The sequence below is a fragment of the Lolium perenne genome, chromosome 3 (genome assembly GCF_019359855.2).
Source record: "Lolium perenne isolate Kyuss_39 chromosome 3, Kyuss_2.0, whole genome shotgun sequence".
In the NCBI taxonomy this organism is placed as follows: Eukaryota; Viridiplantae; Streptophyta; class Magnoliopsida; order Poales; family Poaceae; genus Lolium; species Lolium perenne.
In genome coordinates, this window is record NC_067246.2 from 57669928 (window position 1) to 57742016 (window position 72089).

General features: G+C 44.8%; 2 protein-coding genes across 2 annotated transcripts in view; both read left to right on the forward strand.

The window, feature by feature from the left end:
* Positions 1-26795: 26795 nt before the first annotated feature.
* LOC127341168 (ABC transporter C family member 3-like) lies at positions 26796-33724 on the forward strand. The gene is given in 12 exon segments (XM_071827954.1): positions 26796-27731; positions 28351-29844; positions 29912-29998; positions 30082-30723; positions 30806-30970; positions 31051-31284; positions 31662-31722; positions 31829-32043; positions 32258-32563; positions 32659-32722; positions 32904-33143; positions 33255-33724. Coding segments are annotated over 12 exon segments (4545 nt in total). The 5' UTR covers positions 26796-26798; the 3' UTR covers positions 33359-33724.
* A 32354-nt stretch (positions 33725-66078) lies between these two features.
* The window catches only part of LOC139829762 (ABC transporter C family member 3-like), a 6563-nt gene continuing 552 nt past the window's right edge, over positions 66079-72089 (forward strand). The window contains exons 1-9 of the mRNA XM_051366938.2: positions 66079-68787; positions 68857-68943; positions 69027-69665; positions 69743-69907; positions 69993-70287; positions 70391-70605; positions 71200-71505; positions 71594-71657; positions 71837-72076. Of these exons, the coding sequence (XP_051222898.1) occupies positions 66403-68787; positions 68857-68943; positions 69027-69665; positions 69743-69907; positions 69993-70287; positions 70391-70605; positions 71200-71505; positions 71594-71657; positions 71837-72076 (4396 nt within the window). The 5' untranslated portion in view covers positions 66079-66402. The remainder of the gene's footprint in view (positions 68788-68856; positions 68944-69026; positions 69666-69742; positions 69908-69992; positions 70288-70390; positions 70606-71199; positions 71506-71593; positions 71658-71836; positions 72077-72089) is intronic.

Here is a 72089-nt window from a genome sequence, read left to right on the forward strand (position 1 = left end):
CTAGCATGTACAGACATGGTCTCGGAACACGTGATACCGAAAGGTAGAGCATGAATCATATGGTTGATATGATGAACACTTTGAGTGTTCGCCATTGAAGTCACACCTTTTCTCGTGATGATCGGGCTTAGGTGCGGTGGATTTGGTTCGTGTGATCACTAAGACAATGCGAGGGATATTGTTTTGAGTGGGAGTTCACCTAGATTTTTAATTATGTTGAATTAAAATTTGAACTCAATTTGTCATAAACTTAGTCTAAACTATTGCAAATATATGTTGTAGAGATGGCGTCCCCAATCAATTTTAATCAGTTCCTAGAGAAAGAGAAACTTAAGAGCAACGGTAGCAACTTCACCGACTGGTTCCGTCATGTGAGGATCTTCCTCTCGGCGGAAATCTGCAATTTGTGCTTGATGCACCGCTAGGTGACCCTCCCGCAGAAGATGAATCCGATGAAGTAAAAGCTGTTTACGCGACTCGGAAAACTCGGTACTCTCAAGTTCAGGTGTGCCATCCCGTGCAGTCTGAATCCGATCTTCAAAAACGTTTTGAGCACCACGATCCTCATGAGTTGATGAATGAGCTGAAAGCTATATTCGAGACTCATGCGGCCGTGGAATGCTATGAAGCATCGAAACATTTCTTCAGCTGTATGATGGAAGAAGGCAGCTCCGTTAGTGAGCACATGCTCGCCATGACCGGGCATGCGAAGAAACTCATGACTTGGGAATAGTGATTCCTAACAGATCGGGATTAATCGTGTCCTTCAATCACTGCCACCAAGTTACAAGAACTTTGTGATGAACTACAATATGCAGAACATGAACAAGGAGTTACCTGAACTCTTTGGCATGCTAAAAGCTGCTGAGATTGAGATCAAGAAAGAGCACCAAGTGTTGATGGTCAACAAGACCACCAGTTTCAAGAAACAGGGCAAGTCTAAGGGAAAATTCAAGAAGGGTGGCAAGAAAGCTGCCACGCCTCCTATGAAACCTAAGAACGGCCCTAAGCCTGATGCTGAGTGCTATTACTGCAAGGAGAAGGGACACCGGAAGCGTAATTGCTCCAAGTATCCGGCTGATCCGAAGAGCGGCCTTGTCAAGAAGAAGAAAGAAGGTATATCTGATATACATGTTATAGATGTTTATCTCACTGGTTCTCGTACTAGTACTGGTATTTGATACTGGTTCGGTTGCTCATATCTGTAACTCGAAACAGGAACTAAAGAATAAACGAAGACTACTGAAAGATGAAGTGACGATGCGCGTTGGAAATGGATCCAAAGTCGATGTGATCACTGTCGGCACACTTCCTCTACATCTACCTTCGGGATTAGTTTTAAGCCTAAATAATTGTTATTTTGTACCCGCGTTGAGCATGAACATTATATCTGGATCTTGTTTAATGCAAGACGGTTATTCATTCAAGTCTGAGAATAATGGTTGTTCTATTTTTATGAATAATATCTTTTATGGTCGAGCACCACAAAAGAATGGCTTATTTCTGTTAGATCTCGATAGTAGTGATACGCATATACATAACATTGATGCTAAGCGAATTAAATTGAATGATAATTCTACTTATATGTGGCAATCGTCGCCTTGGTCATATTGGAGTGAAACGCATGAAGAAACTCCATACTGATGGATTACTTGAATCACTTGACTTTGAGTCACTTGATAGATGCGAAGCATGTCTAATGGGAAAAATGACAAAGACTCCATTTTCTGGTATGATGGAGCGAGCTACAGACTTATTGGAAATCATACATACCGATGTATGTGGACCAATGAGTGTAGCATCGCGCGGTGGTTATCGTTATGTTCTAACCTTCACAGATGATCTGAGTAGATATGGGTATATCTATTTCATGAAACATAAATCCGAAACTTTCGAGAAGTTTAAGGAATTTCAAAGTGAAGTAGAAAATCAACGTAACAAGAAGATCAAATTTCTACGATCTGATCGTGGAGGTGAATATCTGAGTTATGAGTTTGGCATGCATTTAAAGAAATGCGGAATACTTTCACAATTGACACCGCCAGGAACACCTCAACGAAACGGTGTGTCCGAACGTCGTAATCGAACTCTCTTAGATATGGTTCGTAGTATGATGTCTCTTACTGATTTGCCGTTATCATTTTGGAGTTATGCATTAGAGACAGCCGCATTCACTTTAAATAGAGCACCATCAAAATCCGTAGAAACGACACCGTATGAATTATGGTTTAATAAGAAACCTAAGCTGTCGTTCCTGAAAGTTTGGGGTTGCGAAGCCTATGTAAAGAAGTTACAACCGGACAAGCTAGAACCCAAAGCGGAGAAATGCGTCTTCATAGGATACCCTAAGGAAACTATAGGGTACACTTTCTATCACAGATCCGAAGGCAAAATCTTTGTTGCTAAGAACGGAACCTTTCTTGAGAAAGAATTTCTCACTAAAGAAGTGACTGGAAGAAAAGTAGAACTCGATGAGATTGATGAATCTATACTCGTTGATCAGAGTAGCGCAGTACCGGAAGTTGTACCTGTACCGCCTACACCGGCAACAGAGGAAGCTAATGATAATGATCATGAAACTTCGAACGAGGAAACTACTGAACCTCGCAGATCGACAAGGGAACGTGCCACTCCTGATTGGTATGATCCTTGTCTAAATGTCATGATTGTGGATAACAATGATGAGGACCCTGCGACGTATGAAGAAGCGATGATGAGCCCAGATTCCAACAAATGGTGAGAAGCCATGAAATCCGAAATGGGATCCATGTATGATAACAAAGTATGGACTTTGGTAGACTTACCTGATAGCCGAAAGGCTGTCGAGAATAAATGGATCTTCAAGAGAAAAACAGATGCTGATGGTAATATTACTGTCTATAAAGCTCGACTTGTCGCAAAGGGTTTCCGACAAATTCAAGGAGTTGACTATGATGAGACTTTCTCACCCGTAGCGAAGCTAAAATCTGTGAGGATTTTGTTAGCAATAGCTGCATTTTTCGATTATGAGATTTGGCAGATGGATGTCAAAACGGCGTTCCTTAATGGAGACATTGAGGAAGAGTTGTATATGGTACAACCCAAAGGTTTTGTCGATCCTAAAAATGCTGACAAAGTATGCAAACTTCAGCGTTCAATCTATGGACTGAAGCAAGCATCAAGAAGTTGGAACCGACGCTTTGATAAGGTGATCAAAGACTTCGGGTTTATACAGTGTCATGGAGAGGCCTGTATTTACAAGAAAGTGAGTGGGAGCTCTGTAGCATTCCTGATATTATATGTAGATGACATATTATTGATTGGGAATGATATAGAACTATTAAGCAGTGTTAAAGGTTATTTGAATAATAGTTTTTCAATGAAAGACCTTGGTGAAGCATCGTATATATTAGGCATCAAGATTTATAGAGATAGATCAAGACGCCTAATAGGGCTATCACAGAGTACATATCTGGACAAGATTCTAAAGAAGTTTAGAATGGACGAAAGTAAGAAAGGGTTCTTACCTATGTTACTGTGCAAGGTATTGAGTAAGACTCAAGGACCGGCTACGGCAGAAGAAAGAGAAAGGATGAGTAATATCCCCTATGCCTCGGCAATAGGATCTATCATGTATGCCATGCTATGTACTAGACCGGATATAGCACATGCTGTTAGTTTGACTAGCAGATATCAAAGTGATCCAGGAATGGAACACTGGACAGCGGTCAAGAATATCCTGAAGTACTTGAAAAGAACTAAGGATATGTTTCTTTGTTATGGAGGTGACCAAGAGCTCGCTGTAAACGGTTACACCGATGCAAGTTGGAACACCGATCCCGATGACTCTAAGTCACAACTGGGTACGTGTTTATATTGAATGGTGCTGCGAAGTCGGGCAAGCTCGAAGCGGTGCACGGTGGTGAAGTCTTCAACAATCAGAGTACATAGCGGCTTCGTAGGCTTCATCGAAGCGGTATGGATGAAGAGGTTCAGTGTAGATCTCGGTGTGCTTCCTAGAGCATTGGACCCATTAATCATTTCTTGTGATAACATGGGTGCCATCGCCAATGCACAAGAGCCAAGGTCACACAAGAGGCTGAAGCATATCAAGCTGCGTTACCACTCGCTTCGCGAGTACATCGAAGATGGAGACGTAAAGATTTGCAAAGTACACACTGATCTGAATGTAGCAGATCCGTTGACTAAAGCTCTCCCTAGGGCAAAGCATGACCAACACCAGAATGCTATGGGTGTTAGGTATATTACAATGTAATCTAGATTATTGACTCTAGTGCAAGTGGGAGACTGAAGGAGATATGCCCTAGAGGCAATAATAAAGTGGTTATTATTTATATCTTTATGTTTATGATAAATGTTTATATATCATGCTAGAATTGTATTAACCGAAACATTAGTACATGTGTGATATGTAGACAAACAAGAAGTCCCTAGTATGCCTCTTAAACTAGCTTGTTGATTAATGGATGATTAGTTTCATAATCATGAACATTGGATGTTATTAATAACAAGGTTATATCATTATATGAATGATGTAATGGACACACCCAAATTAAGCGTAGCATAAGATCTCGTCATTAAGTTATTTGCTATAAGATTTCGATACATAGTTACCTAGTCCTTATGACCATGAGATCATGTAAATCACTTATACCGGAAAGGTACTTTGATTACACCAAACACCACTGCGTAAATGGGTGGCTATAAAGGTGGGATTAAGTATCCGGAAAGTATGAGTTGAGGCATATGGATCAACAGTGGGATTTGTCCATCCCGATGACGGATAGATATACTCTGGGCCCTCTCGGTGGAATGTCGTCTAATGTCTTGCTAGCATATGAATGAGTTCATAAGAGACCACATACCACGGTACGAGTAAAGAGTACTTGTCAGGAGACGAGGTTGAACAAGGTATAGAGTGATACCGAAGATCAAACCTCGGACAAGTAAAATATCGCGAGACAAAGGGAATTGGTAATGTATGTGTATGGTTCATTCGATCACTAAAAGTCATCGTTGAATATGTGGGAGCCATTATGGATCTCCAGATCCCGCTATTGGTTATTGGTCGGAGTGAGTACTCAACCATGTCCGCATAGTTCACGAACCGTAGGGTGACACACTTAAAGTTGGATGTTGAAATGGTAGTACTTGAATATGGAATGGAGTTCGAATATTTGTTCGGAGTCCCGGATGAGATCCGGACATCACGAGGAGTTAGGAATGGTCCGGAGAATAAGATTCATATATAGGATGTCATTTTATGTGAAATAAAATGTCGCGGAAGGTTCTATGGAAGGTTCTAGAAGGTTCTAGAAAAGTCCGGAAGAAACCACCAAGGAAGGTGGAGTCCACATGGGACTCCACCTCCATGGCCGGCCAACCCTAGATGGGGAGGAGTCCCAAGTGGACTCCTCCATAGGGGGCCGGCCACCCCCCCACATGGGAGGTGGAAATCCCACCTTTTGGTGGGAGTCCTAGTTGGGCTAGGTTTCCCCTCTTATGGAAGGTTTTGGTTCGGGTCTTATTCGAAGACTTGGACACCAACACTTGGGGATCCACCTATATAATGAGGGGCCAAGGGAGGGGGCCGGCCACCCCAAGACCACAAGCTGGCCGCCCCCCTTGAAGTGGCCGGCCACCCCCTCCCAAACCCTAGCCGCCCCCCTCTCCTCCATATAGCCCGCGTAGCTTAGCGAAGCTCCGCCGGACTTCTTCACCGCCACCGACACCACGCCGTCGTGCTGTCGGATTCAAGAGGAGCTACTACTTCCGCTGCCCGCTGGAACGGGAGGTGGACGTCGTCTTCATCAACAACCGAATGTGTGACCGAGTACGGAGGTGCTGCCCGTTCGTGGCGCCGGAACCGATCGTGATCAAGATCTTCTACGCGCTTTTGCAAGCGGCAAGTGATCGTCTACCGCAGCAACAGGAGCCTCATCTTGTAGGCTTTGGAATCTCTTCAAGGGTGAGACTCGATACCCCCTCGTTGCTACCGTCTTCTAGATTGCATCTTGGCTTGGATTGCGTGTTCGCCGTAGGAAAATTTTTGTTTTCTATGCAACGTTATCCTACACTGACGCCGCCCAATCGAAGCCTCACTGCCGCCAGACGCCGCGGATGCTCGCCGTCGATTGAAGCCGTTCCAGGAGCCGCCGCCGGTACCAGGAGCTTCGCCATCGACTACACCTTCCTCGAGCATACTGCCAGCCACCGCGGGAGCCCTGGTTAGCCCTCCGACCCCCTAGGCTCGCCGCCAGACCCTCGGCATCTCGCCGGAGAAGACGATGGCTCTGAGCCGTCGATCTGCTTTCTAATCCTACGCCTCACGTTAGATCATACCGATTCGGTATTAAACAGTCGCTGACTAGTGGCCCCCATGCTGTCAGCAAGCCCACGCGCGTTGGACGCGTTACTAGGCCGATTTGCTGCGTTTCAAATTGTTTCAGCCCACTTAGCTTTCCCGCCAGCCCATTAATTCAAATCTAGTTTAATTCAAATCCAATTCAATTCAATACTGAACCCCACTTTGAAAATTCATAGAATCTGTTTGGCTTGGCCAAATTTAACAAATTTGATATTGTTGGAAAGCTAGTAAAAAGTTCTACAATATGCCACTGGTCCCACCTCAAGATATTTTGTAGAATTAATCTGATAAAAAGATGAAGGCAGGGACTTTTCCATATCCAAATAATTATTAAAAATCAATTAAAATAGATATTAAGTTAATTCCAACTCCAATAGCTCACATTTGACTTACACTAATTGTTTCTGCAAGAAAATGGTGTGGTCACTTTGCATGATCATGCCCTAGTTTAATTAATGGACAATATGGCTAGTTTATATAAGTGATATTGTCCAAAACTATTATGCAAACCATATGGAGTATTCTACTTCATTTAAATCTTGTCCCAAATGAATTCATGAGATGTTTGAACCCCTGGACAAACACTCTTATATGAAATACTTGGAGATTTAAATCATTTGAAGAATTATTAAATGGTATGAGGTGGTCTACCTCATTTAACTCATTTTCTCAAATGATGATAATGAATGGTTGACTTAGGCCAACATAAATTCATGCATGATTGTTTGAGAAATTAAATCTTAAGAAGATTTCAATGAGAGGAAATTATTTCTCAAGAACCCTATGGAAAATATCATTTACATATTAAATAAAAGAAAATTATTTCTCCTCAAGCAACACCACCAATGCACCCTATTTAGATTAATTGTGTGCTTAGAATAGTTTGTGTGAATATATGTGATGTATGGAATAGCCATTGAATTAGTTGAGTAATTATACTCGTATTCAAATTTAGACGCTAGCACCGGAGAATACCCGGAGGAAGAAGGTTGCTACCAAGAAGAGGAGGAGGAGAACTTTGAGAACTACCAAGGCAAGCTAATATTCTTGCAAAGTGCAAAGCCCTTTGGGGCAAGGCACCATTAGTCTTACCTTTTCTTACCATAAGCCTATCCCAAGTTTCTACCTTACAAGTTGTTACTTGTTTTCTCAAGAAGTTACTTTTATAGTTAACTTTGGTCTAAGTTAAAGATGGTTACTAGAGTAGTAAAGTTAGTATCAAACTAGCAAAGCAAGATAGCACCCCTCATGATTAGAGCTAGTGCTAATTATTTAAAACTTGACTACTCTAGATGGGAACAATGTGACTTGAACTGAATTTTGAAACCTTGGAATGATGAAGCATTCCATTGAATGATTTTTGAAGGTGAATATGACTAAGAGAAGATGGTGATTTTTGATAAAACTGATATTGGTTTGAATGCGATACCTTTCCAATATTGAGTACCCCCACAATACCTGATTATGGGTAGGGCTTAACTGGAAATTTATGCATCTTAGTATGGGTTCCCTCTGAACACACATCATAGGGGTTATGCCGAGGCTGCCTCCGTTGTTGAGAAAGGATGTGAATTGAGGTGAATTGTACGGCCAAGCCCTGTGCAGTTCCCATGTTGACAGTTGGTTTTCACTGGGAGGCCAAGCTCTTGGGGAGAGGTGCTCATACTAGGATTTGTAAGTGAAAGGTTATGGTTGATGATCCGCGTACTGTGTTACGATGATTCGGGGTAATCTCGACGGATGAAATCAAATGTTGTGGCACAAGTGTGCAACCTCTGCAGAGTGTCAATCTATTTGAATAGCCGTGTCCACGGATACGGACGGTTGGAAAGGCCATACAGTTTCCGATGTCCAATTCTTGAAAATGATGGTGAAATGAATTGTGAAGTGGTGAATTGAATTGAAATCACCACTTGACTGGTGGGAATGACACTAATGTTCCCACTTGAGTTAGTTAGCACATGAATAAGCTTTTCTCACATACTTGCGAATAAAAATTGGCTTTTATGCAAACAAACTAGAGCTTAGCAAACCTTACTAGAAATGTCTAGCACTTACACTAGTATTAGTTTGCGAGTACTTGAAGTACTCACGGCTTTGTCCCTGGCTATTCAAATGGCCAGAGTATGAAGATGAACAAGGAGATGACCAGCAGGACGCCTACGACAACTAGGAGTCTTCCGACGTCAAGTGTTGGCCTGTGGACTAGAGAGTCCTTGTATCTTACGCTTTCGCTATGAACTTGTGTTTGTTCGTTGATCCATAGATCAACTATTCGTGTAATATGGATGATGTGATTCCAATTGTAAGACAATATGGTTTGTAATGAATGATGACTGTGATACTTAACTATTATGCCTCGCAACAACAATATTCCTGGGATTGCGATGTATGACATAATAGGCATCCAGACTTAAAAATTCGGGTGTTGACAAGTTGGTATCAGAGCCATTGTTTGACCTTAGAAGACCTTAGTTAGAATGGGCGTTCTGAAAAACTTAACTTTGAAATCAAACAAAGAGAATATTTGTGAAAATTTACTTACACTCTTGTCTTTGAGACTGTTCCAAAATTTGATGAATCATGTTCTATCTTATTTGAATCTACTTAAAATTTTGCCACACTTTTCACTCTCCAACTTACTCATCCAAATTCTCTTTCAGATGGAGCCGAATGAACCCATCAACACCAAGTTTTACCAGCTTGGGAACGGAGGGAGCTTGATCTTCGAGCACGACCTCAACGCCCTTTCAAACTTCCTCGAGCGCCCGCACCCTGAGTTCCACGGGATTCAGGTGGACGACACTCCTGGAGGAGAGTTGCAGTGGATCATTACTGCCGACTTGAGGGGCAAGATGGAGCCTCCCACCTCGGAGAGGATCCTCTTCTCCTTCTGCGAGAGCAACTGGCTCGACGGACTCGCACGTGGCCTTCAGGAGGCACTTGCGCGCCTCTATGGACAGAACGTGGTGCGCATCCTCGCTTCGCGCTTCGCGCATCTCGTGAGGCGTGATGCCATGGGAGTGCCCATGGAGCTGCAGCCGCACCCGCAGTTGAGGCACCATGCTGAGCACCTGGACTTCATGCTCTACCAGACTCAGAAGGACCTCGACGCCACTCGCGCTTACGCGAACTAGACCCATGCTCACATCATCGAGCAGGGTGAGGCGATCAAGCTACTCAACAACGACCGCAAGAGCCTTCGCCAGCAGCGTTCCAAGAAGGACTCTACGATTGCGCGCCTTCGCGCCAAGATTGCATCTCTTGAGGCCACTGTCAAGGCCCAGGAGGATCAGATTAGAGAGATGGAGGATGACGACGGAGGTATCGACCTTCAGGGAGGAGGAGCCTTCCTGAGCGACGACGACGACTTCGAGGAGGACGAGTTCACCGAGGAGGAGGACTACGAGTTCCTGGAGGCAGGACCTGACGACTACGTCCCGATCGACGTCGAGGATGAGGAGTAGTTGCACTTATGTAGGTGTGAGTTGTATCCCGTCCTTTGTATCGTAGCATGAGAATGGTTCTTAAAACCATGGTAGTAGGTGTGTGTTAGTTTGTACTATGTGATGAATGAATGAATGAATGTTATGTTTGTCATGAAAAGATTACAAGTTTCAAATGTTTTCAAACTTACTCAAAATAAACCATAGAAATTTCCCTCTTATCTCATGATCTTCTCTATCTTCAGATGGCCCCTCCCAATCGCACCAACGATGCGATGATGCAACTGCTGCAAACCCTGCTTGCTGACAGGGAGACAGAAAGAGCTGAACGCCAAGCCAACATCGCAGCCTTGCAGAACCTTGCCAATCAGGGCCATGGAAATCATGACCACCCCGGATCCAAGCTCAAGAACTTTCAGAACACCAATCCTCCGGTGTTTAGCAAGACTGAAGAACCCCTCGACGCTGACGACTGGCTCCAGACTATGGAAAACAACTTGGAAGTAGCCGGAGTGGAAGCCAATGAGAAGGTTTTGTTTGCAACCCATTATCTTGCCGGACCAGCCCGCGCTTGGTGGACAAGCACCCGTGCCATGAACGGAGGTCAGTTCATGACTTGGGAGGATTTCAAGCTCAAGTTCAGCAAGTACCATGTACCCCCGGGCCTTATCAAGAAGATGAGGGATGAGTTACGTGAACTGAAGCAAGGTCGCTTGACGGTGGTAGAATACTGCGACAGGTTCCTTACCCTGTCAAGGTACGCCCCCGACGAGACCGACACCACTGAGAAGAGGCAGGAGAGATTCCTGAATGGACTGCATGATGAGATGCAGACTGTCCTCGTCAACATCCCCTTCGCCGACCTTGAAGCCCTTGTTGACTCCGCCATCCAGATGGAGGGCAAGCTGAACCAAGCCAATGAGAACCGCAAGCGTCGTATGATGCACCAGAGTGGGTCTAGCAATGCCCAGAAGTATCGCCCCAGCTCAAGCGGAGGTTTCACTCCGAGAAACAACAACAAGCCCCCGATGGAGAACTCGCGCCCCGGTTATCAGAACCGGAGTGGAGGAAACTCCAAGCCAGGAGGCTACAACAACAACAACTACAACAACAACAACAACAACAACTACAACCGCGCTCCGCCCAGAGTCCCCAACAACAACAACAACAACACCAACACCGCCCCCAGAACCGGGAGCAACGCCATCCCCGTTGCGACCAAGGACAAGGCCACCATCACTTGTTATGAGTGTGGTGTAGTGGGGCACTACTCCAACGAGTGTCCCAAGAGGCTCGCCAAGCTCGCAGGCAACACCGCTGCACCTGCTCAGCAGCAACGCCGTGTCTCCACCGGCAAGAAGTTTGCCCCCAACAACCCCAATAACCGCAACGGCCGTCTCTACCACATGAACGCCGAAGAAGCCCAGGAAGCACCAGATGTAGTACTGGGTATGTTTTCTGTCAACCACATCCCTGCCAGAGTGTTGTTTGATTCCGGAGCATCTCATTCTTTTGTCACTGAAGACTTTGCATCAACAAGTAAAATTCAACCCATCAGTTTGAAGCATGTTATGATAGTTCAAATTCCCGGATCAACCACCAAAGCCAGAAAATTTTGCAAAAATGTACCCATCAAAATCCATGATGTAGATTTCTATGCCAATCTAATCATTCTGGGAACCAAAGGTTTGGAAGTCGTACTAGGAATGGATTGGATGTCAAAACACCATGGTTTGATTGACTGTGCCAAGAAAGCCATCACCATGACTAGCAGCACCGGTATCCTAGTAGAACATGTCTCTGAAAGACTACCCAGAAAATTCACCTGCAACCAAAGTGTATCCAAGCCAACTCTGGATCAAATCAGGGTCGTTTGTCGCTACCCTGATGTGTTTCCGGATGATCTACCCGGTATGCCCCTGACACGCGTACAACACGCGACCGTTGGGAACCCCAAGTGAAAGGTGTGATGCGTACAGCAGTAAGTTTCCCTCAGTTAGAAACCAAGGTTTATCGAACCAGTAGGAGTCAAGAAGCACGTTGAAGGTTGATGGCGGCGAGATGTAGTGCGGCGCAACACCAGGGATTCCGACGCCAACGTGGAACCTGCACAACACAAACCAAGTACTTTGCCCCAACGAAACAGCGAGGTTGTCAATCTCACCGGCTTGCTGTAACAAAGGATTAGATGTATAGTGTGGATGATGATTGTTTGCAGAAAACAAGAGAACAAAGATGTGCAAAGAGATTGTATTTCAGTAAAGAGAATTGGACCGGGGTCCACAGTTCACTAGAGGTGTCTCTCCCATAAGATAAACAGCATGTTGGGTGAACAAATTACAGTTGGGCAATTGACAAATAAAGAGGGCATGACCATGCACATACATATTATGATGAGTATAGTGAGATTTAATTGGGCATTACGACAAAGTACATAGACCGCTATCCAGCATGCATCTATGCCTAAAAAGTCCACCTTCAGGTTATCATCCGAACCCCCTCCAGTATTAAGTTGCTAACAACAGACAATTGCATTAAGTATTGCGCGTAATGTAATCAGTAACTACATCCTCGAACATAGCACCAATGTTTTATCCCTAGTGGCAACAGCACATCCATAATCTTAGAGGTTTCTGTCACTCCCCCAGATTCACGGAGACATGAACCCACTATCGAGCATAAATACTCCCTCTTGGAGTTAATAGCAAAAACTTGGCCAGAGCCTCTACTAATAACGGAGAGCATGCAAGATCATAAACAACACATAGATATAAATTTGATAATCAACATAACAAGTATTCTCTATTCATCGGATCCCAACAAACACAACATATAGAATTACAGATAGATGATCTTGATCATGTTCGGTAGCTCACAAGACCCGACAATTAAGCACAATGAGGAGAAGACAACCATCTAGCTACTGCTATGGACCCATAGTCCAGGGGTAGACTACTCACACATCACTCCGGAGGCGACCATGGCGGCGTAGAGTCCTCCGGGAGATGATTCCCCTCTCCGGCAGGGTGCCGGAGGCGATCTCCTGAATCCCCCGAGATGGGATTGGCGGCGGCGGCGTCTCTGGAAGGTTTTCCGTATCGTGGCTCTCGGTACTGGGGGTTTCGCGACGAAGGCTATTTGTAGGCGGAAGGGCAGGTCAAGGGGCGTCAAGAGGGGCCCAGATGACAGGGCCGCGCGGCCAAGACCTAGGCCGCGCCGCCCTGTGGTCTGGCCGCCTCGTGGCCCCACTTCGTTGACTCTTCGGTCTTCTGGAAGCTTCGTGGCAAAATAGGACCCTGGGCGTTGATTTCGTCCAATTCCGAGAATATTTCCTTACTAGGATTTCTGAAACCAAAAACAGCAGAAAACAAAGAATCGGCACTTCGGCATCTTGTTAATAGGTTAGTTCCAGAAAATGCACGAATATGACATAAAGTGTGCATAAAACATGTAGATATCATCAATAATGTGGCATGGAACATAAGAAATTATCGATACGCTTCGGAGACGTATCAGCATCCCTGCTTAGTTCCTGCTCGTCCCGAGCAGGTAAACGATAAACAAAGATAATTTCTGGAGTGACATGCCATCATAACCTTGATCATACTATTTGTAAGCATATGTAGTGAATGCAGCGATCAAAACAATGTATATGACATGAGTAAACAAGTGAATCATATAGCAAAGACTTTTCATGAATAGTACTTCAAGACAAGCATCAATAAGTCTTGCATAAGAGTTAACTCATAAAGCAATAATTCAAAGTAAAGGCATTGAAGCAACGCAAAGGAAGATTAAGTTTCAGCGGTTGCTTTCAACTTGTAACATGTATATCTCATGGATATGGTCAACATAGAGTAATATAATAAGTGCAATATGCAAGTATGTAGGAATCAATGCACAGTTCACACAAGTGTTTGCTTCTTGAGGTGGAGAGAAATAGGTGAACTGACTCAACATAAAAGTAAAAGAATGGTCCTTCAAAGAGGAAAGCATCGATTGCTATATTTGTGCTAGAGCTTTGATTTTGAAAACAAGAAACAATTTTGTCAACGGTAGTAATAAATCATATGTATCATGTAAATTATATCTTACAAGTTGCAAGCCTCATGCATAGTATACTAATTGTGCCCGCACCTTGTCCTAATTAGCTTGGACTACCGGGATTATCGCAATGCACATGTTTTAACCAAGTGTCACAAAGGGGTACCTCTATGCCGCCTGTACAAAGGTCTAAGGAGAAAGCTCGCATTGGATTTCTCGCTATTGATTATTCTCAACTTAGACATCCATACCGGGACAACATAGACAACAGATAATGGACTCCTCTTTTATGCATAAGCATGTAGCAACAATTAATTTTCTCATTTGAGATTGAGGATATTTGTCCAAAACTGAAACTTCCACCATGGATCATGGCTTTAGTTAGCGGCCCAATGTTCTTCTCTAACAATATGCACGCTCTAACCATAAGGTGGTAGATCTCCCTTACTTCAGACAAGACGAACATGCATAGCAACTCACATGATATTCAACAAAGAGTAGTTGATGGCGTCCCCAGGAACATGGTTATCGCACAACGAGCAACTTAATAAGAGATAAAGTGCATAAGTACATATTCAATACCACAATAGTTTTTTTAAGCTATTTGTCCCATGAGCTATATATTGTAAAGGTGGAGAATGGAAATTTAAAGGTAGCACTCAAGCAATTTACTTTGGAATGGCGGGGAAATACCATGTAGTAGGTAGGTATGGTGGACACAAATGGCATAGTGGTTGGCTCAAGTATTTTGGATGCATGAGAAGTATTCCCTCTCGATACAAGGTTTAGGCTAGCAAGGCTATTTGAAACAAACACAAGGATGAAGCGGTGCAGCAAAACTCACATAAAAGACATATTGAAAATATTATAAGACTCTACACCGTCTTCCTTGTTGTTCAAACTCAATACTAGAAATTATCTAGACCTTAGAGAGACCAAATATGCAAACCAAATTTTAGCATGCTCTATGTATTTCTTCATTAATGGGTGCAAAGTATATGATGCAAGAGCTTAAACATGAGCACAACAATTGCCAAGTATCACATTATCCAAGACATTTTAGCAAATTACTACATGTATCATTTTCCAATTCCAACCATATAACAATTTAACGAAGAAGAAACTTCGCCATGAATATTATGAGTAGAGCCTAAGGACATACTTGTCCATATGCTACAGCGGAGCGTGTCTCTCTCCCATACAATGAATGCTAGGATCCATTTTATTCAAACAAAACAAAAAACAAAAACAAACCGACGCTCCAAGAAAAGCACATAAGATGTGATGGAATAAAAATATAGTTTCAGGGGAGGAACCTGATAATGTTGTCGATGAAGAAGGGGATGCCTTGGGCATCCCCAAGCTTAGACGCTTGAGTCTTCTTGATATATGCAGGGGTGAACCACCGGGGCATCCCCAAGCTTAGAGCTTTCACTCTCCTTGATCATGTTGTATCATCTCCCTCTCTTGATCCTTGAAAACTTCCTCCACACCAAACTTAGAACAACTCATTAGAGGGTTAGTGCACAATCAAAATATACATGTTCAGTGGTGACATAATCATTCTTAACACTTCTGGACATTGCACAAAGCTACTGAAAGTCAATGGAATCGAAAAATCCATCGAACATAACAAAACAGGCAATGCGAAATAAAAGGCAGAATCTGTCAAAACAGAACAGTTCATATTGACGAATTTTATTGAGGCACCAGACTTGCTCAAATGAAAATGCTCAAATGGAATGAAAATTGCGTACATATCTGAGGATCACTCACGTAAATTGGCATAATTTTCTGAGTTACCTACAGAGAATTTTGCCTGGATTCGTGACAGCAAAGAAATCTGTTTCTGCGCAGTAATCCAAATCTAGTATGAACTTTACTATCAACGACTTTACTTGGCACAACAAAACACAAAACTAAGATAAGGAGAGGTTGCTACAGTAGTAAACAACTTCCAAGACACAAAATAAAAATAGAGTACTGTAGTAAAAAACATGGGTTGTCTCCCATAAGCGCTTTTCTTTAACGCCTTTCAGCTAGGCGCAGAAAGTGTGTATCAAGTATTATCAAAAGATGGAGCATCGTTATCATAAGCTCCCCCATCCGTAGTGGTACTAAGGGCTTTGTCAATTTTAGGCCTATAATAATACTTCTTTGGTTTAGGCACTTTAGAGACATACATAAACTTTTGCTCCTTACCCACATAAGCTTTCTCCTTATATTTAAGAGAAGAAAAAGTTGAACTCAAGGTTCCCATAGCTTTTTCAAGTTCGCCAATCCTATTGGTTTGATTATCATGCACAACACAAGTTCCTAGGACACTAATTCTTTCATCAATTCCTCCTAAGGATTTATCGAGTTCATCAGTTTTATCAAGTAACATTTCCAATTTAGTTTCAATACTTGGAAAAAATTTCTCTATGGTTTCCAATTTTTTCATAACATCTTCAAGAGAGATTTCAGTTTTAACTTCATCAACAGGGGGTATTCCAAATAGACTCTCAATAATGCAGCTAGCTTCTAATGCAGGAGTACTTAGGAAGTTACCTCCCGCGAGACAATCAAGAACATACCTATTCCAGCTAGAGATACCAACATAAAAATTCCTGAGTAAAATAGTGGTGGAGTGTTTCTTAGTGCACCTATTATGAGCATTACTAATTCTATACCAAGCATCTCTTAAACATTCTCCCCCTTGTTGCTTAAACGAACGAACTTCAACTTCAGGATTACTCATTTTAGCAATAGTAAATAAAACAAACTAGATAAAGTAAATGCAAGTAACTAATTTTTTTGTGTTTTTGATATAGAGTGCAAGATAGAAAATAGAGTAAAACTAGCAACTAATTTTTTTTGTATTTTGATTTAGTGCAGCAAACAAAGTAGTAAATAAAACTAAGCAAGACAAAAACAAAGTAAAGAGATTGGGATGTGGAGACTCCCCTTGCAGCGTGTCTTGATCTCCCTGCAAGAACGGCGCCAGAAATTTAGCTTGACACGCGTACAGCACGCGACCGTTGGGAACCCCAAGTGGAAGGTGTGATGCGTACAGCAGTAAGTTTCCCTCAGTTAGAAACCAAGGTTTATCGAACCAGTAGGAGTCAAGAAGCACGTTGAAGGTTGATGGCGGCGAGATGTAGTGCGGCGCAACACCAGGGATTCCGACGCCAACGTGGAACCTGCACAACACAAACCAAGTACTTTGCCCCAACGAAACAGCGAGGTTGTCAATCTCACCAGCTTGCTGTAACAAAGGATTAGATGTATAGTGTGGATGATGATTGTTTGCGAGAAAACAAGAGAACAAAGATTGGCAAGAGATTGTATTTCAAGAAAGAGAATTGGACCGGGGTCCATACGGTTCACTAGAGGTGTCTCTCCCATAAGATAAACAGCATGTTGGGTGAACAAATTACAGTTGGGCAATTGAGAAATAAAGAGGGCATGACCATGCACATACATATTATGATGAGTATAGTGAGATTTAATTGGGCTTTACGACAAAGTACATAGACCGCTATCCAAAGATGCATCTATGCCTAAAAAGTCCACCTTCAAAGTTATCATCCGAACCCCCTCCAGTATTAAGTTGCTAACAACAGACAATTGCATTAAATATTGTGCGTAATGTAATCAGTAACTACATCCTCGAACATAGCACCAATGTTTTATCCCTAATGGCAACAGCACATCCATAATCTTAGAGGTTTCTGTCACTCCCCCAGATTCACGGAGACATGAACCCACTATCGAGCATAAATACTCCCTCTTGGAGTTAATAGCAAAAACTTGGCCAGAGCCTCTACTAATAACGGAGAGCATGCAACATCATAAACAACACATAGATATAAATTTGATAATCAACATAACAAGTATTCTCTATTCATCGGATCCCAACAAACACAACATATAGAATTACAGATAGATGATCTTGATCATGTTCGGTAGCTCACAAGACCCGACAATTAAGCACAATGAGGAGAAGACAACCATCTAGCTACTGCTATGGACCCATAGTCCAGGGGTAGACTACTCACACATCACTCCGGAGGCGACCATGGCGGCGTAGAGTCCTCCGGGAGATGATTCCCCTCTCCGGCAGGGTGCCGGAGGCGATCTCCTGAATCCCCCGAGATGGGATTGGCGGCGGCGGCATCTCTGGAAGGTTTTCCGTATCGTGGCTCTCTGCATCGGGGGTTTCGCGACGAAGGCTATTTGTAGGCGGAAGGGCAGGTCAAGGGGCGTCACGAGGGGCCCAGATGACAGGGCCGCGCGGCCAAGACCTAGGCCGCGCCGCCCTGTGGTCTGGCCGCCTCGTGGCCCCACTTCGTTGACTCTTCGGTCTTCTGGAAGCTTCGTGGCAAAATAGGACCCTGGGCGTTGATTTCGTCCAATTCCGAGAATATTTCCTTTCTAGGATTTCTGAAACCAAAAACAGCAGAAAACAACAACTGGCACTTCGGCATCTTGTTAATAGGTTAGTTCCAGAAAATGCACGAATATGACATAAAGTGTGCATAAAACATGTAGATATCATCAATAATGTGGCATGGAACATAAGAAATTATCGATACGTCGGAGACGTATCAGCCCCCAGATCGGGATATCGAGTTCATCATCGAGTTAATCCCCGGAACTGGACCTATACCCCAGAGAGCCTACAGCATGAACCCAACAGAGCTTGTGGAGCTGAAGAAACAGATAGATGATATGTTAGCCAAGGGTCTGATTAGGCCTAGTGCATCCCCCTGGAGATCCCCAGTTTTGTTTGTGGACAAGAAGGATGGTGCCAATCGTTTATGTACGGACTATCGTAAGCTTAACGATGTCACCATCAAAAACAAATACCCCCTACCTAAGATAGAAGACTTGTTTGATCAGCTAACCGGAGCCAAAGTTTTCTCCAAGATAGACCTTAGAACAGGATATCATCAGCTGAAGATCCGAGCCACCGACATTCCAAAGACTGCCTTCACCACCAGATATGGGTTGTATGAGTACAACGTCATGTCGTTTGGACTAACCAATGCCCCCGCTTATTTCATGAATCTCATGAATAAGATCTTAATGAACTTTTTGGACAAGTTTGTCGTTGTCTTCATCGATGACATTCTGGTATACTCCAAGTCCGAAGAGGAACATGAACAACATTTGGAGACTGTCCTAGAAACCCTTAGACACCACCTGTTGTATGACAAGTTCAGCAAGTGTGAGTTTTGGTTGGAGGAAGTAGGATTCCTGGGACATATCTTGTCTGCAGGAGGAATTGCCGTAGATCCCGCCAAGATCAAAACTGTTATGGAATGGCAAGCCCCAACCACCCAAACCGAGGTCCGCGCTTTTCTTGGATTAGCCGAATATTACCGCAGATTTGTAGAAGGCTTTTCGAGCATCGCTCGACCAATGACCCAACTGTTGAAAAAGGACAAGAAGTTTGAGTGGACCGACAAATGTGAAGAGAGCTTTCAACAGCTCAAGAGTAGACTGACCACAGCCCCAATCCTGATCATGCCAGACATCACCAAGCCCTTTGACGTATACTGTGACGCCTCCAAGACTGGTCTTGGATGTGTGCTTATGCAAGAAGGCAAAGTTGTATCCTACCTTTCAAGACAACTGAAGCAACATGAACAGAACTACCCCACCCATGACCTCGAGCTTGCAGCCGTGGTCCTAGACTTGAAAGTTTGGCGTCATTACCTCATGGGTAATCGATGTGAGATCTACTCCGACCACAAGAGCCTGAAATATATCTTCACCCAGAAGGAGCTGAACATGAGACAACACCGATGGATCGAATTGATCAAGGATTACGACATGGAGATTCACTACCACCCCGGCAAGGCCAATGTGGTAGCGGATGCTTTGAGTCGACTGCCGTGTCAGTTGAACTCCATGATCGCAACCGAGCAGCCCAGCTTGTATCAAGAGTTTGAACAGTTCAGACTTGAACTTGTTAGTGAAGGATTCCTAGCCAGCATAGAACTGCAACCCACCTTGGTTAGCCAGATCAAGGAAGCCCAGAAGGACAACGCTAGCATTGATGGAATCAAGAAACAGATAGCCGCAGGAAAAGCCCCCGGATTCACTGTTGATGAAGCCGGAGTTCTTTGGTACAAAGAACGCCTCTGCGTACCATCGGACTCAGACTTGAAGCAAGTCATCCTGCAAGAAGCCCATGACACCCTTTAATCAATCCACCCCAGAGGTACCAAGATGTATCAAGACCCGAAGGAGCAATTCTGGTGGCATGGAATGAAGAGAGAAATCGGCAGCTACATCGCCAAGTGTGACATCTGTCAGAGAGTCAAGACAGAACATCAACGACCCGCAGGACTGTTGCAACCCCTACAGATTCCAGAATGGAAGTGGGACTCCGTAGGAATGGACTTTATCACCGGTCTGCCCAAATCCAGCAAAGGCAATGATTCAATATGGGTAGTTGTCGATAGACTGACCAAGGTAGCCCATTTCATCGCCGTCAAGACCACATACCAAGGCCCAAAGTTAGCTGAACTGTACATCTCCAGAATAGTCGCTCTGCACGGAACCCCGAAGTCGATAGTGCCAGATAGAGGATCACAGTTCACCTCAAGATTTTGGCAGAAGGTGCATGAAGGACTAGGAACCCGTCTGAATTTCAGCACCGCCTATCACCCTCAGACCGACGGACAGACTGAGAGAGTCAACCAGATACTAGAGGACATGCTGAGAGCATGTGTACTGGAATATGGATCCAAGTGGGAAGACTGCTTACCTTACGCAGAATTCTCTTACAACAACAGCTATCAAGCTAGCCTACAGATGGCCCCCTTTGAAGCTTTGTACGGAAGGAAGTGCCGTACCCCCCTGAACTGGTCGGAAGTCGGAGAAAGCCAAGTTTATGGCCCAGATGTTCTTCGTGAAGCCGAAGAGAAAGTACACAAGATTCGCGAGTACCTCAAGACGGCGCAATCAAGACAGAAGAGCTACGCCAACAAGAGACGTCGGGAGATGACCTTCGAGATTGGAGACTTCGTCTATCTCAAGGTATCCCCTTGAAAGGAATGCAGAGGTTTCAGCTGAAAGGAAAGCTCGCACCCCGATATGTCGGACCCTTCAAAGTTCTGAGTCACCGAGGTGAAGTATCTTATCAACTGGAGTTGCCCGAAGAAATGTCGGCTGTGCACGACGTGTTTCACATCTCACTCCTCCGGAAGTGCCTTGAAGTCCCTGAGAAGACCGAAGTGTTCAAGAACATCGATCACCGATCGGTGGATATCAACAAGGACCTGACATACCGCGAAGTGCCGATTCGCATCCTGGAGGAAGCTTACCGAACCACCCGCACCCGAAGCATCAAGTTTCTAAAGATACAGTGGAGCAATCATACTGAAGATGAAGCCACCTGGGAACGCGAAGACTTCATGAAGAAGGAGTACCCAGATCTCTTTAGTACCTAACTTTCTTTTAGATCTCGGGACGAGATCTTTTGTAAGGGGGAAGGGTTTGTAACATCCCAAATTTCAATAAAAAGAAAGTTAGAAGAATTCCAGAGAGCAAAATTTCAAACCAACAAAAACTTTTAAATTGCATATAGTGCCATGCATAGGACTTGCGCATTTGATTGATATGCCATGATGAGTGTTATTATGTGTATGTGCTATACTCTAAAACCCTAATGTGATCATGTGAAGATCACCAATCAAATAAATCAAAAAGAGAAAGAAATCAAATAAAAGAAAAATCCTAAAACCCTCACATATGGCTTATGCCATTTTTATAAATTTTGACCCTAGACCATTTTGGTCTTCACCATTAGTTGAATAATGTTATTAAACACTTATTACAACTTTTGGAATCAAAGAAACACAAATCAAATGAATTTCAAACTTAAATTTGGATCACATATGATAATGGTCAAATCTGCCATTTTTAGTCTGATCCCTACTTTGAGCCCTTGCAATTCAAATTTTTCAAACTAAACTTGGTCAACTCTTTGCACCTCATCCAAGAGCACATCAAGGTGAACACTTTTTGTAAAGACCACCATGCCAAATTCTTTTTAGATCAAATACTATGCTCATCCAAAGTTGGAACTTTTTATTAAGTGGAACAATCTCACACTTAGCCATTTTTGCATTTCTTTGAATTTAACAAATCCACCACCACCTCTCATCTTCTCTGGTCATTTACAACTAAACCAAACACACACTTTTCAAATTGTGCAAACATTTGAACTCACTCAAAATTGGACAAAATTTACAAAATTCAAATATGGAACTATTACACACTATTTCAAATAGTGATCTACACCACCCTAACCTGCCCCAAACTACCCTACTTGGTTCCCTTGTCCCCTCTCTCACTCAATGCTGCATAGAAACCCTAGGAGGGAAAGCATAGCTTGCATGGCATGGCCATGCCGGCCCATGCCACACCATGCCGCACCCCCTCTCTTCTCCTTCCTCCTGCCCTGGCCACCGTGCCCAAACGACGCCACCTCACTCCCTAGCAACGCCTACACCAGCCATGGTCGAGGAAGCAGTGACCACTCGCTGGAGATCGCGTGCCAAGATCGCGCCAGGATGCCGCTCGCGTCGCGAGTGTGCATGCCGTGGGCATCACTGGCCACGCGCCACCCCACCATCTCACTCTCGCTCTGGCCCCGCTAGCAACGCGTTGAGCATCGCCGTGACACCTCAGACGCCGCCCGACCATGCTGTCGCTACCTCTAGCTTCGCCTGGACGAGGAGAACGTCGCTGCACCCTCGCCTAGCCCAACCGCTCGCCGGAATCGCCGCGAGCTTGTCGACCTTGCCACTGCCCCGCAGCACCCTCGCTCGCCTATAAAAGGAGACCACCCCTCGTCGATCTGAGCACACCATCACCTTCCCCTCTTCTCACTCGACCGCCAGAGCCACTCCACCGTCGACATTAGCCACTGACGCCGCCCAATCGAAGCCTCACTGCCGCCAGACGCCGCGGAAGCTCACCCTCGATTGAAGCCGTTCCAGGAGCCGCCGCCGGTACCAGGAGCTTCGCCGTCGACTACACCTTCCTCGAGCATACTGCCAGCCACCGCGGGAGCCCTGGTTAGCCCTCCGACCCCCTAGGCTCATTTAACTCATTTTCTCAAATGATGATAATGAATGGTTGACTTAGGCCAACATAAATTCATGCATGATTGTTTGAGAAATTAAATCTTAAGAAGATTTCAATGAGAGGAAATTATTTCTCAAGAACCCTATGGAAACTATCATTTACATATTAAATAAAAGGAAATTATTTCTCCTCAAGCAACACCACCAATGCACCCTAATTAGATTAATTGTGTGCTTAGAATAGTTTGTGTGAATATATGTGATGTATGGAATAGCCATTGAATTAGTTGAGTAATTATACTCGTATTCAAATTTAGACGCTAGCACCGGAGAATACCCGGAGGAAGAAGGTTGCTACCAAGAAGAGGAGGAGGAGAACTTTGAGAACTACCAAGGCAAGCTAATATTCTTGCAAAGTGCAAAGCCCTTTGGGGCAAGGCACCATTAGTCTTACCTTTTCTTACCATAAGCCTATCCCAAGTTTCTACCTTACAAGTTGTTACTTGTTTTCTCAAGAAGTTACTTTTATAGTTAACTTCGGTCTAAGTTAAAGATGGTTACTAGAGTAGTAAAGTTAGTATCAAACTAGCAAAGCAAGATAGTACCCCTCATGATTAGAGCTAGTGCTAATTATTTAAAACTTGACTACTCTAGATGGGAACAATGTGACTTGAACTGAATTTTGAAACTTGGAATGATGAAGCATTCCATTGAATGATTTTTGAAGGTGAATATGACTAAGAGAAGATGGTGATTTTTGATAAAACTGATATTGGTTTGAATGCGATACCTTTCCAATATTGAGTACCCCCACAATACCTGATTATGGGTAGGGCTTAACTTGAAATTTATGCATCTTAGTATGGGTTCCCTCTGAACACACATCATAGGGGTTATGCCGAGGCTGCCTCCGTTGTTGAGAAAGGATGTGAATTGAGGTGAATTGTATGGCCAAGCCCTGTGCGCTCCTGTGTTGACAGCTTGGTCTTCACTGGGAGGCCAAGCTCATGGGGAGAGGTGCTCATACTAGGATTTGTAAGTGAAAGGTTATGGTTGATGATCCGCGTACTGTGTTACGATGATTCGGGGTAATCCCGACGGATGAAATCAAATGTTGTGGCACAAGTGTGCAACCTCTGCAGAGTGTCAATCTATTCGAATAGCCGTGTCCACGGATACGGACGGTTGGAAAGGCCATATAGTTTCCGATGTCCAATTCTTGAAAATGATGGTGAAATGAATTGTGAAGTGGTGAATTGAATTGAAATCACCACTTGACTGGTGGGAATGACACTAATGTTCCCACTTGAGTTAGTTAGCACATGAATAAGCTTTTCTCACATACTTGCAAACAAAAATTGGCTTTTATGCAAATACACTAGAGCTTAGCAAACCTTACTAGAAATGTCTAGCACTTACACTAGTATTAGTTTGCGAGTACTTGAAGTACTCACGGCTTTGTCCCTGGCTATTCAAATGGCCAGAGTATGAAGATGAACAAGGAGATGACCAGCAGGACGCCTACGACAACTAGGAGTCTTCCGACGTCAAGCGTTGGCCTGTGGACTAGAGAGTCCTTGTATTTTACGCTTCCGCTATGAACTTGTGTTTGTTCGTTGATCCATAGATCACCTATTCGTGTAATATGGATGATGTGATTCCAATTGTAAGACAATATGGTTTGTAATGAATGATGACTGTGATACTTAACTATTATGCCTCGCAACAACAATATTCCTGGGATTGCGATGTATGACATAATAGGCATCCGGACTTAAAAATCCGGGTGTTGACACCATCAACCTTCAACGTGCTTCTTGGCTCCTACTGGTTCGATAAACCTTGGTTTCTTACTGAGGGAAAACTTGCCGCTGTACGCATCACACCTTCCTCTTGGGGTTCTCACGGACGCGTGCTGTACGCGTATCAGACGACAAGGAAGCGGTGAAGGCAGCGCGGCTGGCGGAGTACGAGCGGCAGTAGCGACGACCCCGAGGACTGCCTAGGGCTGCGACCAGCGTACTTAGCGTCGCTGAACGACAAGGACGCCTGAAGGGGCGACCTCGACACGGTGATCGCCATGTCCATCCGCGATACCGGCAAGCCGCTCGTCGACCCACCGATATTATTAAGATGTGTAAATGTTGACATGTCGTGAAAAAGAATAGAAACCGTGGCAAGAGACAGACCTTCAACTAGTGTTCTATAAGATCTCAGTATAAAATCGTCTTGGTCCTCTATTGAAACCCTAACCTAACCTTGCAGCCTCCTAGCTGCCAGCAGCTCCCAGCCACCTCCCCTCTTCCTCCTGGCCATCAGCGCCCTCCCGGCTGCAGAATCCGTCACCTCGCCGCCCCCTCACCCTCCTCCAGCGACGAACATCCTCCACCACGCCAAAGCCCAAGCTTGGGGATCTCTGACGCCTCGCCGCCTCCCGTCGCATGGTATATCTGGCGCGGTCCGCCTCGTGCCGGCCTAGAGATCTCTGATGGCTCGCCGCAGCTTTCTCCGACGCTAGAGACACGGCCGCCGCCAGCCAGCACGGCCGGACTGCCGCGGATGGACGCCATCGAGGATTCATTTTTAATTTTTCTATTTCTTCCCCTTTTTCTTTTGTTAGATCTTGTTGAAGCTCCTGGATTGGATTTGCAGATTTTTGTTATGGATCTTCTGTAGATTTTTTTCATGGATCTTCTGTAGATCGTATCTTGTAGATTTTTGTAATAGATGCTTTCTTAACTGTGGTAGATCTATGAAGAACTTTACATAGATCTGATAAATGATACTTATAACGGCAACAATAGATACACACAATTTTTTTGTGAAGAACCTTTTGACTGTTAGATCTTCATCTTCAATCTCTGAAGAACATGAGAAAAACAATAATAGATCCATATAAAAAGTTGCGAAAAACTTTATCGAAACAATGAATCCACACGCCAGATGTGAAGAACTTTATAACTAGAAAGGACTCTCTGCTAGGAATTTGAACACTGCCTAAGGATGTTTTCACAAAAATTGAGTCGCCAATCTTAATACACTCGGCCCTATGTCAACAAGCCAACTTGTGTTTTTGACGTTGATCTCGACAAATTGCTAATGGGAGCACTCAAAATGGGAACAGAGACATTTTTTCCCCAGTTCAAAGGAGAGTATCATTAGGCTGATCATAGTGCATAGTATCATATAGTAGTATCATGCATGTGATACTTATCTATGATACTACTACGTATCTCTATAGAGCAGTAATATAATCTTCTAAATTAATTGTTTTGTAAAATATCAATACAAATCTGTGTACAAGATCTATTTAGCATTAACTTTTTCGTAACGGATGTTATGATAAAGTATCCACCTATGTTATTCTAATTCTATCTATCCTCCTTAATTAGATGCTACATTAGCATTTTTGTAGATCTAAGATGCATAATATTATCTAAGATACTAGCACTATGAGTCCAGCCTAACAGCATGACCGAGATTTTGCTCTGATCAAAGCTGCATGCGAATCTGTATTATACTCAACAATGCCGACACATTATTCTCTGATCAATGCTGCATTTGTTTCTTACGATGCACAATAGCTGCTCGTGATGAGCCTTTTAAACTGAAGACGGCAGACATCCTGGACCAGTGCCAAAACCTTAATTCGATCAGCCGGGCCGCGGATTGGATCTCCCGTCGTCACGACCACGGTGATACGGTGACGGGGGTGGCGCTACGTACCTTGCACCCTCCCTATCGCCGTCACGACCGGTGGCGGCCATAGCGGTGACGCACGTACGTGCCGTCTCGCCGCCTATATATATTAACCGCACTCTCCGCAGCCCGCTCCACTCCACTCAGCCGCGCCCCATGCGCACCTCGTCCGCCTCCACTTCGTCGCCTTTAGCGGCAGCCATGGCGGCGGGCGTCGACCAGCAACCCCTGCCATTCTTCCTGCGTCCGGTCCTACTCCACGCCGTGGGCGCCGGGGCCCACCTCCTGCTCGCGCTCGCCGTCGCGGGCCGGCTCCTCTTCGCCGCCGCCGCCGGCCACCGCGGGAAGGAGTCTACGGCGTCAGGGAGAGGCGGCCCCGGTGCCGGGTTGCGGTGGTGCCGCCTCGTGCTGCGCGCCACGTGGGCTCTGGCGGCGTCCGAGGTCTTTTTCTCCGCGTACTCACTCGTCTCCTGGTACCTGGACGGTGGGACCGGGTGGGGGGCGCCCGACGCAGTGGCTGACTACGCGACGCGCGCGGTCGCGTGGCTTCTGCTGGCGGCGTACCTGCAGCTCGAGTACGGCCCCCGCCTGGAGGAGTGGTTCCCGGCGACGCTCAGGCTCTGGTGGGCGCTCTTCTTGCTGCTCTCCGTCCTCGCAGTCACCGTCGACGTCGCTACGACCCTCCAGTACAAACTCCCCGTGCCCGCCCTCTCGTGGGCGCGCGACGCCGTCTCGGTCCTCGTGGGCGTGGTGCTGCTCGTCGCCGGATTCTCGGCCAAGAGCGAGGCGGTGGGCGGCTCTGCTTCGGAATCCGAGGAGCCTCTCCTCAATGGCGCAAGCAACACTGCCGCCGAGAACGGCACCGTCGACGCTTCCATTTTCACCGGCGCTGGCTTCTTCAGCTTCCTCACCTTCTCCTGGATGGCCCCCCTGCTCGCCGTCGGCCACAGGAAGACGCTCGACCTCGACGACGTCCCGGACCTTGACATCGGCGACAGCGTGGCCGGCCTGCTCCCTTTGTTCAATGCCAACCTCGAGGCGCTCACCGGCGTCGGCTCCGGGGCATAGTAGCCAGGTTCGGGGTCGAAGGTCCGTTCCGTGACCCGGGGTCGACCGACCCGGATCGAGGGTCGGGGACGAAGATGGATCGACGTGGGTCGCTGGCGGGTCGCGATCCAAATCGAAGTTTTGATGACTCCAAATCAGAGTCCAAGATGGGAAGAAGATTAGAGTTCATGGAGGCTTAGCATCTCCGTCCCAAACGGATGGCTACACCGGCCGGCCGGAAGATCTCTCACCGATTGCGGCGATAGAGTGCTGGTTGGTTATTGGTTGGTCTAGAACTCGATCTGTGGGCAACGGAGTACCAGGACGCCAGAGTTTGGATGTGAATTGATGATCAATTAATGGGGAAAATATTAGTGCGTAGGTGAGATTATCGGATGTCCCCGAAGGGACGCGTAGGTGAGATTAATTTCTAGTGGGATTAAGGGAGTTGACCTATACCTTGGTACAACAATCCCTCTTATGATACCAGGGCCATCGATCCAAAATTGTGTGGGTCACGATCCTCGTACCAAAATGGCGACCCGGAGAGGTATACCCCTCTACGAACCTCGTTCCTGGAGATAGGGAACCGCGACCCGCGACCCCGTTCCTCGACCCGGGCGACCCAGATTACTGGCAACTATGCTCCGGGGGCCAGAAGGTCACAGCGTTCAAGCTCGCCAAGGCCCTTGTGCGCACCGTGCGGTGGCACATCGCGTTGACAGCCCTGTACGCTCTGATCTACACCATTTCCATCTACGTCGGCCCATACCTCATCAACTCCCTGGTACAGTACCTCAACGGCGACGAGAGGTACGCCAGCAAGGGGAAGCTCATCGTCGTTATCTTCATCGTAGCCAAGGTGTTCGAGTGCTTGTCGCAACGCCACTGGTTCTTCCGGGTGGAGCAGACCGAGATACGCGCGCGGTCCGCGCTCGTCTCCGTCGTCTACAAAAAAGGGATCTCCCTGTCGAGCACCTCGCGACAGAGCCGCACAAGCGGTGAGATGATCAACCTCATCAGCGTGGATGCCGACCGTGTCGGCTATTTCTCATCGTACATGCACGACCTCTGGTTGGTGCTGATCCAAGTAGCCATGGCATTGTTCATCCTCTACTCCACCCTCGGGGTTGCCTCCTTTGCTGCGCTCGGTGCCACCGTTCTCGTCATGCTCGCCAATGTGCCTCCGATGCAAATGCAGGAGAAGTTCCAGCGGAAGCTGATGGAGTGCAAGGATGTCAGGATGAAGGCCACTTCTGAGATTCTGCGCAACATGAGGATTCTTAAACTGCAGGGGTGGGAGATGAAGTTCTTGTCCAAGATCATTGACCTCAGGAACAAAGAGGAAAGCTGCCTCAAGAAGTATCTCTACACGTGCACCGTGGCCACCTTTGTGTTCTGGGGTGGCCCGACCTTCGTCGCCGTCGTAACATTTGGAACTTGCATGCTCCTAGGGATACCACTCGAGTCAGGGAAGGTGCTGTCTGCGTTGGCCACGTTCCGGGTGCTTCAAAAACCAATATACAACCTTCCTGACGCAATCTCTGTCTTGATTCAGACTAAGGTGTCTCTGGACAGGATAGCGTCTTTCCTTTGTCTCGAAGAGTTGCCTATGGATGCTGTGCTAAGGTTGCCCAGTGGTAAATCCGATGTTGCAATTGAGGTAAGCAATGGGTTCTTCTCCTGGGATGCCTCATCTGAAGTGCCAACTCTGAATGACCTGAACTTTCAAGCTCGGCAAGGCACGCGTGTCGCGGTCTGTGGAACAGTCGGCTCTGGAAAATCATGCTTGCTCTCTTGCATTCTTGGTGAGATGCCAAAGCTATCAGGAGAGGTCAAGACTTGCGGGGCAATGGCATATGTCAGCCAGTCGGCATGGATACAGAGCGGAAAAATTCAGGACAACATACTTTTCGGCAAGGAGATGGACAGTGAGAAGTATGACAGGGTCCTTGAGTCGTGTTCTCTGAAGAAAGACTTGGAGATTTTACCATTCGGTGATGAGACAGTCATCGGAGAGCGGGGCATCAATCTTAGTGGTGGGCAGAAGCAAAGGATTCAGATAGCCCGAGCTCTGTACCAGGATGCCGACATCTATTTATTTGACGATCCATTCAGTGCAGTCGATGCTCATACAGGATCCCACCTCTTCAAGGTATGATATGATCTCTTCTGTTCAGTATAAGTTTCAGAACATTTCTTGAAGTTTCTACCATTTGCAGGAATGCTTGCTTGGGGCTTTGGGTTCAAAAACAGTGGTTTATGTTACTCACCAGATTGAATTCCTACCAGCAGCTGATCTTATTTTGGTCAGAATTTCATCGGCAAAAGTTCCATGTAAATTTACCCTCAAAAATTGTGTGGTTCTCCTGATGAAAGAATTCTATTGTAGGTAATGAAAGGTGGAAGAATAGCACAAGCAGGCAAGTACAACGAAATACTTGGCTCAGGGGAAGAGCTAATGGAAATGGTTGGTGCTCATCAAGGTGCTCTCGCAGCATTGGATGTGATTGATATTGCTAACGGAGGCAGTGAGGCTTTCTCTTCCAGTGACGCTGCAAGCTTTTCCAAGTCATTGTCCACAGCTGAGGGGAAAGATAAACAAAATGGAAAAGAAGATGTTGAAAAGGTTCAGAGTGGGCAGCTGGTGCAGGAAGAAGAAAGGGAAAAAGGCAGGGTTGGGTTCTGGGTCTACTGGAAGTACCTTACATTGGCTTATGGGGGAGCTCTTATACCATTCGTGTTGATAGCTCAGACACTTTTTCAAGTACTTCAGATTGCTAGCAATTACTGGATGGCTTGGGCTTGTCCTGTGTCGGAAGACGTTGAGCCTCCAGTGAGCATGTCGACACTGATCTACGTCTTCGTTGCATTGGCTGGTGCAAGCTCGCTGTGCACCCTTGTAAGAGCACTATTTCTTGTGACAGCTTCATACAAGACAGCAACCATGCTGTTCGCCAAGATGCACGTGTCCATATTCAGAGCTCCTATGTCTTTCTTCGACTCCACTCCGAGTGGGCGTATCTTGAATAGAGTAAGTCAGCACTTCCTCAAATTTCCTGGAAAGTTTAATTTATTTGCTTCGACAATGCTGACACAAGTGTTAAATTGTTTAGGCTTCAAATGATCAGAGTGAAGTGGACACAAGCATTGCTAACAAGATGGGTTCCGTCGCATTTGCCATCATACAACTAGTTGGGATTATTGCCGTGATGTCTCAGGTTGCATGGCAGGTGTTTGTTGTTTTCGTTCCTGTAATCATTGCCTGCTTCTGGTATCAGGTAATTTTATTTAACCCATTTATTCTCCATACTGTTTAAACTGCAAAATCAGCACCTAAATTATATTCATCTTTTTGTAGCGCTACTACATCGATACAGCCAGAGAGCTGCAAAGGTTAGTAGGGGTTTGCAAATCTCCTATAATACAGCATTTTGCAGAATCAGTTACTGGATCAGCAACCATCAGAAGTTTTGGAAAGGAAAATCAGTTTGTATCAACTAATAGCCATCTAATGGATGCCTTCTCTCGACCAAAATTCTATAATGCTGCAGCAATGGAGTGGCTTTGCTTCCGCTTGGATGTGCTATCTTCACTTAGAGCATCTCCACTCGTCTCCCCAAAGAGCCCCCCATGGCCACTTTTTTCATCCGGACGGCGAAAAACGGCCCAGTCAGGCCCCCGGTTCCTCGTTTTGGTCCGGATTTGAGCCTATTTTCGTCCGGACTCCCCATGCCATCCTCGGTTTCCCGGGGGTCTCCCGGGGACTCCGGATGAAGCTAAACCAACCGCCCACGCCCACGTGTCTCCTCTTTCGTCCGGATTCCCCGAGCCATCCTCTTTTTCCCCGAGAAACGCCGCTTGGGGAGCACACGACTGGGAAACTACTCCTCCCCACGCCAAATCTTCCTCCAATCCGGACGAAAATTTCGCCGGATTTGGGCGTGGGGAGCGCCAACGAGTGGGGATGCTCTTACATTTGCGTTCTCTTTGATATTTCTGATCGGTCTACCGACTGGTCTCATTGACCCAGGTATGCTGTTACTAGTTCGGAACAACATTTATACCCAATAGATGGTACTAGTAAAGAAGAGGTGAGTTGCTATGGGCCTGTAACTAAATTTACATCCTGATTTCAGGAATTGCTGGTCTTGCTGTCACATATGGGCTTAATTTGAACATGCTGCAAACATGGGTAGTCTGGTGCATGTGCAATTTAGAGAACAAAATAATATCAGTAGAAAGAATTCTTCAATATATCAGCACTCCGGAAGAGCCCCCTCTTTCAATGTCAGAAGATAAGTTTCCTCATAACTGGCCGTCGGAGGGTGAAATTCAGCTGCATAACATCCATGTAAATGTCCTCATTGTTTTTCATCCTGTTTACTTAAGCTCCTTTTCCTGTGTTACCATGTTGTTCTGCAGAAATTTCATATCACTGCCATTCTTAGTGAGCTATTGATAATAAATCTTTTCTGATGGGCAAGAGAATATTAGTTTCAGTAGTTTGTTAATCGCGAATAATTATTCTAGATAGCACAGATCTGTAACTTCTAAATTTGATGCAGTTGAAATATGCTCCACAACTGCCATTTGTTCTGAAGGGCCTTACAGTCACTTTTCCTGGAGCCATGAAGACTGGTATTGTTGGAAGAACAGGCAGCGGTAAATCAACTCTTATACAGGCCCTTTTCCGCATTGTGGATCCTACTATCGGTCATATACTAGTAGATGGTGTCGACATTTCCACCATTGGACTGCATGATCTGAGATCTAGGTTGAGCATCATTCCACAAGACCCAACGATGTTCGAAGGAACAATAAGGAGCAACCTTGACCCTCTTGGAGAGTACAATGACAATCAAATTTGGGAGGTAATTTAGATTTCCAGGTACTTCATTTCTTGTCAGTCCTCTGATTCTCTTCTTAACAATTAAACTTGTAGTCCGATTCTTTTGCTCCATTTCAGGCCTTGGATAACTGTCAGCTGGGAGACGAGGTCAGGAAAAAGGAGCTGAAACTTGACTCGCCAGGTATAATATAGTGTTCTGCGTATTTTGATTCCTGGAATGAAAATCTGATACTCCATCAGCCCCAATAACATCTTATATTATGGGACGGAGGGAGTACTAAGCATACACCATTCACATTTTTCCCAGTACTAAATTTTGTTTCCAAATTCCAACCAAAGATTTATGTGAATTATCCTTGCAGTGATAGAGAATGGAGAGAACTGGAGCGTGGGTCAGCGCCAGCTTGTCTGCCTTGGCAGAGTGATTCTGAAAAGGACCAAGATACTGGTTCTGGACGAAGCCACCGCCTCAGTGGATACCGCGACGGACAACTTGATCCAGAAAACACTACGGGAGAATTTTTCAGAAGCAACGGTCATCACGATTGCCCATCGAATCACCTCGGTCCTTGGCAGCGACATGGTCTTGCTTCTTGACAATGGTCAGCCATTAGCCCTTAAAAATAAAGCACCATCGTGCCCCATTGATTCGTCAAAATCCAATCTGTTTGGCACATCTGTTGGTTGACTAAAAGCAATTCCAATCTTTGCAGGTGTGGCATTGGAGCTCGACACACCGGCCAAGTTGCTGGAGGACAAGTCGTCTCTCTTCTCAAAGCTCGTAGAAGAGTACACGATGAGGGCGACGCATACATAGCGAAATAAGCGAAAGGCCCAGCTATTGTCACATGCCATCGAGGCTTGATTAGTGAGTCTGACAGTTAACGATGCCGAAAAATTACTGGTAGTTGAAATGTGAAGTACTGGCAGATTAACCATGGTGTTAGTGCTGCAAATTCTAGCGGCAACTTTGCATGGTCTGAAGCAAAAAAAAAAAGGCGAAGAGGTGCTTAAAAGGTAGCTGAAGAGGTGCTTAATAGGTCGGTTAAAGTAGTATTAATGTCTGAACAAAGTAGTTTTGCTGAGGATAGATAGAAGCCTAAAAATTTCTGGAACTAGGTAATTTGCTGTGACTTTGTGATACCTGAATAAATAGATGAAGTGGTTCAGATTCTGCAGTTTACCACTCTGCTAAGAAGACATATTCACAGATATGTCAGGGTCCCATCCTGAGTGTTCTTATTAATGCTGTGGGTCTGCTTTCGGTGCAAGAGTGCCAAGCATGAGGATAACTATATTCACATTCCAAAATTAACAGGACATTTCCACTATTTCTTTCTAGTATACATCAAAGCTTTACATCACCTCATGTCCAATTCATGTATGACGAACTTCTACCTTGCCAGTAAACAGCAAATGTTCATTTGTTCATTCAAACAGAAAAATATAGGCTACCAAACAACAAACATAATGAAAATGAAACTTGCTAAGATATTGTAAGAGCTAAAGTCTCACACAGTATATGAATTCAGCAAACAAAAATAGATGGATTAACATGAGTAGTACCTTCTTTCATGACTTAGAAATGAATCTGTAGTCAATTAGTAAGTTCCTATTTAAGGGCTCAGTCAAGAGGCATGAAGTGGGAGAGAGGGGATGTGATGATTGAGGTTTTGAATAAGACGACCTTTGCATTTTTTATTTGGATCTTTTTCGTATTTCACAATAGTGAAAAAGTAAAATAAGAGGTGTTAAGCTTTTTATCATTCTGGCGTCGAGCTATTTTGCCGCAGGACCTCCCCTCCAGTATCGTTACCGCGGTAGAGTTTAACCGCCAAATTTGGGATGGATTAGTGTGGTTCCACTAGGCCTAGGACACCGTAATATCGAACCATGAACGAGGAAAGACATGAGATAAAATAGTAGCTAGTAATTGTGAATGGGACACCAAAGGCCTTTGCCCTCCTTCTCTATCTATCCAAGAGATGGAAGGGCTGAGTTTCTTTTTTGGTTTTTTCATCTTTCATCAAAGAGTTGACGCAGTGGAGAGCGCGCCAGAGGTGCGCAGGATTTTAAGATCATCGATGCTGAAGGTAGACCGCACTCAGCCATTGGCGCGTCCCTTCTTGGACGTCACGTCGCCGGCCGCCGCACACTTGCCTTTCGGCTTTCCCATGGCACCAGCAGAAGGTGCGGTGATTGGAAAAGGAAGGGGGAAGAAAAGTTGCAGAGGAACAGAGCAGCAGCGTGAGGAACAAGATGAAGTTAGTGGCGCAAGGGGAAAATGACTGTCCCAGAGAAAAGATATTTCCTTTTAACTTCCGGCTTGACAACGGAGGGTGTTCCGATCAAAAGGGACGGTTCCCGGGGAGACAATTTAGGGAACACACGTGTCGCACAGATACGAACCGCCAGTCGCAGTTACTCTAATAACGCATAAAATGAGGAAGTTGTTGCGCTGCTTAGGCGCCTCGGTTCTCGCACGGTCCTGCGGTCAAAATCAACGACATGGCGCACACCACGCATTCGTCATCATGGTGGAGGGCCCAGCAACGTCCAGTCATGTCAAGCATCTCTGCGGGCAAACCCGAACACACCATCATCGCCAGCAATGACGTCATGAGCACATTTAAAAAATTTACAAGTGCGGGAAAAGTTCAAGACTCGATCGATGAAAATCCTCGGGGACATACAAAGAATTTGAGCCAATCCTCGAATACAAGCACTCGAGCATAGCCTCGTAGGCTACTCCCATCGGGAGTGCTGACCGTGTACCCGATAAGCATATTCAAGAATTCAAGTCAAGCAAAACTTTTGGAAAAAAGACTTCGAGTCTATCCTCGACTATAAGTACTCGAGCATAGCCTCGGTGGCTACTCCCATCTGGAATGCTGATCGCGCACTGATACGTCTTAAACGTATCTATAATTTTTGATGCTCCACGCTTGTTTTACAATTTACACCAATTCATATATGTTTTGCTTACACTTCGATGCACTTTTATATGATTTCCGGCACTAACCTATTAACGAGATGCCACAGTGCCAGTTCCTGTTTTCTGCTGTTTTTGTATTTCAAAAAAGTTGTACAAGAAATATTCTCGGAATTGGACGAAACAAAAGCCGAAGTCAATATTTTACCGTAACGAAGACTGAGTCCAGAGGGGAGTTAGAGAGGGGCAGCAGGGCGGCCACACCTACCCTAGGCGCGGCCTAGCCCTGGCCCGCGCCTAGGGGTGGTGTGGGCCCCCTGGCCTCCACCGACATCGCCCCTTTGCCTATTTATTCACGACCTCGGGAAAACCCTGGATACCCGAGCCTCCATCCACGAAAATTTATGTCGCGCCCGCCATCGCAAAACCCATCTCAGGGGGTTCTGAAGCTCTTCCCGGCACCCTGCCGGAGGCGGAAATCATCGCCGTAGGAATCTACATCGCCATGCCCGCCTCCGAAGTGATGCGTGAGTAGTTCATCCCTGGACTATGGGTCCATAGCAGTAGCTACATAGTTGTCTTCTCTAATTTGTGTTTCATGTATAGATCTTGTGAGCTGCCCTACATGATCAAGATCATCCTTATGTAATCCTACATGTTGTGTTTGCTGGGATCCAGTGAATATTGTATACTATGTTGAGGTCGATTATATATCCATGCATATGTTATTTGTGATCTTGCATTCTCTCCGTTGCTAGTAGATACTCTGGCCAAGTAGATGCTTGTGACTACAAGAAGGGGTATTTATGCTCGATAGTAGGTTCATGCCTCTAGTTTGGTGGAAGAGTGACAATAACTTCTAAGATTGTAGATGTGTTGTTGCTACTAGGGAGAAAATAACAATGTTTTATCCAAGGGTAATTCTATTGTTTACTTTACACACATTGCTTAATGCGATAATCTGTTGCTTGCAACTTAATACTGAAAGGGGTTCAGACGATAACCGGAAGGTGGATTATTAGTCATAGACGCAGTTGGATCACGGTCTATGTATTATGTTGTAGTGCCCAAATAAATCTCATAGTAATCAACTTGTCATGTATGATCGATATTCTGTCAATTGTCCAGCTGTAATTTATTCACCCAACATGCTATTTATCTCTATGGAGAGACACCTTTAGTGAAATGTGGACCCCAGTCCCTTTCTCTTACACTGGTACAATCATCATGTTCTATTTACTTACTGCAATTCTTGTTCTCTTTAATTACTGCAAACATCTCTTTCCACTCGATACGTCTAATCCTTTGTGTTCAGCAAACCGGTGAGATTGACAACCTCAATGTAAGTTGAGGCAAAGTATTTTGGTTGTGTTGTGTGTAGGTTCCACATTGTTGCTGACGCCGGTAGTGCGTCCTGCCACTAGTCAGCCAGCAACACCTTCAGAAGTCACGCCTTTCTCCTACTGGTCGATTAAACCTTGATTTCGTACCGAGGGAAAACTTGTTGCTGTGCTCATCACACCTTCCTCTTGGGGTTTCCCTCAGTACGAAACCAAGGTTTAATCGACCAGTAGGACAAATGCGTGACTTCTGAAGGTGTTACTGGCTGACTAGTGGCAGGGCACACTACCGGCTTCAGCAACAACGTGGACCTACACACAACACAACCAAAGTACTTTGCCCCAACTTACAGTGAGGTTGTCAATCTCACTGGTTTGCTGAACACAAAGGATTAGACGTATCGAATGGAAGGAGATGTTTGGAGAAAGTAAACAGAACATGATTGCAGTAGAATTTATCAGTAAAGGAAATAGGACCAGGGTCCACAGTTCACTAGAGGTGTCTCTCCGTAAAGAAATAGCATGTTGGATGAACAAATTACAGATGGACAATTGACAGAATATCGATCAATACATGACAAGATGATTACAATGAGATTTGATATGGGCATTACAACATAATACATAGACTGTAATCCAAATGCGTCCATGACTAATAATCCACCTTCAGGTTAGCGTCCACACCCCTTTCAGTATTAAGTTGCAAGCAACAGACTATCGCATTAAGCAATGTGTGTAAAGTAAACAATAGAATTACCCTCGGATAAAACATTATTGTTTTCTCCCTGGTAGCAACAACACATTTACAATCTTAGAAATTATCAAGTCACTCTCCCAGAAAACTAGAGGCATGAACCTACTATCGAGCATAAATACCCCCTCTTGGAGTCACAAGTGTCCACTTGGCCACAGTTTCTACTAGCAACGGAGAGCATGCAAGATCAAAAATAACATATGACATGAATATATAATCAATCTCAACAGAGTATACAATATTCATCGGATCCCACCAAACCAAACATATATGATTACATAAAGATGATCTTGATCATGTAGGGCAGCTCATAAGATCCATACATGAAACACAAAGTGGAGAAGATAACCATCTAGCTACTACTATGGACCCATAGTCCAGGGATGAACTACTCACGCATCACTTCGGAGGCGGGCATGGCGATCTAGATGCCTTCGGCGATGATTTCCCCCTCCGACAGGGTGCCGGGAAGAGCTTCAGAACCCCCCGAGATGGGTTCTGCGATGGAGGCCGTGACGAAACTTTTCGTGGTTGGAGGCTCGGGTATCCAGGGTTTTCCCGAGAAGATGTATAAATAGGAGGAGGAATTAGGTCGATGGGGCGCCTAGTGGGCCTAGACCACCCCTAGGTGCGGGCCAGGTCCAGGCCGCACCTAGGGTGGGTTTGGCCGCCCTTTGGCGCCTCTTCGACCCCCCTCTGCACTTCGTCTTCGTTTCAGTAAAATATTGACTTCGGATTTTGTGTCGTCCAATTCTGAGAATATTTCCTATACAACTTTTCTGAAACACAAAAACAACAGAAAACAGGGAAATGGCACTGTGGCATCTTGTTAATAGGTTAGTGCCGGAAATCCTGTAAAAGTGCAACGAAGTGTACACAAAACATATATGAATTGGTGTAAAACAATCATGGAGCATCAAAAATTATAGATACGTTTAAGACGTATCAAACACTTGCGAAGATAATCTTGTCCTTTGCTCCCATTGGGTCCATGGACACCCGATAAAAGAGAACCCGATAACTTCGTCCATTGTAACACCAAAGCAAGGCATCCGGCAAAAAAAAATATAGACCGCGTCCACCGCGATAAAATTTCCGGAAGCCATGCTTTTCAACATGAAGCTAAGACCACCAGGATCCGTCCTGTGAGGCCTAGTACTCGCCCAAGACTGCGCTCTGCTAGAAATTATCCATATCCATGATATGATAAAAAAATATCAACCGACTGATGCATGTAAAATGCATACATGAACTTTGTCCTTTATCATATTGAATTCCCACATATTTGCAACATATATGATGATAATACCATTTTTTACATTGTTTTATGGGGATTTACCAATGATACTCTTTATTTGAGTTATAACTCTGCAGGATAGCAAAACCCTGTTTTGCGTATTTTTCACTTTGAGAGACCTATATAGAGTCAAATTGATTTGGGATTTTTGGAGCATCATTTATTCATCGGGAGAAGCACCCTGGGCCTTGGAAGCTCACCTGGAGAGGCCTGGGGGGCGAAAGAGGCCAGGTGGCGTGCCCAGCAAGGTAGGACGCGCCACCCAGGCTAGCTCTTTCAGCCGTTGATCGTTCGTTTGCCCTAAAAATCACTATATATATGGCCCCGAAGAGTTCTCGGGAGGGGAACTCCGCACAAACATAGAAACACAAAAATGGAGGCTGATGCTGAGAAGATTGGAGGGGGAAACTCCGTCGGGATCACCGCCGGAGGGATCTCCACCTTCTCCAATATCTTCATCGTCATCACCATGAGCAACGGTGAGTAGTCCACGTCTGTACTACAAATTTTTGGCAGTAGCTTGATCTATTTATCTCATGTTTTTCATAGTTCTTAGTGTCATATGAGCTGCATAACATGATTATGGCCATATTTGTAATACCTATGTGATGGATCCTTATTCTATGATATTGTGCTATGAGATCTGATCATATTATGTGTAAGATGTATTGATAGATGCATATTATGTACCCCGTTCTTAAGTATTTCTTCTGATCAAACATCTATCCAAGAGCGTGTGTGGGGTGATGTGTGTATTAGATGGAGTATCATGGTTTTAGTGATTGGATAATGACAATATGTTCAAGATCTATTATGGCTTTTCCTTTTCTTTTGCTACCTCACTAGGGATAAAGTGAATGCATGTGCTATGTTCGTCACGTGACAGTAGTGATAATCTTGTTTGTTCAAGGTAGCATATTTGATATTCAAACTCAATGTTCAAGTAATTATGGCTATGCTCTGTTAATTCTTAATACAAGATTGATGAAGTTTCTTTCCTGTGGAGTATAAGAGAGATGTGTTGCATCATCTCTATGTTAGGATGTGATGCCCATATTAATTCTGATCTTCCATATACTATTATTTCCACATTTATATCTCATTGATGAATTGCTATTTGTCCACCACAACTTAAAGAGAGAATAGTCAAGTGAACCCATGAACCACGGTCCACTTTTCATCATAAGAAACATCTTTATATTGCTTTTACCTTGTTTTTCTATTTGCTGCACTATTTTAATCGAAAAATACAAAAAATATTTACTTTTCTTATTGGGATTTCTATTTTCGTGCCCTCGGGTCTGATACGTCTCCAACGTATCTATAATTTCACTTTATAATGTTTTTATGCATTTTCTGGGACTAACCTATTAACAAGATGCCACAGTGCCAGTTCCTGTTTTCTACTGTTTTTGATTTCATAAAAGCTAGTTTACAAATATTCTCAGAATTGGACGAATCAAAAGCCCACGGCCCTATTTTCCACGGAGTCTTCCAGAAGTCCGAAGAAGAGTCGAGGAAGGTCAGCAGGGGGCCCACACCATAAGGCGGCGCGGCAGTGCCCCCCCCCCCCCCCCGCGCCGACCTATGGGGAGGGAGCCCCCTGGCTCCCCCGACGCTGCCTCTCCGCCTATTTATTCCTTTGTCCGCGAAAACCCTAGTACGGAGAGCCAAAATACGAGAAAAGTTCCAGAGACGCCGCCGCCGTCAACCCCATCTCGGGGGGTTCAGAAGATCTCCTTCGGCACCCTGCCGGAGAGGGGAATCATCACCGTAGGGCTCTACATCACCATGCCCGCCTCCGGACTGATGCGTGAGTAGTTCATCCTTGGACTATGGGTCCATAGCAGTAGCTAAATGGTTGTCTTCTCCTATTGTGCCATCATGTTTAGATCTTGTGAGCTGCCTATCATGATCAAGATCATCTATTTGTAATGCTACATGTTGTGTTTGTTGGGATCCGATGAATATGGAATACTATGTCAAGTTGATTATTGATCTATCATATATGTTGTTTATGATCTTGCATGCTCTCCGTTGCTAGTAGAGGCTCTGGCCAAGTTGATACTTGTAACTCCAAGAGGGGGTATTTATGCTAGATAGTGGGTTCATGCCTCCATTGAATCTGGGACAGTGACAGAAAGTTCTAGTGGATGTGTTGTTGCCACTAGGGATAAAACATCAATGCTTTGTCTAAAGATATTTGTATTGTTTACATTACGCACAGTACTTAATGCAATTGTCTGTTGTTTGCAACTTAATACTGGAAGGGGTGCGGATGCTAACCCGAAGGTGGACTTTTTAGGCATAGATGCATGCTGGATGGCGGTCTATGTTCTTTGTCGTAATGCCCTAAGTAAATCTCATAATAGTCATCATGATATGTATGTGCATTGTTATGCCCTCTCTATTTGTCAATTGCCCAACTGTAATTTATTCACCCAACATGTTATTGGAGAGACACCACTAGTGAACTGTGGACCCCGGTCCATTCTTTTACATCTGAAATACAACCTACTGCAATCATTGTTCTCTTTTGTTTTCTGCAAGCAAATATCATTTTGCACACCATACGTTCAATCATTTGTTTTCAGCAAGCCGGTGAGATTGACAACCTCACTATTAAGTTGGGGCAAAGTAGTTTGATTGTGTTGTGCAGGTTCCACGTTGGCATCGGAATCCCTGGTGTTGCGCCGCACTACACTCCTTCACCAACAACCTTCACGTGATCTTCATCTCATACTGGTTCAATAACCTTGGTTTCTTACTGAGGGAAAACTCGCTGCTGTACTCATCATACCTTCTTCTTGGGGTTCCCAACGGACGTGTGCTTTACCGTCACAAGCAGCTACTTTTCCAGCGTCGTTGCCGGGGAGATCAAGACACGCTGCAAGGGGAGTCTCTCACACCCAATCTCTTTACTTTGTTTATTGTCTTGCTTTATTTTATTTTCTGTCTTGTTTGCTTTCTTTATATCAAAAACACAAAAAAATTAGTTACTTGTTTTACTTTATTTAATTCGGTTTTGCTTTATTTATTTTTATTATTGCTAAAATGAGTAGTCCTGAAGTTGAAGTTCGTTCGTTTAAGCAACAAGGAGGAGAAAGTTTTAAAGATGCTTGGTATAGAATTAGTGATGCTCATCATAGGTGCACTAAGAAACACTCCACTATTATCCTCCTTAGGAACTTTTATGTTGGTATCTCTAGCTGGAACAAATATGTTCTTGATACTCTTACAGGGGGTAATTTCCTAGGTACTCTCGCTTTAGAAGCTAGTTGCATCATTGAGAGTCTAGTTGGAATACTACCTGTTAATGAAGCTAAAATTGAAATCTCTCTTGAGGATGTCATGAAAAAGTTGGAGACCATAGAGAAAAATCTTCCAAGTGTTGAGACTAAATTGGGAATATTACTTGATAATACTGATAAACCTGATAAATCCCTAGGAGGAATTAATGAAAGAATTGCTGTCTTAGAAACTTGTGCTATCCATGATAATCAAACCCATAGGATTGGTGAACTTGAAGAAGCTATAGGAACCTTGGGTTCAACTTTTTCTTCTCTTAAGTTTAAGGAGAAAGCTTATGTGGCTAAGGAGCAAAAGTTCATGTATGTCCCTAAGATGTCAAAGCCAAAGAATCATTATGAGCTTAAAATTGATAAAACCTTCAGTACCACTATGGGAAATTTAGATAATGGAGCATCTAAGATACCTGTTGCGACAAGTTGTGTTTTTATGGAAAATTATGATGTTGATGCTTCTTCTCTTGATGTTACTTGATTTTCACTTTCTGCGCCTAGCTGAAAGGCGTTAAAGAAAAGCGCTCTTGGGAGAAAACCCATTGTTTTATTTATGCAATTTTTGTTTTATAATTGAGTCAAGGTGTTTGTTACTACTGTAGCAATACCTTTGTATCTTTATTTTATTGCATTGTTTTGCCAAGTAAAGTCTTTGATAGAAAGTTGATACTTGATTTGGATTTTTGCGCAGAAACAGATTTCTAGCTGTCACGGTTTTGCGTTTTTTCTCTCCGTAGAAAAATCTGAAAATCTTGAAAAATTTCATGAGTAATCCTCAGATATGTACGCAACTTTCATTCAACTGGATCTTTTCCATCTGAGCTTGTTAAGTGCCTCGAAAATTCATCTTTACGGACTGTTCTGTTTTGACAGATTCTGCCTTTTATTTTGGATTGCCTCTTTTACTGTGTTTGAGTGGATTTCTTTGCTCCATTAAATTTCCGTAACCTTGGGTAATGTCCAGAAGTGTTGGGAATGATTGTGTCCTTGCTGAACATGTGAATTTTTGATTATGCACTTACCCTCTAATGAGATTGCTTTGAGTTTGGTGTGAAGGAAGTTTTCAAGGATCAAGAGAGGAGGATGATATAATATGATCAAGAAGAGTGAAAACTCTAAGCTTGGGGATGCCCCCGTGGTTCATCCCTGCATATTTCAAGAAGACTCAAGCGTCTAAGCTTGGGGATGCCCAAGGCATCCCCTTCTTCATCAACAACTTATCAGGTCACCTCTAGCGAAACTATATTTTTATTCGGTCACATCTTATGTGCTTTACTTGGAGCGTCTGTGTGTTTTTATTTTTGTTTTGTTATTTCATTCTCTGAATAAATCGGATCCTAACATACTTGTGTGGGAGAGAGACACGCTCCGCTTTTTCATTTGAACACTGGTGTTCTTCGTTTTATTTTTAATGTTCATGGCAAAAGCTGAAAGCCGCTGCACTTATTGCTTTTTGGTTGGAAACAGAAAATGCTTCATGTGGTAGTTGGTATATTGTCTTGAATAATTTGATGCTTGGAAATTGGTTTGAGCTCTCAAGTAGATCATGTTTAAGCTCTTGCATCATGTAGTTTAAACCGATTAGTGAAGAACTACCAAAGAGCTTGTTGAAATTTGGTTTGCATGATTGGTCTCTCTAAGGTCTAGATATTTTCTGGTAAAAGTGTTTGAACAACAAGGAAGACAGTGTAGAGTCTTATAATGCTTGCAATATGTTCTTATGTAAGTTTTGCTATACCGGTTTATACTTGTGATTGCTTCAAACAACCTTGCTAGCCAAAGCTTTGTACTGAGAGGGAATGCTTCTCGTGAATCCAAAACCTTGAGCCAAAACCTATGCCATTTGTGTCCACCATAACTACCTACTATGTGGTATTTTTCTGCCATTCCAAGTAAATACTTCATGTGCTACCTTTAAACAATTCAAAACTTTATTACTCCTTATTTGTGTCAATGTTTTATAGCTCATGAGGAAGTATGTGGTGTTTTATCTTTCAATCTTGTTGGGCATACTTTCACCAATGGACTAGTGGCATCATCCTCTTATCCAATAATTTTGCAAAAAGAGCTGGCAACGGGGTGCCCAGCCCCAATTAATCAACTTTCATTAATAATTATCTTCACATGTTTTGCCCCGATTTATCAGTAAGCAACTTAATTTGCAAATAGACACTCCTCCATGGTATGTGAAATGGTGGATGGCACCCGAGGATTCGGTTAGCCATGGCTTGTGAAAGCAAAATGTTGGGAGGAGTGTCATCTATAAATAAAACTAAAATACATGTGTAAACAAAAGAGAAGAGGGGTGATCTACCTTGCCGGTAGAGATAATGTCCTTCATGGGAGCCGCTCTTTGAAAGTCTGTTTGACAAGGGGGTTAGAGTGCCCACTACCATTCGTTGACAACAACAAACACCTCTCAAAACTTTATTTGTATGCTCTTTATATGATTTCAAAACTTGAAAAGCTCTAGCACATGATTTAATCCTTGCTTCCCTCTGCGAAGGGCCCTTCTTTTACTTTATGTTGAGTCAGTTTACCTACTTCTTTCTATCTTAGAAGAAAACACTTGTGTCAACTGTGTGAATTGATTCTTACATGCTTACTTATTGCACTCATCATATTACTTTGTGTTGACAATTATCCATGAGAAATACATGTTGAAAGTTGAAAGCAATTGATGAAACTTAAATTTTCCTTTGTGTTGCTTGAAAACCTTTTATTAAGAATCTATTGCTTTATGAGTTAACTCTTATGCAAGAATTTTTTATGCTTGTCTTGAAAGTACTATTCGTGAAAAGTTGTTGCTATATGATTCAGTTGTTTAGTCATTATCTTTTTTGCTAGCAAACTATAGACCATTGCTTTGAGTCACTTCATTCATCTCATATGCTTTACAATAGTATTGATCAAGATTATGTTGGTAGCATGTCACTTCAGAAATTATTCTTTTTATCGTTTACCTACTCGAGGGCTAGTAGGAACTTAGCTTGGGGATGTTTGATACGTCTCCAATGTATCTATAATTTCTTATGTTCCATGCTAGTTTTATGACAATATCTACATGTTTTGTTCACACTTTATAATGTTTTTATGCATTTTTTGGGACTAACCTATTAACAAGATGCCATAGTGCCAGTTCCTGTTTTCTGCAGTTTTTGATTTCAGAAAATCTAGTTTACAAATATTCTCGGAATTGGACGAAACAAAAGCCCACGGCCCTATTTTCCACGGAGTCTTCCAGAAGTCCGAAGAAGAGTCGAGGAAGGTCAGCAGGGGACCCACACCATAAGGCGGCGCGGCAGTGGGGCCCCCCGCACCGACCTATGGGGAGGGAGCCCCCTGGCTCCCCCGACGCTGCCTCTCCTCCTATTTATTCCTTCGTCTGCGAAAACCCTAGTACGGAGAGCCAAAATACGAGAAAAGTTCCAGAGATGCCGCCGCTGTCAACCCCATCTCGGGGGGTTCGAAAGATCTCCTCCGGCACCCTGCCGGAGAGGGGAATCATCACTGGAGGGCTCTACATCACCATGCCCGCCTCCGGACTGATGCGTGAGTAGTTCATCCTTGGACTATGGGTCCATAGCAGCAGCTAGATGGTTGTCTTATCCTATTGTGCCATCATGTTTAGATCTTGTGAGCTGCCTATCATGATCAAGATCATCTATTTGTAATGCTACATGTTGCGTTTGTTGGGATCCGATGAATATGGAATACTATGTCAAGTTGATTATTGATCTATCATATATGTTGTTTATGATCTTGCATGCTCTCCGTTGCTAGTAGAGGCTTTGGCCAAGTTGATACTTGTAACTCCAAGAGGGGGTATTTATGCTAGATAGTGGGTTCATGCCTCCATTGAATCTGGGACAGTGAAAGAAAGTTCTAAGGTTGTGGATGTGCTGTTGCCACTAGGGATAAAACATCAATGCTTTGTCTAAGGATATTTGTATTGTTTACATTACGCACAATACTTAATGAAATTGTCTGTTGTTTGCAACTTAATACTGGAAGGGGTGCGGATGCTAACCCGAAGGTGGACTTTTTAGGCATAGATGCATCCTGGATGGCGGTCTATGTTCTTTATCGTAATGCCCTAAGTAAATCTCATAGTAGTCATCATGATATGTATGTGCGTTTTTATGCCCTCTCTATTTGTCAATTGCCAAACTGTAATTTGTTCACCCAACATGTTATTGGAGAGACACCACTAGTGAACTGTGGACCCCGGTCCATTCTTTTACCTCTGAAATACAACATACTGCAATCATTGTTCTCTTTTGTTTTCTGCAAGCAAACATCATTTTCCACACCATACGTTTAATCCTTTGTTTTTAGCAAGCCGGTGAGATTGACAACCTCAGTATTAAGTTGGGGCAAAGTAGTTTGATTGTGTTGTGCAGGTTTCACGTTGGCATCGGAATCCCTGGTGTTGCGCCGCACTACACTCCTTCACCAACAACCTTCACGTGATCTTCATCTCCTACTGGTTCGATAACCTTGGTTTCTTACTGAGGGAAAACTCGCTGTTGTACTCATCATACCTTCCTCTTGGGGTTCCCAACGGACGTGTGCTTTACCGTCACAAGCAGGGTCCTTAGTTGTGCTCAGTTTTCCCCAGCTCCTTAGTTTTTCCTCAGTTTCCCCAAGTCCTTGTTTGAAACGCGCAAAAGCAGCTCAGACGGCAGGATTCCCGTTTAGTTGACCGTTCCGTGGTGACGTGTGGGGCCGCGTCGTGTGAGCCCGCGTCGCGTGGGGCTGGTAGAAAGGGACCGCGTGAGACAGGACGAGATAGCGTTTGGTTGCACGTGAGCAGGAGCTGGGTTTTGTCTCTCTCGGCCCAAATTGGCATTTTCCCTTTTAAGAGTACCTTTTCCGCCTCCTTCTCTCTGCCTTTTTTCACCTAATTAGTATCAAATCTAGAGAAGCTTGCATTTCTGTCTTTCTTCAATTATTATTTGTGCCTTTTGTCCCTCGTTGTTTGCCCAATATGGCAGCAAATCTAGTAGGGAGCCCAATCTAGTACTCCATCTGGTCCATATGTATGTAGTTAAATCTAGAAGCAAATCTACAGGGAATGTACGATAAATTCACGTGGTCATATAGTAGAATAGGGATAGATAATAGGGATCCCTCCCTAGATAATAAGCTGCATACAGCAGCCAAACATAGTAATAGGTTCGAGGTTCTTCACAGCACCATCATACTAACAACATAACAACAAGGGGTCCCTAGCTAACAACAAAATAGGAGGCGGCAGCAGCACACGTCCAGGACTCCGCCTACCCCATCTGCCTCTGCCTCCACTTGTTGCTCCCCTTGGGAGCCTTGGGCTTGAGCGGAGGCATGCGCCTGGCGGAGATCTCCACCCGCTGGATGCTGCGGAGGTGCATGCCGAGCGCCATGTGCTTGGCGCGGAAGGAGTGGGGGTTCATCGACGCGCCGACCTTGGGAAAGGTGTTGCCGATGTTCTCGGCATGCGTGAGGAGGCAGTTGAAGTCAGTGCCGCCGAGCCTCCTAGTGCAGAAGGGGCACCTGTAGACACCCTTGGCGAAGTAGGAGATGTACTGGCTGAGTTGCTGCCTCCGCAGCACCTGGCAAGTCTTGATGTCATGGTGCTCGTCGTCGCTGCCAACATCGCTGCCAGACAGCTGATCCATATCAAACGGGAACTATTAGTGAATGAGTAGCAACGATGACTAACGTGCATGATAACAAAGTTAGGAAAAACAGAGGCAGTCTCAGTTAGAGTGGACACGATTATATGTCTACAAGGATGTAGTCAGCGAACCAAAGCTCATGCACAACAGATTTGTACACAGCAATGGTTCGCTGAACTCTCCTGTAAAAATTTGTGCCCACCGATTCATCATAGGCAAAGAAACAGATTCCAGATCTGAACTTGAACACATTCCAGATTATTTGCAAAATTAAACGGTTGATATCTTTTGATTCGTGCATAAAATAACTGATTGAGATCATATGATTACTTGCATAAATTAACTGATTGAGATCCCATTATTACTTGCATAAATTAACCGAACGGCCGAACCCCAAATCTTAAACGAAATCAAGAAGGGATCAAAGCAAAATGGAATAAAATCGGCGCAAATATTAGCCCAATACTCATCCATTTACAGATCCATCTACACCAGCAAAAATAGGGTTCAAAAAGGAATGGGGAACAAAAAAGGAAGCAAACCGTAGTTACCTCGCTCCATGCGTCTTCCATGGAGGTGTCGTAGGGGTTCGGGGGCGGGACGTACAACACATACTCGTAGGGGTCATATCCCGGCGGGATCTGACTGCGACCGGCGGCAGCAGCCTCCGATGCACCGGCGGAGGAGGCGGCGACGCCCGTTCAGGGGACGGCGTCGCGCTTGGAACCAACGGCGCCGTGGACGATGGGATTGGCATTCTCCTTGTCCATCTCGCCGGCAGAGGAGAGGGAGAGGGAGAGGGTTTTTTGCTTTGGAGAAGATGATGGAACGTGAGAGAGGCGGCGTTGCGTGGGCGAGTGAGAGTGACAGAGATAGTGGGAGGAGGCGTCTATAAAGGCGAGGGGTGGTTAATGCGACCCGCGTCCTACGCGTCCATCACTGCACGTCTTGGACTTCTGCAATGCGACACGCGTCCACGATTGCACGTCTTCGACTTCTGCACCGCGATCCGCGTCTACGCGTCAACAATTGCACGTCTTCCATTTCTGCACCGCAACACGCGTCCTCGAGTCTAACCCTGGAAATTTAGATATACTCAGGTATAACCTCGAGTATTATACTAGCATTTTTTGTGTGCTCAGTTTTCCCCTTGAGTGCTAATACTGGCTAGTGCAATATGCTCAGTTTTACCCTCATGTGGCTGGTCAACAGACAGTCAACAAATGGGATTAACTAGTTAAATGAGTCATCTAATGTGCAAAAAATTCCGAAAAATAGTGGCACATACTCATGGAGTCTTTACCACAAATTGCCAGTTCTCAAAACATAGATAAGTCATAGATAAATCAAGTTTTACCACAAATTTCCACTTCTCAAAGGCATTCTCAAATCACCTAGTAGCTATGAAGGTGCATGGTTTTCTACAATAAGCCCTTCCCAAAACAGCTTTCCCCAAAACATACTTTGTCTAAATGAGGCCACAATTCTCACACTCATGTATATTTGTATTGCAAATAGTTTGAGATAGGCCAAGATGGGTTTCATTGTACAAAACACACATTTTCCATTTTTTAAATCTCATATTTGAATCCCTTAGTCTGTTTATTACACAGGTGCCCTTGGTTTCTTGATACTACTCAGTTTTGCCCGCTCCCTCCACAAATTCCCGCACACGTGCAACATTGCCCTGATTGGTCTAACCCATGTCACGCGGATCGTGCCCGCCGACCGTTGATCGTACGATCTAACGGGCAGGATAACCCCTCTCTCTCTCTCGGCGGTTACCTTCCACTCTCTAAGTATGCTAAAGGGCGGTTTTCTGTATTCATTTTCACGCGCTCAAAATTATAAACTCTTTTAGGCATTACTTTTCACGCAAAAAATGATAAACCATCACTGATTTGTGGTAGCCATTAATTTTCACACAAAAAATGATAAACCATCACCGATTTGTTGTAGCCTTTAATTTTCACAAAAAAATGATAAACCATCACCGATTTGTTGTACCCATTACCTTTCACGCAAAAAATGATAAACCATCACCGATTTCTTGTAGCCATTACTATTCATGGTAAAAATGATAAACGAGCCAATCTATCTATCTCTGTATTTGAAGTTTGGAAGGGTTCACCATCTACTTATGTTAACTTTTGAGGTTTTGACCTGAAAACAAATGGGTATTATAAAGGGAATAAAAGTTCAAAAAAATGTAAAAACGAAACAATCTACCTATCTTTGTATAGAAGATCGTCTGTATGATTTTTGAGGTCATTTAGAGAATGTAGAAAAAATCCCTTTTGAGAAGGTCGAAAAAACCTAACTTGTTACAATATCTGGTTTCAGTGAGACCTAACCAAATTTGGCATACATTATGCCATATCTATAACAACAAGGAATATCTAAAAGGGAAAGTTTCACAAAATTTGAAATTTAGGGCGAAAATGATGCCATACATGATGTTGTTTTTCGAGGTTTTGACCTAAAAATCAATTGGGTATTATAAAGGGAAATAAAAAGTTCGAAAAATGTAAAAACGAAACAATCTATCTATGTATAGAAGATCAGCTGTATGAAATTTGAGGTCATTTAGAGAAGGTAGAATAAATCACCTTGTTAGAAAAGTTGGTTTCAGTGAGACGAAACGGCATGCGTTTAAGCAAATTGATTTTTTTCGAACATCTCCAAATGACCCCAAATTTGCCATACGTGTAACAACAAGGAACACTATCTAAAAAGTGTCAATAAAGTTTGCCCAACCGTATAGCTCTATCAAAAAGAACCTCACCATGGCGCTGGTATAATTTTGGGCTTAGTTACAAACTTTCGTTACCTAACCTTCAACACGAAACTTGTTTCAAATCACTTTTGGTGTACAAGAAACAAATCCCACCTTGATTCGAGCACCACAGCCTCCAAACGATGCCGATGTCGATATCGGCATGGTCAGAACGGCTATGCTCGCCGCCACTGCTAGGTCACCGTCGGGATGCACCCTCAATCCCGTCCCCTCATTCGATCACTGACACACCAGAGATACCGCCGAGGCCAATGCCGAAAGTACATGCTGATGCCAATGCCGAACATGCATGCACGCCGCTGTGGGCACGGCCACGCCGCCCGGCTATGCTGGACGCCACAGACCACCGCGAGGTCTTTCCCTTCGCCACCACACTCTTCTAGAACCCATCTATACACGCCAAAAATGAGAGACACTATTTTTCTCTACATTGCTCTGTAGGGATTCGTAGCATAGAAAACAAAAAATTCCTACCGCGAGAACGAAAACCAAGCCAAGATGTAATCTAGTAGACGGTAGCAACGATGGGATAACGAGACTAACCCTTGAAGATTTCCAAAGCCTACGAGATTAGATCTCGTTGTTGCAGAAGATGATCACTTGCCGCTTTCAAAAGCGCATAGAAGATCTTGACGGTGCCTCAATCGGGCAGCACCTCCGTACTCGGTCACACGTTCGGTGTTGATGAAGACGTCCTTCTCCCCGTTCCAGCGGGCAGCGGAAGTAGTAGATCCTCCTCGGAATCCCGGCAGCACGACGGCGTGGTGACGGTGGTGGTGGAGATCTCCGGCAGGGCTTCGCCAAAGCGTATGCGGGAGAGGTGGAGGAGGAGAGGCGGCTAGGGTTTGGGGAGAGGGGGCGCCGGCCACTATAGGTGGCGGCCAAGGCTTTGGTGTGGTCGGCCCCCTCCCCTTGCTCCTCATTATATAGGTGGAACCCCCAAGTGTTGGACTACAAGTCTTCGAATAAGACCCCAACCCAAAAACATCCATATGGTGGGAAACCTACCCAAGGAGGGATTCCCACTCAAGGTGGGATTCCCACCTTCCCTTGGAAGGGGGTGGCCGGCCACCTATGGTGGAGTCCACCTGGGACTCCACCCCCTTAGGGTTGGCCGGCCATGCTAGGTGGAGTCCCGAAGGGACTCCGCCTTCCATAGTGATTTCTTCCGGACTTTTCTAGAACCTTCTAGAACCTTCCATAAATGCACCGGATCATTTTCAAACTTATAAAATGACTTCCTATATATGAATCTTATTCTCCGGACCATTCCGGAACTCCTCGTGATGTCTTGGATCCCATCCGAGACTCCGAACAAAACTTCGAACTCCATTCCATATTCCATATCTACTTAAATGACATCAAACCTTAAGTGTGTCACCCTACGGTTCGCGAACTATGCCGACATGGTTGAGACCTCTCTCCGACCAATAACCAATAGTGGGATCTGGAGATCCATAATGGCTCCCACATATTCAACGATGACTTAGTGATCGAATGAACCATTCACATACGATACCGATTCCCTTTGTCACGTGATATTTTACTTGTCCGAGGTTTGATCATCGGTATCTCTATACCTTGTTCAACCTCGTCTCCTGACAAGTACTCTTTACTCGTACCGTGGTATGTGGTCTCTTATGAACCATTCATATGCTTGCAAGCTAATTAGACGACATTCCACCGAGAGGGCCCAGAGTATATCTATCCGTCATCGGGATGGACAAATCCCACTGTTGATCCATATGCCTCAACTCATACTTTCCGGATACTTAATCCCACCTTTATAACCACCCATTTACGCAGTGGCGTTTGATGTAATCAAAGTATCCTTCCGGTATAAGTGATTTACATGATCTCATGGTCGAAAGGATTTGGTAACTATGTATCGAAAGCTTATAGCAAATGAACTTAATGACGTGATCTAATGCTACGCTTAATTGGGTGTGTCTATTACATCATTCACATAATGATATAACCTTGTTATTAATAACATCCAATGTTCATGATCATGAAACTATGATCATCTATTAATCAACAAGCTAGTTATACAAGAGGCTTACTAGGGACTCCTTGTTGTTTACATAACACACATGTATCAATGTTTCAGTTAATACAATTATAGCATGGTATATAAACATTTATCATAAACACAAAGATATATAATAACCAATTTATTATTGCCTCTTGGGCATATCTCCAACAGTCTCCCACTTGCACTAGAGTCAATAATCTAGATTACATTGTAAGGTACCTAACACCCATGGCATTCTGGTGTTGGTCATGCTTTGCCCTAGGGAGAGCTTCAGTCAACGGATCTGCCACATTCAGATCAGTGTGTACTTTGCAAATCTTTACTTCTCCATCTTCGATGTATTCGCGAATTGAATGATAACGTAGCTTGATATGCTTCGGCATCTTGTGTGACCTTGGTTCTTGTGCATTAGCGATGGCACCCATGTTGTCACAATAGATGACTAGTGGGTCCAATGCACTAGGAACCACACAGCGCTCAAAAATGAACCACTTCATCCATACCGCTTCTGATGAAGCCTGTGAAGCCGCTATGTATTTCGATTCTGTTGAAGACTTCACCACCGTGCACTGCTTCGAGCTACTCCAGCTTACTGCAGCACCATTCAATATAAACACGTACCCAGACTGAGACTTAGAGTCATCAGGATCAGTGTTCCAACTTGCATCGGTGTAACTGGTTACAACGAGCTCTTGGTCACTTCCATAACAAAGAAACATATCCTTAGTTCTTTTCAAGTACTTCAGGATATTCTTGACCGCTGTCCAGTGTTCCATTCCTGGATCACTTTGATATCTGCTAGTCAAACTAACAGCATGTGCTATATCCGGTCTAGTACACATCATGGCATACATGATAGAGCCTACTGCCGAGGCATAGGGAATCTGATTCATCCTTTCTCTTTCTTCTGCCGTAGCCGGACCTTGAGTTTTACTCAAGACCTTACCTGGCAACATAGGTAAGCACCCTTTCTTACTTTCGTCCATTCTAAACTTCTTTAGAATCTTGCCCAGGTATGTACTCTGTGAAAGCCCTATTAGTCGTCTTGATCTATCTCTATAAATCTTGATGCCTAAAATGTACGATGCTTCACCAAGGTCTTTCATTGAAATACACTTATTCAAATAACCTTTTACACTGCTTAATAGTTCTATATCATTCCCAATCGATAATATGTCATCTACATATAATATCAGGAATGCTACAGAGCTCCCAATCACTTTCTTGTAAATACAGGCCTCTCCATGACACTGTATAAACCCAAAGTCTTTGATCACTTTATCAAAGCGTCGGTTCCAACTTCTGGATGCTTGCTTCAGTCCATAAATTGAACGCCGAAGTTTGCACACCTTGTCAGCATTTTTAGGATTGACAAAACCTTTGGGTTGTACCATGTACAACTCTTCCTCAATGTCTCCATTAAGGAACGCCGTTTTGACATCCATCTGTCAAATCTCATAATCGAAAAATGCAGCTATTGCTAACAAAATCCTCACAGACTTTAGCTTCGCTATAGGTGAGAAAGTCTCATCGTAGTCAACACCTTGAATTTGTCGGAAACCCTTTGCGACAAGTCGAGCTTTATAGACAGTAATATTACCATCAGCATCTGTTTTTCTCTTGAAGATCCATTTATTCTCCACAGCCTTGCGGCTATCAGGTAAGTCTACCAAAGTCCACACTTTGTTATCATACATGGATCCCATTTCGGATTTCATGGCTTCTTGCCATTTGTTGGAATCTGGGCTCACCATCGCTTCTTCATATGTCGCAGGGTCTTCATCATTGTTGTCCACAATCATGACATTTAGACAAGGATCAAACCAAACAGGAGTGGTACGTTCCCTTGTCGATCTGCGAGGTTCAGTAGCTATCTTGCTTGAAGTTTCATGATCATTATCATTAGCTTTCTCTATTACCGGTGCAGGCGGCACAGGAACATCTTCCAGTACTGCGCTACTCTGATCAACGAGAGAAGGTTCAGTAACCTCGTTGAGTTCTACTTTTCTTCCAGTCACTTCTTTAGTGAGAAATTCTTTCTCAAGAAAGGTTCGTTCTTCGCAACAAAGATTTTGCCTTCGGATCTGTGATAGAAAGTATACCCTATAGTTTCCTTAGGGTATCCTATGAAGACGCATTTCTCCGCTTTGGGTTCTAGCTTGTCCGGTTGTAACTTTTTTACATAGGCTTCGCAACACCAAACTTTAAGGAACGACAGCTTAGGTTTCTTATTAAACCATAATTCATACGGTGTCGTTTCAACGGATTTAGATGGTGTTCTATTTAAAGTGAATGCAGTTGTCTCTAATGCATAACTCCAAAATGATAACGGCAAATCAGTAAGAGACATCATAGAACGAACCATATCTAAGAGAGTTCGATTACGACGTTCGGACACACCATTTCGTTGTGGTGTTCCCGGCGGTGTCAACTGTGAAAGTATTCCGCATTTCTTTAAATGCATGCTAAACTCATAACTCAGATATTCGCCTCCGCGATCAGATTGCAGAAATTTAATCTTCTTGTTACGTTGATTTTCTACTTCACTTTGGAATTCCTTAAACTTCTCGAAAGTTTCGGATTTATGTTTCACGAAATAGATATACCCATATCTACTCAGATCATCTGTGAAGGTTAGAACATAATGATAACCACCGCGCGAGGCTACACTCATTGGTCCGCACACCTCAGTATGTATGATTTCCAATAAGTCTGTAGCTCGCTCCATAATACCAGAGAATGGATTCTTAGTCATTTTTCCCATTAGACATGCTTCGCATCTATCAAGTGACTCAAAGTCAAGTGACTCAAGTAATCCATCGGAATGGAGTTTCTTCATGTGTTTCACTCCAATATGACCAAGACGACAGTGCCACATATAAGTAGAATTATCATTCAATTTAATTCGCTTAGCATCAATGTTATGAACATGTGTATCACTACTATCGAGACTTAATAGAAATAAACCATTCTTCTCAGGCACGTGACCATAAAAGATATTATTCATAAAAATAGAACAATCATTATTCTCAGACTTGAATGAATAACCGTCTTGCATTAAACAAGATCCAGATATAATGTTCATGCTCAACGCATGCACTAAATAACAATTATTGAGGTTTAAAACTAATCCCGAAGGTAGATGTAGAGGGAGCGTGCCGACAGCGATCACATCGACCTTGGATCCATTTCCAACGTGCATCGTCACTTCATCCCTCGATAGGCTTCGTTTATTCCGTAGTTCCTGTTTCGAGTTACAAATGTGAGCAACCGAACCAGTATCAAATACCCAGGCACTAGAACGAGAACCAGTAAGATAAACATCTATAACATGTATATCAGATATACCTTTCTTCTTCTTGACAAGGCCGCTCTTCAGATCAGCCAAATACTTGGAGCAATTACGCTTCCAGTGTCCCTTCTCCTTGCAGTAATAGCACTCAGCATCAGGCTTGGGGCCAGCCTTAGGCTTCATAGGAGGCGCGACAGCTTTCTTGCCGCCCTTCTTGAATTTTCCTTTAGACTTGCCATGTTTCTTGAAACTGGTGGTCTTGTTGACCATCAACACTTGGTGCTCTTTCTTTATCTCAATCTCAGCAGATTTCAGCATGGCGAAGAGTTCAGGTAACTCTTTATTCATGTTTTGCATATTGTAGTTCATCACAAAGTTCTTGTAACTAGGTGGCAGTGATTGAAGGACACGATTAATCCCCAGTCTATTAGGAATCACTATTCCCAAGTCACTAAGTTTCTTCGCATGCCCAGTCATGATGAGAATGTGCTCACTAACGGAGCTGCCCTCTTCCATCATGCAACTGAAGAAGTGTTTCGATGCTTCATAGCATTCCACAGCCGCATGAGTTTCAAAGATAGCTTTCAGCTCATTGACCAACTCATGTGGATCATGGTGCTCAAAACGTTTTTGAAGATCGGCTTCCAGACTGCATAGGATGGCACACTGAACTTAAGAGTACCGAGTTTTCCGAGTCTCGTAAACATTCTTTACTTCATCGGTTTCAGTTTCTGCAGGAGGGTCACCTAGCGGTGCTTCGAGCACATATTGCAGGTTTCCACCAGCGAGGAAAATCCTCACATGACAGAACCAGTCGGTGAAGTTGCTACCATTGCTCTTAAGCTTTTCTTTCTCTAGGAACTGGTTAAAATTGATTGATGGGGACGCCATAATCTACAACATATATTTGCAATAGTTTAGACTAAGTTTATGACAAATTGAGTTCAAATTTTAATTCAACAAAATTAAAAATCTAGGTGAACTCCCACTCAAAACAATATCCCTCGAATTGTCTTAGGGATCACACGAACCAAATCCACCACACCAATTCCGATCATCACGAGACAAGATGTAACTTCAATGGCGAACACTCAAAGTGTTCATCATATCAATCATATGATTCATGCTCTACCTTTCAGTATCCCGTGTTCCGAGACCATGTCTGTACATGCTAGGCTCATCAAGGCAACCTTAGTATCCGCGTGTGCAAAACTGGCTTGCACCCGTTGTATGCACATGTTGAATCTATCACACCCGATCATCACGTGATGCTTCGAAACGACAAGTCTTGGCAACGGTGCTACTAAGGATGAACACTTTATTATCTTGATATTTTAGTGAGAGGGATCATCTTATAATGCTACCATCGTGATCTAAGCAAAATAAGATGCATAAAAGGATTAACATCACATGCAATTCATATGTGATATGATATGGCCCCTTTGTCTTTGCGCATTTGATCTTCATCTCCAAAGCACGGACATGATCTCCATCATCAACGGGCATGATCTTCATCATTGTCGGCGTAGCGTCAAGGTGAATGGCGCCGTCTTCATGATTGTTCTCCCATGTAGCAACTATCACAACTTCTTTGAAATACTACTCAACATGAAATTTAAAGACAACCATAAGGCTCCTGCCGGTTGCCACAATACAATAATGATCATCTCATACATATTCATCATCACATTATGGCCATATCACATCACCAAACCCTGCAAAAACAAGTTAGACGTCTCTAATTTGGTTTGCATATTTTACGTGGTTTAGGGTTTTCGAGTAAGATCTAATCTACCTACGAACATGAACCACAACGGTGATACTAGTGTTGTCAATAGAAGAGTAAATTGAATCTTCACTATAGTAGGAGAGACAGACACCCGCAAAGCCACTTATGCAATACAAGTTGCATGTCGAGCGTGGAGCAAATCTCATGAACGCGGTCATGTAAAGTTATCCCGAGCCGCTTCATCCCACTATGCCACAAAGATGCAAAGTACTCAAACTAAAGATAACAAAGCATCAACGCCCACAAAACAATTGTGTTCTACTCGTGCAACCAATCTATGCATAGACACGGCTCTGATACCACTGTAGGGATTCGTAGCATAGAAAACAAAAAATTTCCTACCGCGAGAACGAAAACCAAGCCAAGATGCAATCTAGTAGACGGTAGCAACGAGGGGATAAAGAGACTAACCCTTGAAGATTTCCAAAGCCTACGAGATTAGATCTCGTTGTTGCAGAAGATGATCACTTGCCGCTTTCAAAAGCGCGTAGAAGATCTTGACGGTGCCACAATCGGGCAGCACCTCCGTACTCGGTCACACGTTCGGTGTTGATGAAGACGTCCTTCTCCCCATTCCAACGGGCAGCGGAAGTAGTAGATCCTCCTAGGAATCCCGGCAGCACGACGGCGTGGTGACGGTGGTGGTGGAGATCTCCGGCAGGGCTTCGCCAAAGCGTATACGGGAGAGGTGGAGGAGGAGAGGCGGCTAGGGTTTGGGGAGAGGGGGGCACCGGCCACTATAGGGGGCGGCCAAGGCTTTGGTGTGGCCGGCCCCCTCCCCTTGCTCCTCATTATATAGGTGGAACCCCCAAGTGTTGGACTACAAGTTTTCGAATAAGACCCCAACCCAAAAACTTCCGTATGGTGGGAAACCTACCCAAGGAGGGATTCCCACTCAAGGAGGGATTCCCACCTTCCCTTGGAAGGGGGTGGCCGGCCACCTATGGTGGAGTCCACCTGGGACTCCACCCCCTTAGGGTTGGCCGGCCATGCTAGGTGGAGTCCCTTCGGGACTCCGCCATCCATAGTGATTTCTTCCGGACTTTTCTAGAACCTTCTAGAACCTTCCATAAATGCACCGGATCATTTTCAAACTTATAAAATGACTTCCTATATATGAATCTTATTCTCCGGACCATCCCGGAACTCCTTGTGATGTCCTGGATCCCATCCGAGACTCCGAACAAAACTTCGAACTCCATTCCATATTCCATATCTACTTAAATGACATCAAACCTTAAGTGTGTCACCCTACGGTTCGCGAACTATGCAGACATGGTTGAGACCTCTCTCCGACCAATAACCAATAGCGGGATCTGGAGATCCATAATGGCTCCCACATATTCAACGATGACTTAGTGATCGAATGAACCATTCACATACGATACCGATTCCCTTTGTCACGCGATATTTTACTTGTCCGAGGTTTGATCATCGGTATCTCTATACCTTGTTCAACCTCGTCTCCTAGACAAGTACTCTTTACTCGTACTGTGGTATGTGGTCTCTTATGAACCATTCATATGCTTGCAAGCTAATTAGACGACATTCCACCGAGAGGGCCCAGAGTATATCTATTCGTCATCGGGATGGACAAATCCCACTGTTGATCCATATGCCTCAACTCATACTTTCCGGATACTTAATCCCACCTTTATAACCACCCATTTACGCAGTGGCGTTTGATGTAATCAAAGTATCCTTCCGGTATAAGTGATTTACATGATCTCATGGTCGAAAGGATTAGGTAACTATGTATCGAAAGCTTATAGAAAATGAACTTACTGACGTGATCTAATGCTACGCTTAATTGGGTGTGTCCATTACATCATTCACATAATGATATAACCTTGTTATTAATAGCATCCAATGTTCATGATCATGAAACTATGATCATCTATTAATCAACAAGCTAGTTATACAAGAGGCTTACTAGGGACTCCTTGTTGTTTACATAACACACATGTATCAATGTTTCGGTTAATACAATTATAGCATGGTATATAAACATTTATCATAAACACAAAGATATATAATAACCACTTTATTATTGCCTCTTGGGTATATCTCCAACATGCTCGTGTTCGTGTCGGACACGGTCAATCAAAGTTTTGAGGTAGTCATCGATGTCGTCAACCATTTCTTCTCTTCTTTGCATGGTTAAATGCGTCTAGTTCATATCTATCTAATGTGTCTGGTCTCGCCTCATGCAGTTCTTTGTGGACGTCGATCTCATCTCAGCACCCCGCATGCCACCTCCTCCGTGCCATCGCTGTAGAGCTCCGTTTAAAAATCTATTCCTACCCGTGTATTGCCCCTTGTATCAGTGCCATGGCCCACTTGTCATTCGATATACCGAAGCCCCACTCGTGCGCGTTGATACGTCTCCAACGTATCTATAATTTCTTATGTTCCATGCTAGTTTTATGACAATACCTACATGTTTTATTCATACTTTATATCATTTTTATGCATTTTCCGGGACTAACCTATTAACAAGATGCCGAAGCGCCAGTTCCTATTTTCTGCTGTTTTTGGTTTCAGAAATCCTACACAGGAAATATTCTCGGAATTGGACGAAACAAAAGTCCACGGCCCTATTTTCCACTGAGTGTTCCAGAACATCGAAGAAGAGTCGGAGAAGGACAGCAGGGGGGCCACCCCATGGGGCGGCGCGGCCCCACCTCCTGCCGCGCCCAGGTGTGGGGAGGCCACCCCCTGGCTCCCCCGATGCTGCCTCTTCGCCTATATATTCCTTCGTATCGGAAAACCCTATTACTGAGAGCCAAAATACGAGAAAAGTTCTAGGGACGCCGCCGCCGTCAACCCCATCTCGGGAGGTTCTGAAGATCACCTCCGGCACCCTGCCGGAGAGGGGAATCATCACCGAAGGGCTCTACATCACCATGCCCGCCTCCGTACTGATGCGTGAGTAGTTCATCCTTGGACTATGGGTCCATAGCAGTAGCTAGATGGCTGTCTTCTCCTCTTATGCCATCATGTTTAGATCTTGTGAGCTGCCTATCATGATCAAGATCATCTATTTGTAATGCTACATGTTGTGTTTGTTGGGATCCGATGAATATGGAATACTATGTCAAGTTGATTATTCATCTATCATATATGTTGTTTATGATCTTTCATGCTCTCCGTTGCTAGTAGAGGCTCTGGCCAAGTTGATATTTGTAACTCCAAGAGGGGGTATTTATGCTAGATAGTGGGTTCATGCCTCCATTGAATCTGGGACAGTGACAGAAAGTTCTAAGGTTGTGGATGTGCTGTTGCCACTAGGGATAAAGCATCAATGCTTTGTCTAAGGATATTTGTATTGTTTACATTACGCACAGTACTTAATGAAATTGTCTGTTGTTTGCAACTTAATACTTGAAGGGGTGCGGATGCTAACCCGAAGGTGAACTTTTTAGGCATAGATGCATGTTGGATGGCGGTCTATGTTCTTTGTCGTAATGCCCTAAGTAAATCTCATAGTAGTCATCATGATATGTATGTGCATTGTTATGCCCTCTCTATTTGTCAATTGCCCAACTGTAATTTGTTCACCCAACATGTTATTTATCTTATTGGAGAGACACCACTAGTGAACTGTGGACCCCGGTCCATTCTTTTACATCTGAAATACAACCCACTGCAATCACTTTTCTCTTTTGCTTTCTACAAGCAAACATCATTCTCCACACCATACGTTTAATCCATTGTTTTCAGCAAGCCGGTGAGATTGACAACCTCACTGTTAAGTTGGGGCAAAGTATTTTGATTGTGTTGTGCAGGTTCCACGTTGGCGCCGGAATCCCTGGTGTTGCGCCGCACTACACTCCTTCACCAACAACCTTCACGTGGCCTTCATCTCCTACTGGTTCGATAACCTTGGTTTCTTACTGAGGGAAAACTCGCTGCTGTACGCATCATACCTTCCTCTTGGGGTTCCCAACGGACGTGTGCTTTACCGTCACAAGCACGCGTTTTGGTCAGGGATACAACGATGCTTACGGTCAAAAAAGATGGATGGTATGACGTGTCTTTGCGGGCTCTACGTGGCCCCACTAGTCAGAAGATAACGGTCAACCGTCGGGCAACCGGCCATTACAGCACCTGTGATGGTTTCAGACAAGGTTTTGGGGAAAACTGAGAAAAAACTAAGGAGATGGGGAAAACTGAGCACAACTAAGGAACCGAGGGCACGAAAATAGAAATCCCTTTCTTATTTGCATCCAAAACACCAAAAACAATCAACCCCTTTACAGTTTTTACTTAGTTATTTTATCTAGTCTAGTTTTATTTTGTTTTATTTCTACTTGTGTTTATTTACTTACGCGAAACCTTGTGCTTGACAACCACACGGTGAAGTTGGGGACACAAGACATTTATTTTACTTGCAGGATTTCTAGAAGAAGGGAGAAGGGTATACTGTTTGTCCAGTTCCCCGAGAGTTCGATATAAACCCTCGAGTCATCCTAATGGAGAAAATACTCTGCTGATACAACACTCTGCACTCGGAATCCCAGCGTATCAATATCTTTTGGCGTTGCTAATAGCCGTCATCACCGACGCGTTGGGTACCCTTAATCTTTTGTTGGAATTTAGAACTCAATAAGACCTCCATGGCCTAAGCTCGATTACACCAATTATCTGTATTCGCGTCTGGAGACTCTGAGTTTGAAGTAGGTTCACTTGTACTTGCTCGGGCAATTCATGCATGTAAAACACATACATGAACTTTGTACTTCATTAACACATATTCCCACATATTTGCAACATATATGATGTTATTTCCATGTTTTATTTTGATTTATGGGGATTTACCAATGATTCACTTTATTTGGGTTATAACTCTGCAAAACAGGAACCCCTGGTTTGTGTATTTTTTACTTTCAGAGACCTATACGGAGTCAAATTAAGCTAGTATTTCGGGGACGTAAATTTTTCATCAAGAGAAGCACCTGGAGCATCTGGACCTCATCTGGAGGGCCTTGAGGCCCAAAAGAGACCAGGTGGCGCGCCCAGTAGGGAGGGCGCGCCACCTGCCCTGATTTCACCATTGATCGTCGATTCGCTTGATACTTTCACGAACCAACTTATTTTGACCTAAAACCCCTTATATATATGACCCTCGAGGGTTCTCGAGAATTGAGCGCCGTAGAGATACAGAAACATGAAAATAGTCCATGTGAAAGGATCTCTAGAGAAACCCAAATCATCTAAGTCACAGTCCGTCAATGCATCCCGAAACGATTGCATATAACCTTGTGGTCTGGATTTACCACCTTCCTTCTCATGTGAGTAGAGTATTTCTTTAAAATCTCCAATTGCAATCCAGGGGATGTCAATATTACCATTGGGCTTTCTGAGTTTGTCCCACGTTTTATATTTATCTTCCCACTTAGGTTCACCGTACAAACCGGCCAGTCTCCATTATTTGTTTGGACCCTCAATAATACGAACATCAATATATTTTGGAGTTGACATAATTTTCTGAATCGCTATTTCTTTCTTCCATAAGCATAATCAAACCACCACTTATCCCATTGTTGCGACTGGCAATTTTACAATCCATATCCATTCTTTTGCGGATACATTCCGCTGGATAATCATCCAGATTATATGTGTCTCTGATAAGAACATTATATCGTTGTTACATTGCCTTCGGATATCCGAAAGCGCTCGAATGGTAGGGTCGTTCCCCAATTCCTAACAGTTCATTCCTAATATCTTCATTGTGTCCGGACAGGTTCCTCTTGGGAACCCGCCGATCCGAGTGAAGGGGAGACAACTCCAGCCTTCTTTGGGCGTTTTGTATGATCTTCCTCCGACTCATGTTCCGTAGAAGATGCATGCATTGTACCATCCATGATCATCAGATTAGCACCGCCATCCTCCCTCTCTGGCAGTATATTCTCATCAAGGTTCAATCGCCCTATTTCTTTCTTCCATAAGCATAATCAAACCACCACTTCTCCCATTGTTGCGCAATTTTACAATCCATATCCATTCTTTTGCGGATACATTCAGCTGGATAATCATCCAGATTATATGTGTCTCTGATAAGAACATTATATCGTTGTTACATTGCCTTCGGATATCCGAAAGCGCTCGAATGGTAGGGTCGTTCCCCAATTCCTAACAGTTCATTCCTAATATCTTCATTGTGTTCGGACAGGTTCCTCTTGGGAACCCGCCGATCCGAGTGAAGGGGAGACAACTCCAGCCTTCTTTGGGCGTTTTGTATGATCTTCCTCCGACTCATGTTCCGTAGAAGATGCATGCATTGCACCATCCATGATCATCAGATTAGCACCGCCATCCTCCCTCTCTAACAGTATATTCTCATCAAGGTTCAATCGCCTTTTGGCACCTGAATCTATGCTATGGTCATCAGATTAAGTCATGGTTTTTCCGGGTTTTTAACAGGACTAGCCGCCATATCATCCAGATCGTCTTCACGGTGACTTGGCCTCTCAACAATATGTATAGCATTGTGTCTCCAGCTAGTATATTAATCGTTGTTTCTTCCCGTGTCTCGCGCCTGTCCTCCACAGAAACCGGCCACCCCTATTGGACCAGTCAGCGCATTCCTCCCACGCCGCGGCCAAACCAAGTTCCCCAGTCAGCTTTCAGTGATTCACCCCACTTCAGTTTTTCCTCCTCGTATTCCCCTAAGCCACACTCTAGATGAGTATATCCAGCCAATCGACACGCACCACAAAACCTTAGCATCTTCTCATATTTCACTTCAAAAATCTCTCTCTGGCCACTACGATACATCGAAATGACCCTAGCCAGAGGTTTTCTAACATCCAATCTCACTCTAACCCGCACGAAATTTCCTGCTCCTTGAACATCCGTTTGAACTTCAACAGCCTTCCCGACTTGTCTTTCAGTCAGGTTCTTGATCATCGTCTTCAATTTATATCCCACGAGCAATTTATGGATTTGCATCCATGTAGTGAAGTAATTCTGATCAATCGTTTCAGGCCCCAATAGCCCATCGTAAGGTTCGGTGCTAACCACTGCTTGGCGAAACAACCATGGTCCTCCCTTTTCAACTTTCAACCAATCTCCCTTGCAGAAACATTGAACCGAAAAGAGGTTGCCTTCCAGATACTGAAACTATACCTCTTTTAACTCGCATATGCTGCTCAAAAGTTTGAGCACTGAAGTAATCTGTCGTGTGTACTTTTGCCAAAGCCATCCACTTCAATCCCTCTTTCGGAGCCTCCTCCTCATCCTAAAAAATAGGGCATCAAGTTCATCGTCCTCAATTCCTAATCTCTGAATCATATCATCAATGGTCTCTTGTTTCTTCGAACCCGAACCACTGGCCATATTCGACAAGGACGAATCAGAGCTAGCCATTGCAAGACAAAAACCTTCTCCCGAAGCAAACCCTAGCCTGCATTCCCTAGCCGCCACGCAAAGAAGGAAGGAACCCCAACCAGAGATTCGCTTCCCACAGGCAGCGAGGTGATCAGATCAGGGGCGAGAGGGACTCTGAGCCGGGGATGATTCCGACGGCGACGGAGGAAAATCCTAGTCGCCATAGGCGGCGCTAGGTCATGAGAGAGTTAGTCTCCGGTCACCCTATCCAAACATCTGATGTTTTATCTACTCTCACTATTTCAGTTTACTAGTCCTACACGTATTTCTAGGTCGTCAATTTGACCAACTGAACAAATAATATATATTACTACCTCCATTCCGGTTTACAAGGCCTACGCGTATTCCAAGATCATCAATTTAACCAATATAATATAAGATTTACACTATAAAATTAACCATTAAAAAATACAATATCTGAACTTTTCCAGTGATATGTATTTTGTAGTATATATCTTGTGTTACGTTGGTTAAATTGGAGACATAAGAGCATCTCCAGGAGATCATCCAAATGGACATCTATACGACATATAGAGGACCGAGTCTAAAAAACCGTCTCTAGCAGCACATGTATATGGACATGGGTCGATAGATGTCCATCCAGCTCTTGGGTGCGTCCTCCACATCTGGGTGACCAAGCCAGGATCATTGCTCCCTTGCCCGCACGCCTCCCGCGCGATTCCGCTCGCCTACCGCGTGAATCGGAAGCTGCAGGCGACGAGGAGAGAGCCGGAGGGCATGGGAGGGAGCCGCCGTCGGGCGCCGTGCTGGGAGGAAGCAGGGGAGCAGGGGCCGGCGGAGGGCATGGGGGGGGGGGGGGGGGGGGCGGGGCGGACGGATTTGTGGTCGGGGGCCACAACATCTATAAAAAGGAATCTTTATAGATGATCCTCAAATGCTGCAAACGGTGCTTCGAAGGGTGGGGCCGAGGAATTTTTCCCCTAGATCCGAGGACGCTCGGCACTATCGCAATTTACCTCGACCTCTTCCTCTTCGTCTGTCAATCCCGCTCAAATTCTTCACTCCTCCCCCTATTTGGATTGGATCGGAGCTCGGATTGGCGCCGGCCATGGCCATGGGGCGTAAATACGGGGCAGGGGGTGGTGCCGTGGTGAGGTACCTTCCACCCCAAGGAGCCGACCGAATCGCAGCCGCCATCGCCAGCACGACCTTTGACCGATGGCCGGCGCGGCGGCGACGCACGTGTCGTGTCGCCCCCTATATAACCACGCTCTACCCCACCCGCTCCACTCATCCAGCAACCCGTCTCCATGTCCATGGCCACCGCGCCCGCGTCGTGGCCTTTGCCGGCAGCGATGGCGGCGGCTGACGTCGACCAGCACCTTCTGCCCCTATTCCTGCGGCCGGTCCTCCTACACGGCGTGGGCGCCGCGGCCCACCTCCTGCTCGCCCTCGCCGTCGCCGGCCGGCTCCTCTTCGCTGCCGGCAGCCACCGCCGAAAGGAACCGGCCGCGGCCGCGGCGAGAGGCGCCGGGTTCCGATGGTTCCGGCTCGCCGTGCGCGCCACGTGGGTTCTGGCGGCGTCCGAGGTCTTCTTCGCCGCGTACTCGCTGCTCTCGTGGTTCCTCGACGGTGGGACAGGGTGGGGGGACCCCGACGCGGTGACGGACCAGGCGGACGCCCTGTCCCGCGCGGTGGCGTGGCTGATGCTCGCGGCGTACCTGCAGCTCCAGTATGGCCGCCGTGGGGAGGACCGGTTCCCCGCGCCGCTCAGGCTCTGGTGGGCGCTCTTCCTGCTGCTCTCGGTGCTCGCCGTCGCCGTCCACGCCGCGACGGGCCTTCAGTACGAGCTTCCCGTGCCTGCGCGCTCCTGGGCGCGCGACGCCGTCTCGGTCCTCGCGGGCGCGGTGCTGCTTGTCGCCGGGTTCTCGGCCGAGAGGGGCGCGGCGGGCGGCTCTGCTTCCGAGGAGCCTCTGCTCAATGGCGCTTCCGAGAACCACACCGTCGACGCTTCCATGTTCACGGGCGCCGGCTTCCTCAGCGTCCTCACGTTTTCTTGGATGGGGCCCCTGTTCGCCGTCGGCCACAGCAAGACGCTCGACCTCGACGACGTCCCGGACCTTGACCGTGGCGACAGCGTGGCCGGCCTGCTCCCGCCGTTCAAGGCGAACCTCGAGGCGCTCACTGGCGACGGCCAGAAGGTCACGGCGTTCAAGCTCACCAGGGTTCTCGTGCGCACCGTGTGGTGGCACATCGCGCTGACCTCGCTCTACGCTCTGATCTACAGCCTGGCCATCTACGTTGGCCCATTCCTCATTGACTCCCTGGTACAGTACCTCAACGGCGACGAGAGGTACGCGAGCAAGGGGAAGCTCCTTGTTGCCGCCTTCATCGCAGCCAAGGTGTTCGAGTGCTTCTCACAGAGGCACTGGTTCTTCCGGCTACAGCAAGTCGGGATACGTACGCGGTCTGCGCTTGTTTCTGTTGTGTACCAGAAAGGGCTCTCCCTGTCCAGCAGCTCGAGACAGAGCCGCAGCAGCGGCGAGATGATCAACATCATCAGCGTGGATGCAGACCGCGTCGGGCTCTTCTCATGGTTCATGCATGACTTCTGGTTGGTGCCGCTCCAAGTATCCATGGCATTGTTCATCTTGTACTCCACCCTGGGGATTGCTTCGCTGGCAGCGCTCGGTGCCACGGTTGTCGTCATGCTTGCCACTGTACTTCCGATGCGAATGCAGGAGAAGTTCCAGGAGAAGCTCATGGACTGCAAGGATATCAGGATGAAGGCCACATCCGAGATCCTACGCAACATGAGGATTCTTAAACTGCAGGGGTGGGAGATGAAGTTCTTGTCCAAGATCATTGACCTCAGGAAGACAGAGGAAAGCTGGCTCAAGAAGTATCTTTACACGTCCACCGCGTCCACCTTCGTGTTCTGGGGTGCCCCGACCTTCGTTGCGGTGGTAACCTTCGGAGCCTGCTTGCTCCTAGGGATACCACTGGACTCAGGGAAGGTGCTGTCTGCATTGGCCACGTTCCGGGTGCTTCAAGAACCGATATACACCCTCCCCGACATGGTCTCGATGTTGATTCAGACTAAGGTTTCTCTTGACAGGATAGCATCTTTCCTGTGTCTCGAGGAGTTACCCATGGATGCTGTGCAGAGGTTGCCAAGTGGCAACTCAGATGTCGCAATTGAAGTCAGCAATGGGTGCTTCGCCTGGGACACCTCATCTGAAGTGCCAACTCTGAATGACCTGAACTTTCAAGCTCGGCAAGGCATGCGTGTTGCAGTCTGCGGGACGGTCGGCTCTGGAAAATCAAGCTTGCTCTCTTGCATTCTTGGTGAGATGCCAAAGCTATCAGGAGAGGTCAAGACTTGCGGAACAATGGCATACGTCAGCCAGTCGGCATGGATACAGAGCGGCAAAATAAAGGACAACATACTCTTCGGTAAGGAGATGGACGGTGAGAAGTATGAAAGGGTCCTTGAGTCGTGTTCTCTGAAGAAAGACTTGGAGATATTACCATTCGGTGATGAGACCGTCATCGGAGAGCGGGGCATCAATCTTAGTGGCGGGCAGAAGCAAAGGATTCAGATAGCCCGAGCTATTTACCAGGATGCTGACATCTATTTATTTGACGATCCATTCAGCGCAGTCGATGCTCATACAGGATCCCACCTCTTCAAGGTATGATATGATCTCTTCTGTTCAGTATATGTTTGAGAATACATTTCTTAAAGTTTTTACCATGTGCAGGAATGCTTGCTTGGGGCTTTGGGTTCAAAAACAGTGGTTTATGTTACTCACCAGATTGAATTCCTTCCTGCAGCTGATCTTATTCTGGTGAGAATTTCGTTGGCACAAATTTCATCTAAATTTGATGTAATAAATTGTCTTTTTTTTATTATAAGATAATTGTAATGTAGGTAATGAAAGGTGGGAGAATAGCACAAGCAGGCAAATACAATGAAATACTTGGATCAGGGGAAGAGCTAATGGAACTGGTTGGTGCTCACCAAGATGCTCTCACAGCATTAGACGTGATTGATGTTACTAATGGAGGTGGTGAGGCTTTCTCTTCCAGTGACGCAGCAAGCTTTTCCAGGTCATTGTCATCAGCAGAGGAGAAAGATAAACAAAATGGCAAAGAACTTGACAAAGTTCAAAGTGGGCAGCTGGTGCAGGAAGAGGAAAGGGAAAAGGGCAGGGTTGGGTTCTGGGTCTACTGGAAGTACCTTACATTGGCTTATGGGGGAGCTCTTGTACCAGTCGTGTTGATAGCTCAGACACTTTTTCAAGTACTTCAGATTGCTAGCAATTACTGGATGGCATGGGCCTCTCCTGTGTCTAAAGATGTCGAGCCTTCGGTGGGCATGTCAACACTGATCTACGTCTTCGTCGCATTGGCTGGTGCAAGCTCACTGTGCATCCTCGTAAGAGCATTGTTTCTTGTGACAGCTGCATACAAGACAGCAACTCTGTTGTTCGACAAGATGCACATGTCCATATTCAGAGCTCCTATGTCTTTCTTCGATTCCACTCCGAGTGGGCGCATCTTGAATAGAGTAAGTCAGCACTTCCTCAAATTTGTTAGGTAGTTTATTATTGGCTTTCACCCTCACACAAGTGTTAAATTGTTTAGGCTTCAACTGATCAGAGTGATGTGGACACCAACATTGCTGACCAGATGGGTCAGGTTGCATTTTCCATCATACAACTAGTTGGAATTATTGCTGTGATGTCTCAGGTCGCGTGGCAGGTGTTTGTTGTTTTTGTTCCTCTAAGTGTTGCCTGCTTCTGGTATCAGGTATTTTATTTAACCTATTTATTCTCTGTGCCGTTTTAAGTTTTAACTGCAAAATTAGCATGTCATTATATTTATCATTTTGCAGCGCTACTACATTGATACAGCCAGAGAGCTGCAAAGGCTGGTAGGGGTTTGCAAAGCGCCTATAATACAACATTTTGCTGAATCCATTACTGGATCAGCAACCATCAGAAGTTTTGGCAAGGAAAATGAGTTTGTATCAACTAATAGCCATCTAATGGATGCCTTCTCTCGACCAAAATTCTATAACGCTGCGGCAAGGGAGTGGCTTTGCTTCCGCTTGGATACGCTATCATGCCTTACATTTGCGTTCTCTTTGATATTTCTTATCAGTTTACCGACTGGTTTCATTGATCCAGGTATGTCATTACTTGTTCGGAAATTATTTATATTAAATAGATGGTACTAGTAGATACGATCGTAGTGATATGGTCTTCTAACTAAATTACATGCTGCTTTCAGCAATTGCTGGCCTCGCGGTCACATATGGGCTTAATTTGAACACGCTGCAAACATGGGTAGTATGGTCCATGTGCTATTTGGAGAACAAGATCATATCAGTAGAAAGAATTCTGCAATATATAAGCATTCCCGAAGAGCCCCCTCTTTCAATGTCAGGAGATAAGTTGCTGTGTAACTGGCCGTCAGAGGGAGAAATTCAGCTGCATAACCTCCATGTAAATGCCCTCATTGTTTTTCATCCTGTTTACTTAGGCTTCTTTTCCTGTGTTACCATGTTGTCCTGCAGAAATTTCATATCATTGCCATCTGAGTGAGCTATTGATAAGAAATCCGAGAAAATTGCATATTGCTACCACAATTGCGGCTAGGGCTTCAGAAAACTACCACTTTTTAGGTCAACTGCAAAAAACTACCACTTTTGCGTTTAATGGTTTCAAAAAACTACCAGTTATGTGTAACAATCGGTTTGGCCCATTTGATCAAGTTTTTGACAGAGATGGCCCACCATGTCATTCAGATAGAAAACTTGATCAAATGGTGGGCCATCTCTGTTAGAAACATGATTAAATTGGACCAAACCGAGTGTTACACACAATTGGTAGTTTTCTGAAGCAATTAGACGCAAAAGTGGTAGTTTTTTGCAACTGACCGGAAAAGTGGTAGTTTTTTGAAGCCCTAGCCTCAATTGTGGTAGCAATATGCAATTATCTCTAAGAAATCCAGTCTGATGGGCATGCGAATATTACTTTCAGTGTTGCGATTTTTTTTATTATAGATAGCACGGATCTCTAACTTCTAATTCGATGCAGGTGAGATATGCTCCACAACTACCATTTGTTCTGAAGGGCCTTACAGTCACTTTTCCTGGAGGCATGAAGACTGGTATCGTTGGAAGAACAGGCAGTGGTAAATCAACTCTTATACAGGCCCTTTTCCGTATCGTGGATCCTACTATTGGCCAGATACTAGTAGACGGTGTCGACATTTGCACCATTGGACTGCATGATCTGAGATGTAGACTGAGCATCATTCCACAAGACCCAACGATGTTCGAGGGAACTATCAGGAGCAACCTTGACCCTCTTGGAGAGTACAATGACAATCAAATTTGGGAGGTAGTTTCGATTTTTACATACATAGCTCTCTTTTTTACAGTTAGACCTTTAGTAAACTTGTAGTCTGAATCCTTTTGTTCCATTTCAGGCATTGGATAACTGTCAGCTAGGAGATGAGGTCAGGAGAAAGGACCTGAAACTTGACTCACCAGGTCTGATATGGTGATATGTATAATTTGAGTCATGCAGTTGAAAGTCTGATACTGAATTTGCGTATCCTCCACCTTTTTCCTACTACTAGTTCTTTTTATTTCCAAAATTGAAAAATTACAACAGAAAGCCACTACTTGTTCTATTGGGAACTGAAATTTTTTGTGAATTTTACTTGCAGTGATAGAGAATGGAGAGAACTGGAGCGTGGGTCAGCGCCAGCTTGTCTGTCTTGGTAGAGTGATTCTGAAGAGGACCAAGATACTGGTTCTGGACGAAGCCACCGCTTCGGTGGATACCGCGACGGACAACCTGATCCAGAAAACACTACGGGAGAATTTTTCAGAGGCGACGGTCATCACGATTGCGCACCGAATCACCTCGGTCCTTGACAGCGACATGGTCTTGCTTCTTGACAACGGTCAGTCATCTGC